Genomic DNA, 72,089 nt, shown 5'->3' on the forward strand with positions numbered 1-72,089 from the left:
ATACAATCACATTCACATCACTGCTCTCTCCCAAATTTATTTCCACTTTCCCACTTGACCCCAACATTGTATCATAAAGACAGACACCATATTAGTTTAGGATTTACTTATTACCATAAAGAAAAAAATCATTTACTCTGTTCAAAGCTTCACACACCAAAACCTCTGTGTGTTTTTTCATCTCCTCATCTGGAAGAATGAATCATTTATACTTCTGCAACATGGCTTTATTACTTTCTTTTTAGGCAGGCAGGTAAAACATACAACATGTCTCTTTTATTTATATCCTTGCTTAACCTTCTCCTTTTTTTTCTCTATATATCAACTTCAGTCTGTAGGAATAGATACTACCACCTTGTGGTGTGACATGAAATTGCATCAGTTTAGTTACAATAGCGTGTGATCATCAGTGTGATTAAAATCAGTCTGTCTGTTTTATATTGACTGTCCACTCGATGGCGCAGTAGAGCAAATGAGGCACCGTGAAGCTTCGCCCCATTGGTTCACTGATTGGAAAGCTTCAGTGCTACATGAAGGTTTATCCCACCATCATTACTGAAGGGGAGAAATAATCACAAAAGTGATGAGCTGATGTTTTCCTAGGCTAGTGGGCGGAAACAAAAGCAATCGATCTTAAATGACAGGATTCAGACCGCTTTTGAAGATAACTGATAATGCTTTTGTTGTTTCTTGATCTTGATGCCATAATGTTGTGTTTGAAGAAATCGATCGCTGACAAAGTCTTAATGCATATATACAAAGTTTATTACAAAAAGACAATATCAAAACAGGCGCTCTTTTCCTTTGCAGCCTGGGAGAGGGAATTTCCAATCACCCTAACTCAACTCAACAAAGAGATCACAAAGATTATATAGTTTTGGTCAAAACCCCCACATTCCTAACTTTCCATATATGGCTATAAGGAACAGCTTCAACCCCTAACCTATAGCTGGACATATGGTCAACTCCTTATATGGAAGGCCAGAGAAGCTACAAGGGGCCTTTTGTGCATTCCTTTCTCAAGTTACCCTTTTCCTGAGCCTTGAAGGCCTTAAGGAAACCATACATGCATATATTGAGTTTAACATAGCAATACAGACACCACACTTTTTAAACCCAGTTCTTAACAAAAAAGAAGGAAATAAAGAGAAAAATCAATTACAGTTTTTTTTTTACCTGTGGAGCTGGAGCCTAGCCCAGCTGCTTCTCACCTGCTGGCAGCTGGGATGAGCTCCAGTCCCTCATGACCCTGAATTGGACAAGTGGAAGAAAATGGCCTGCAGGTAACTACAGCTTCCTTTGTAAAAAATGTCACCACGTGTTTCCATTTCAAACATAAAAACAACAGTATCATATGTACATAAAACAACTTATAGAAAATATACAAACAGAAGGTATGATAATTCATAATAAACAGAATGGAATTTTTACCATAACTCCAACATATGTGTGTACACAAAAATGGTGGTTTGTGGTACAGCATACCTTTTTAAAGACAACTTCAAGAATACATGAGTGCAGAGTTAAAGAAGTTTAAAAACCCATGACATAATATAGCAGGGCTGTATGGCTCATTTGAAATTTGCATATATACCAAAACATATTTTTGGTTTTGTGATAAAATTGCAAAAATGGTTTATGTAGGAGCACACAGTCCCATTGAACAAGAGGGAAAAGATACTTTAAAGGTGTTAGACAGTGGCAGACAGTGGCAGAGAGTGCTCTGAAAATGGAAATTAATTATTTGTTATGCCTGTATTTTATAGTAAAAAAAATAGAAATAGGGGTGCCCCGGTGGCTTAGTGGAGAAGCCAGCAACCACATACACATGCTGCGTTGCGGTGCAGGCGGAGTGGGCTCGAGTCCCAGTGTGTCGCCGTCTTGCCCACGTGTCTTCTCCTGTCTCCCTCCACTGCTGATAAAAGCCTCTGTGGCCAAAAATAAAGTAAATTACTACTGAAATTGGTTTTTAGTGTTTCTTTGAAATCCACTTCCTAAAAATGAACTTTTCACTTGAGAATTGGAAGATGGAGGAGGAAAAATAGAAGATGATGGGATCAATGCAGGTCTTAAAACAACTGAGCAGCAATGTGTAGTACTGCCACTCCAGGCTCTGGCCCTTAAAGTAACCCAATAAATGAGATAAATTGTATGGCAGAACACAAATGAGGAAGACAGCAAGACTACCCAGGGCCATACCAATAGAATTCTGTTTGTGCATCCGGGACATCATGGGGTGGCTGTACAGAATCAAGATGCCGTGCAAGTAGCAGTAAACACAAACTAGAAGAGGTATGAGGCAGAGTACAAAGAAAAACTCCAAACGTACTGGGAGGAGGACCTCCAACTGCTTCTCTGTAAAGTGTTCATAGCACACACTGGAGTTGTTGCTGGCCAGAGATGGGTGGTGCTGGATGATGAAAGTGATGCTGCAGTGTGCTGTTGAGATCAGCCAAATAACAGCACTGACAACAACTGCATACACAGGTTTATGCAGCTGATGATAGGCGAGAGGAAATACTACTACTATGTAGCGGACCACACTGACTGCCATCAGCAGCAAGGAACTGGTGTAGATTGTGGAGTAAAGGGTGAAGGAGGTGATGGAGCACATGAAGTTTGGCAGATTCCATTCCATACCAGAGGCTGCCTCATGCATCTTGAGAGGAAGGATGATCAAGAAGAGCAGGTTGGAGACGGTCACATTGAGAAGCAGGATGTTTGTGGGACCTGGCTTTGAGTGGATCTTGACACTAAACGCATAGAGAGCGATGAGATTGCAGGGGAAGCCGATCAGGAAGGAAATGATGTAACCTGAGAGAATGACCTCACTTTTCACTATTGAATCCATTATGGACCTAAACCAAAAGAAAGGACAAATATCAATCACAATTTACATAATAACAGGCCACCTTCTGTTTTGCAGTGACAGTGGTCCATTTATGCTCGGGTGGCTCAGTGGGTGAGCAGGTGATCACATATATCACATGGCTTTTTTTGCAGGTGGCCCAGGTTCACATACAACCTGTGGCCCTTTGCTGCATGTCTTCACTGCACACTATCTTAAGAAAAAAGGACAAAAATATTTAGCTTTTTTCTGAAAACTTACAGAGTTTAAGCATGTTGCTTATCTAAAACTTAATAGACTAATCACATTATATTGAAGTGAAAGACATCAAACCATCACCAAAACACAGTTGTAGCTTACAATCCAAAATGAACTGTCAGATGTTAATTGGCAATTTCTTCATGTTATTTTTCAATTCAATTGAATTCACTTCAATTTTATTTTTATGACACCAAATCACAGCTGTCACCTCGAGGTGTGTAAGCATGTATTGCAGGGCTGTTACCAGACAATATTAAAGAGAAAAACCCAGTCGACCCCCTAAAAGTAAACACTTGGCAACAGTGGGAAGGAAAAGAGAAGTGAGGGAAAAGAGAAGAGAGCAGAGGGAGACAGCACAGACACACATGGTAGAGAACCAGAGTTTAAAATTAATTACTATTTATTAAATGCAATCATGGTATATAAAAAAGTGGAGTGAAAATAGATGAGTGAAGAATAAACACTCATGGGAAGTGGTCCATTGCAGCAAAACTAAGGGAGGGTTCAGGGTCACCTTATATAGCCCTAATTATAAAGGAAGGTTTTAAACCTAGTGCTAAAAGTCTCCTCTCTTCCACAGAAGAGAAGCCTTCTGTGCCTTAAAGGTGAAGGTTCGAGAAATACAGTCTCTCTTTCTAGCTGGGATGTAGCCAGAAATAAATCAGTGAGACAACTTGGTGGGGGTGTGGTAATGGTCCCCACTGGGTACTGGTGGTCCCCACTGGGTATTGGAAGACCAATTGTTTGTACTAATAGCTGTACCTGCTTGCTAATTGTGGCAGCAGCAAATAATTCTGACAGTGAAATTCTCAACCCAACATGATAGTACCTCAGCCCCGCAATCATCTGCTGGCTAGAACCCTGTCTAATCCCTGTCAGTACTCTCTCTGCAGCAATTTGGATTAACTGAAGCCTTTTCAGGGAGTTTTCAGGATGACCTGATAATAATGAAATACCATGGATGAGCTATTTTTTCCACATCACTCTGAGAAAAGATGATTCTAATTTTAAAGATATTGCGCAAATGCAATAAAGCAGTCATACATATTTGTTTAATGTGCAGGTTCAGGAGGCCAACACACTAATTAGAAGGTCAGTGGTTCAATTCCCGGCTACTCCAGTCTCCAATCCAGTCAAAGTACCCTTGGGCAAGAAATTGAACCTCAAGTTGCCCTCAGTGCATTCATCAGAGTGTGTGTGCATGAATGTTAGACAAGGTGTTTGGGTATAGAAAAGATCACTTGTGTGATTGGGTGAATGAGGCTTCTAGATTTCTCACAGTGTTACTGGAAGCCAAGGTAACGCCATCCAGAGTAGGTATCTGGTTAGACACTGTGCTTTTAAGATTTTTAGGGTCAAGTACAATAACCTTCGTTTTATCTGAATTTAGAAGCTAAAAATAAGAGGTCATCCAGGTCTTTGTCTTTAAAGCATGACTGTGGTTTAACACTAGAACTCCCAAGATGGTCATTTTGACCATTTTTAAATTTTGCATTGTGATATCTTTGTTGCTATAAACCCCATGTAACTGTAGGACCCTGACTTTTCCTAAATATGTTTATATTGTATTCTAACATTGTCATTTTATTACAATTGCAAGACACAAAAGAGTTATGAGTGTTTCTACCTAGAACTCCCATAGGTGGTCATTTTGACCACAATGCATTATTTACATAAATTTATAATAAATAAATATATGTATAAATATAAATTGTTATCAATAAAATATAAAAAAATACATGGATCTGTAATGTTACCAATTAATTAAAGACGTCTGTGGCCATGGTCATAGCAGTCATATTGACCATATCCATATACAGCATAATTTGGTGAAATTGGAAGCTTTTTGATCCCTGATAGCTACCACCTGCTTTTGATGAGCAAAGTGTCATTCTTGGTATTCTCAAGAACTTGAAAAAAAAGCTGACTGGTCTTTATTTAAACCCTAGTGGGGGATGTCCCCTTTGGAGGTGGCTGATGACCCATTGTCTGTGTTGGTTCTCAGCTATCCAGGTCATAGCAGTCTCTGGAGCTTTGTGGGTCATTACCAGAAAGGGTTTCCTGTGAAACCACTGTGAGACCTTCTCACTTCAGGTGACCTCAATAGGTCACCTGAAGATGTGAGTGGGGTTTGAGGCACCTGGAAGGGATCTCTAGGCTGTACTGTAGGAAGCTGACAGCTGGTGTCATAATTCACCACCTCTGTTCAATGATGGCTGTTCACAGTGGACATAGATCACCTTTTTACTCCTTTTTCAAACCATCTTTTTTCTAGGTCCAAATTATGAACAGTGGCATTCTCAAAAGACACGTGGTTATCCCAACTGGGCCTTTATGAAATATCTGGAATATCTGAAGTGAAGATCCACTGTGAACAACCATCACTGAGATGGTGGCTTACAACACATTTGTCAGCTACCTACAGTGCTGTCTTGAGATCCCTCCCCAGGTACCTCAACCCCCACTTACACCTTGCTTTTGGTGTGTGTGTGTGTGTGTGTGTGTGCGTGGGGGGGGGTCCACCTGAAAACCCTGGTGGTAGTGACCCACACGTTTTTTTAAACCGTAGCTTATGTGCAACAGCACATGAATAATAATGAGTCAATGACCACCTCCAAAGGGGACAACTCCCACTTGGGTTTAAATACTTGGGATTCCTCACATGAAGAAGCTTCTTGGATAAGAGGGGAACCAACTTCAAAAAAATTTGAAGTTGTTCACTCACCTTTTTTCAAGCTGTCGAGAAAACCATGACCTAGATGACTGAGAATCTACACAGACTTATGATCCTGCTACTGATGTTCCTTGCCGCAAGCATATATAGTGGATTGGTAACATTATAGATCCTTTGATGTTTTTACTGATTATAAATAATATTTCTATATATGATATTGATTTTTTATAAATTTAAGCAAATAATGTATGGTGGTCAAAATGACCACCTATGAGACTCCTCATTTACATGAATAAATTGGATAGATAGGATTCGAGGCACTTTAGCGCAGTATCTTTAACCCCACAACACTGGGTGATTACAACTAAAGCACTAGCTGTGAACAGCTGGTTAACACAAAGCGTATCACTGCTGAGGCGGCTGATCAAAGGAACTTTGAATTACCGTAATTACGCGATCACTTTCCTATCGGAAAATTCACTATTTCTGAAAGCTGAGAAATTGTGCTTCACACCCAACATAAGGTTATAACGGTAATTGTTACCGGAAGTCCGCAAACAGCAGCACTTTTGAAGTACATTGTGTCACAGATGACATGTTCGGCGTTATAGGGTTAATACCTTTGACATGCACTAATCTCTGTAGTAAAATTTTGTGGTCAGCAGGATCAAATGCTGCACTGAGGTCTAACAGGTCAAGCATACAAATGAGTCCACTGTCAGATGCCATAGGAAGATCACTGGTAACCTCCACTTCTGTACTGCGATGAATTCTGAATCTGACTGAAACTCTTCAAATAAACTGTTCCTCTGCAGATGATCAGTTAACGGTTTTACAACTACTCTTTCAAGAATTTCTGAAATAAAAGGAAGGTTCTAGATTGGATTATAATTAACTAAGACAGCTGGGTCAAGTGATGGCATTTAAAAGAATGGTTTAATTAGTGCCACCTTAAAGGACTGTGGTACATAGCCCATTAGTAAAGACAGACTGATAATATTTAAGATTGAAGCATTAATTAATGGAAGAAGTTCTTTGAGCAGTCTAGTAGTAATGCAGTATAGACACATTGATGGTTTGCAGGAAGTAACTGTTGAACTTAACTTGGAAAGATCAATTGGAGAGTCTAAATAAATATCTGGTCTATTTTACTTGTCAGTTACATTTGATAAAAAAGTCAAGTAAACATATTGATTGGTCAGTAGATACTTAATTTGTTAGTACTAGTTCCATTTTTATATTGGTCTAAAAAAAATCTGTAGGAAAAAGGTCTTATTATGACTGATTACTGACTAGTGCCAAACAATGAGCCAATCGGCTCTGAGCTCTCTGTAGAATTTCAATATCAAATACAATCTGCTATGTTTGGTTTGATAATTTATTTACATACCAAGCAGAAGAAAATTCCCAGGCACAACAACTGAAATTCCAGTCTGTGCTTTTCATCAAAGACTTTCAGATTGTAACATATGATTTCACAATTGAACTGGTGTAAAGTTTTAGAAGCCGGAAACACAGTGTCACACTCAAGAAGCATGTGACACACCAGTAGGTTAATAATAACAACTAAAATCCACAATTGCAGCATGTTGACTTTTGTCTTTGGGGAGGTTAATAAAGGACCTCCTGCCATTGTCTCTCTGCTGTAATAATTTCTGAACCTGATAATTAGGTTTGGATTTGATCAGGCAAAAAAATCCCTCCATTTATCCTAATTTACACTTACACCAAAACTCAGGGAAGAATTCATAATTCCAGATATTTTTTGTTTTTCCCAAGTAGATAGTCAGTGTATAGATTTAAGAAGTTTGTGATTTCATCAGCTGAATGGAAAATTGTTTTACATATAGCCTTTAACCTCTACTGTTTTGTTTAGTGTTGATGAGGGACAATTTAACAATGATTTCCTTTCTTGGACGTCACTAGCAACAAAAATAAACAACGTTGCAACAGGAAATAAGTATTGTCACCAGTATGTTCAAAAATATCACTGGCTCTTTTGCAAACTATGCCAAAATTTAAAAATGTTTAGATGGTCATTCTTAAGCAGCGTACATACTGGATGCAATTTCCTGGAGGAACAGAAATGATTCCCCCCTTTGCATTTACTAAATTCCAAGTTGGGATCAAATCTTAAATATATAAAAATTTTTAATAAAAGTATTTTAAAACCCTTGTAGATGCAGTGGTAATAGGTTTGGTTCTGAATTTCTTCAGTTGAAAATATTTAATAAACATTAAATTGACAGAAGCAATAAATTTAAAATATGCAAATCATATCACGAATATGTAGTTCCACTGTGATACTTAAATGCGTAGGTAGCCCAAATAAGTCCAGAAATATATGCAACTTAAATGGAGGCAGCTGTGTGGAACCTACTGTGTAAAATAAGTGATTTTAAATGACAATCTATGCTGAAATGCACACCCTGGAAGAGCTCAAATGTATAGTTTTATAGTTTAATATCTCTAGATGTTTGAGCAATAAAAAGCAGTAGAAGAGGAAATCCAATGTATCATCAGCAAAAATGATACAGTGTAGTTTTGGGAATGTAGTTCTATGAGACAAAATCTATATCAACTTTCAGTCTGATTCATGTACTGTATTTCCATGTGCTTCATACCTGGAAGTGATAGTGATGAAACTCACTGCAGATTTTCCACTGACTGTTTCAACTTTAAAGAAGTATTTTATGTAGTGTTGACGGAGGACATTTAACTCTGAGTTTAATTTATTCTGTTGTATGGACTATGTGTACGGTTCTCCTTATTTACAGTTACATTAACTCTTAATTGTTGGCTTTCTGTAAAGGCTCTAAACATTTCAAAACATGAAATTTTGCTCTTGTGCATTTCATATGTAAACCAGTCCATAAACCACCTCTCCTTTACTCCTCCTCACGCTCCTCACGCCTGCTTTTATCATCTGTAGTGCTAACATTATTGTAACAAGCCTCTCTGTTGTCTATTTATCTACTTTTGAGACGTTCATCTGGTTATTTCCTGCTGTGATCATGTTCTTTGTTTCTCATGTTGTAATTTACAATGCAATATTTAAAGACTAACACAGAAGGGAAACGACATCTGTTTTTCCACATGTATGACTTATATTCTGTGTAACTCTCTACCCACCCCCACAGATGTATTTTTATGCCATTTCTACTGTAGTCATGGTGAACTCCCCAGGAAAACATTTTGGTGACTGTTTTTTCTTGATGATGCTGCATTCATGAGTTAGTACAGTCTTAAAATTCACACTGTGGTTGATGATCCAGTCATCCTCAACTACAGTTTGTTTAGATATTTCAAGCTTAAATATTTTAATTATCTTAGACAGTGTTTTTTATAGGAATGATGAACTATTACATATCTGATGTCATATATTTCATATTCTATTAAAAACTGTAAAAAAAAAAAAAGCTGAATGAATAAATATTGATAATTTAATATTGAAAGTGATTTTTACTTAGCAAGAGCTGGTGATCTGTCTTTTCAGTCCTGAAAGAATATACCACTTCCTGAAAATTTTGGGCAGATACTTCACAAGTGTCCTACATCTATAATCAGAGGGTGACACTTAGAACTCAGACACAGATCACAACCAAATGAATACCTACATAAGCAAACAATAGCAGTGCAAGTGACCTGTAACAACATCAAACAGAAATATGGACAATAATAATAACCTAAATTTCAAAATGAACCAGGGACAAAACCCAAACATGAATTATGCCCAAAACAAAAGGAACCATGTTGTTGTATCTCTTATCCATTCATATCCTGGATGAACAGGAAGTACAGCAAGATGTCCATAACTTAGGCTCTAGAAACTGCCAAACAAAGCTCTCGCCACTAGGATGAATAAATATTCCAGAGAAGCAGAAGTCAAGTGTCATGGTTCTGGGCCCTGATCCAGCACACCTGACTCAAATGACTGAATTACCTCCTCAGTCTGCAGTCAAGTTCTCCAGAGTCCTGCTAATGACTTCTATATGTGATTCAGGTGTGCTGGATCAGGGACACATCTAAAACCTGCAGGACACCGGCTCTCGAGGCCTGGAGTTCCCTACCCCTGCACTAAGGTCAACATCTACAGTCAGGAGAGAAAGTGCAACACGTTGTCAAGTTCAGCAGTGCTACGGTAACTGGACATTAGGCACCAGAAGAAAAAGGTAGTTACACAATTGATTTTTTTTTTGTGTGTGTAAAAACTTGCATATCCTAATACGTGCCTGAAATGTGATATCTTTAGGATTAATGGATCAGCTTTACTAAACTATAGCTATAGCGCATATGTGCAATTCTCAAATAGCGTAACAATGACATGCTTTAAAAAAAACAAAAAAAAAACATTAGTAAATCGGTTTGTTGACTTGTTTAAAATGTTCTCCCTATAATAGGCATCTCGAGAAAGGAACTCGCAGAAATACATATCTAACGGGTTAGTTCTTAAATTTCTGAGTTCTCACTTATTACACGTAATCTTTACTGTGTTCTTTCAAAATACCAGCAGTACTATTTTCTTTCTTTTTTAAAAAAATGCCAAATCCCAGATTGCACTGGAGCAACGCATTAGTAAATCTAACCTCTAATGTACTTTATTAGCTTAGTGAGAAATATTTTCATAACAACAAATTTTCATTACATTTCCCAGTTCCCAATCTTGTGTATTAACAGTGTGTCACTTATTATCAGCCCACCAAGGGAGAGACTTGTGAATCTACCCCTGTCCTTATTAGGCAGCATGAAATGTATGTTGACAGGCATACATAAAAAATGCATGTAATCAAAATAATACAGGTTTGGATAGGTCTTTGCTGTCTGTGTCTCTATATTGTTACCCATCACTGGCTGTTGTTAATGTTGTCTAACAGTTATATTTGCATTTCAGAGCTAGGGCACAGCAGCACGGCCATTTCATCAAGGATGTTATACACTGCTCAAAAAAATAAAGGGAACACTCAAATATCACATCCTAGATCTGAATGAATGAAATATTCTCATTGAATTCTTTGGTCTGTACAAAGTTGAATGTGTTGACAACAAAATCACACAAAAATCATCAATGGAAATCAAATTTATTAACCAATTTAGGCCTGGATTTGGAGTCACACAAAATTAAAGTGGAAAAACACACTACAGGCTGATCCAACTTTGATGTAATGTCCCTAAAACAAGTCAAAATGAGGCTCAGTATTGTGTGTGGCCTCCACGTGCCTGTATGACCTCCCTACAATGCCTGTGCATGCTCCTGATGAGGTGGCGGATGGTCTCCTGAGGGATCTCCTCCCAGAGCTGGGGAATGGGCGGGCCAGTCCATAGCTTCATTGCCTTCATCTTGCAGGAACTGCTGACACACTCCAGCCACATGAGGTCTAGCATTGTCCTGTATTAGGAGGAACCCAGGGCCAACTGCACTACCATATGGTTTCACAAGGGGTCTGAGGATCTCATCTCGGTACCTAATGGCAGTCACGCTACCTCTGGCGAGCACATGTAGGGCTGTGCCACCCCACACCGTTACTGACCCACTGCCAAACCGGTCATGCTGAAGGATGTTGCAGGCAGCGGCTCACTCTCCACTGCGTCTCCAGACTCTGTCACGTCTGTCACATGTGCTCAGTGTGAACCTGCTTTCATCTGTGAAGAGCACAGGGCACCAGTGGCGAATTTGCCAATCCTGGTGTTCTCTGGTAAATGCCAAGCGTCCTGCATGGTGTTGGGCTGTGAGCACAACCCCCATCTGTGGACGTCGGGCCCTCATACCATCCTTACGGAGTTGGTTTCTAACTGTTTGTGCAGACACATGCACATTTGTGGCCTGCTGGACGTCAATTTGCAGGGCTCTGGCAGTGCTCCTCCTGTTCCTCCTTGCACAAAGGTGGAGGTAGCGGTCCTGCTGCTGGGTTGTTGCCCTCCTACAGCCTCCTCCACGTCTCCTGGTAGTGCCTCCAGCCCCTGGACACTACGCTGACAGACACAGCAAACCTTCTTGCCACAGCTCGCATTGATGTGCCATCCTGGATGAGCTGCAGTACCTGAGCCACTTGTGTGGGTTGTAGAGTCCGTGTCATGCTGCCACGAGTGTGAAAGCACCACCAACATTCAAAAGTGACCAAAACATCAGCCAGAAAGCATAGGTACTGAGAAGTGGTCTGTGGTCCCCACCTGCAGAACCACTCCTTTATTGAGTGTGTCTTGCTGATTGCCAATAATTTCCACCTGTTGTCTATTCCATTTGCACAACAGCATGTAAAATTGATTGACAATCATTGTTGCTTCCTAAGTGGACAGTTTGATTTCACAGAAGTTTGATTTACTTGGAGTTATATTGTGTTGTTTAAGTGTTCCCTTTATTTTTTTGAGCAGTGTACTACTTCCAAATCCATCATGGGAAGTAGTGTGCAAACAACACTCAAAATTCTGGTTACACAAACATGGGCATATCCTGAGTGCTTTTGAATTCCAGAAGGCCATATGAGACAACCAAACTATAGTGCAGCACATTAAGGATGGCTTTGGTGAACGCATTCCAGAGGATGTCAGGTAAAGACAATTTTTTTTTTTTACCTTTACTGTGTGTATTCATATAGTAATTGTTACCTACACAGAATATACCAAAGTAAACAAGTTTAAAAATTGCAATGACTCTTATTTAAAACATACAGAATATATCTAGCATTTTTAAAGTCTATGATGCACTGTAAACAAATAAACAGTACAAACATACACAACAATCTGCTACAAAATGTTTAACTACATAGCCATTTGTGTTATAATATCCCTGTGTTTCTGTAGTCTTGACTTTCTAATGGCTTTTGGCAGTAAGCTGGTGTCTCCAAAGCTCCAAGATGGTAAGGAGCTGAATGGGATGCTTATCCCAAAGGGTTTTCAAACCAAAGCCCTCTATGTAAGGCCAAGGACACTTTTAGTAAGTTTCAATTTGTGTAAGTGAATATTGGTTATATAGATAAATGTCTACATTTTTTCTTGTCGCAATATTGATTCAAAAAGAATATTTGGGAGCAATTAGACTGGAGTTTTATTTTATTTAATCTGCTTAAATATAAATTATGACTATGATCACTTGCTTTTAATATATATTTTTGGTCTTTCTCTGATGAAGAGTGACTCAGAAGAAAACAATGAACTTTGCCATGTCAGCTCCAGATCAGCACTAAGCAGGTGTACAAATACCAAAGACAGTGATGATAATTGTTTTGAAGTTGGTGGTCCACAAATCCAAGCAGGCATGAGCACCCAAGCCACTAGCAGGGTTAATACAAGGTTTAGCAGTCATGCTAAAGGTGACAACCCTGGCACTAACAGTGATGATGAAGATGGCACTGGCACCAACAGTGTTGCCAGGCTAAGAGCAAAGCAAGTAAGTAATGGCAGTAGCATTTGTGATAAAGGCTACATGGAAAGAAGTGAAAGCAACCCTGGTACAAGCAGTCATAGCGAAGGCTTCATGGCAAGTGCTTTTCAGTAGTGTGCGTGAGAGTGTTTCAGTAGTGTGCGTGAGAGCGTTTCAGTAGTGTGCGTGAGAGCGTTTCAGTAGTGTGCGTGAGAGCGTTTCAGTAGTGTGCGTGAGAGCGTTTCAGTAGTGTGCGTGAGAGCGTTTCAGTAGTGTGCATGAGAGCGTTTCAGTAGTGTGCATGAGAGCGTTTCAGTAGTGTGCATGAGAGCGTTTCAGTAGTGTGTGTGAGAGCGTTTCAGTAGTATGCGTGAGAGCATTTCAGTAATAATGTCCCCAAAGGCCAGTCATAGTTTTGTGTTTTCACTCTTATGATTCTGTTTCTTGGTGTCTCTTAGTTTATTTTTTTAGAGTTTTAGTTTGTTTATTGTTCTATATTTGTTAGCTAAAGTTATTTATAGTGATTCTCAGTTCCCTGTGTCTGTCCTGTCTCTGGTCTGATGTGCTTTCATGTGTTTATTTCCTGTGGAGTGTCTCAAGTCTGTGTTTCTGTCTTTGTCTACTTGTTTCCTGTTTTACTTTGACAGTCCCTTTTCCCAGGTGCTTTGTGTTTAGCTTTCCTTCCTTGCCTCGTGTGTGTAATTAGCTTCAGCTGTGCCCTCACCTGTTGCCTGTTCCCCAATTATTCCTCTGTGTATTTATGGTCTCAGTCTTCAGAAGACTGAGATCCAACAAGAGACAAGGGAACGTAGATCGACCGGTAAATCTACGTTCCTACCCTCACCTATAGTCACGAGCTTTGGGTAGTGACCGAAAGAATAAGATCGCGAATACAAGCGGCAGAAATGAGTTTCCTTCGAAGGGTGGCTGGCCTCTCCCTTAGAGATAAGGTGAGGAGTGCGGCCATCCGGGAGGGGCTCAGAGTAGAGCCGCTGCTCCTCCACATCGAAAGGAGCCAGTTGAGGTGGCTCGGGCATCTGATTAGGATGCCTCCTGGCCGCCTCCTGGGTGAGGTGTTCCGGGCATGTCCCACCGGGAAGAGGCCCCGTGGTAGACCCAGGACACGCTGGAGAGATTATGTATCTCGGCTGGCCTGGGAACGCCTTGGGGTCCCTCCGGATGAGCTGGAGGAGGTGGCTGGGGAGAGGGAAGCCTGGGCTTCTCTGCTTAGGCTTCTGCCCCCGCGACCCGGCCCCGGATAAGCGGAAGAAAATGGATGGATGGATGGAAGAGACAAGGGGAAGACTGTCTTCCCCTTGTCTCTGGTTGGATTGTTGTTGTCTCCTTGGCTGTGTTCTGCTTCCTGGCTCTCGGTATCCCTTGTGTTTCTAGTTTAACTCCCAGTCCAGGTTATTTGTCAGTTCTTTTACCTTGGTTCATTTAAGCCTCAATAAATGCTCATTTTTCATCACTTACCTGCCGTCTCCTGAGTCCTGCTTCTGGGTCCTAACCTCCTTACACAAGCTGCCTCGTGGTCTGCTCACACACTGTGACACCAAGAGAATAAATACACTGTTTTCCAAAGATCCATCCAGTGGGTACTCTTAGCTACAGGGGAACAATAATGCAAGGGCAGACTTAGTGTGCAAAACTGGAAGAATATCTGAGTGAAAAAAGTGTCACACAAAGCCAACACCAAGTATCTGGTCGACCTACATGCTGCAAACTTCCCAGAACAAGAACCATTCAACCTCGCAAAGGTAGACATCCAACAACAATCTCTGGAACAAAGAGCTGGACAGCACAGAGACCTGCCATGATCCACACCTACTGGCTGAAGAAGCTAATGACACTTCATAAACAAACCAGAACAGTTCTGTTCATGAAGGATCCTCACAAGAGTGTGACAACATTAAAGTACCAGCCATTATCTCCCCCTGCACAACATGAACGCTCCTCAGGCATTGTAACAACCAAGCTGAGTAGGTACATGAATCCATAAATGAGCACAGCTCAGAAAGGCATTGGAAATTTTTTTTTATTTATAAGAGCGGTCCCCTGAACTGCCTCGCGTCTGTGTTGGACCTCAGCCTTTGGGCCTGGTTTCGTGGCCTGGGGGACCCCCTGATCGGCCTCGTCATTGCTGCTGGCACTGCAGACTGCCTCCAGAACTGCTTAGTTTAGTGAGTGACTGATAGTTTTTTCATAGTGATGGTCAAGGGGCAGCAGAAGTTGCAGCAAATATAACATCACAGGTTAATAGGTCTAGGTTAATAATGTAGATACAGTAACAGTCTTAAAGATACTTGCAAAACAGGTCATTTCTTTATTTTATTTAAGGCTTTGATAAATCCTGTTTTCTAGAGTCTACTTACCAATACAAGCAGAGACATTATACATTAATGTCCTCAACACATAAAGACAGGCACCCAGGTGGCTTAGTGGTGAAGCCCGTGACTACCTACGGGCAGCGTAGGCTTGAGTCCCAGCCTGTCGCCAGCCTGCCTGCGTGTCCTCCCCCGTATCTTTCCCCCATTTCCAGTCTCGCTCTACTACAAATAAACCCACTCTGGCCACAAAAAACAAACAACAAAAAAAGCACATAACAACATCGGAAATCAGTTCGATTTTTTGGAAATTATGTTTTGGTAAAAAGATCACTCTTTGGCACTAACAAGCAGATAAGAACAAGTTTCCAGAGATGTGAACATTTGCAATGAAAATGTTCAGCTTGTTTAGGTGCACATATTTGTTCACACAGAGTTTCAGTGTTCTGAACTAAGTGATTAAGTGACTCCCACCTATGTGACATTTTACGCACGTCTAACACTGCTCTGAAGCCAGACCTGCTCTGTATATGTTTGTGCCCTTCACATTAGTGTCAGTAGTTTACCCGCTGCTTTTTAATCAGAATTACACAGTAGTATTCTAGAGTTTCTGTATGATATAAATTTCTGTTGGAAATTCAGAGAACTTTTATGCTCTACATTTAGTTACTTCATGTTTGTTTGCTGCATGGAAATGAAAGTATTAAATAATATTTATATGCATCTTTTATTCTTTACAATAACATCAGCAGGGACTGTTGGCCCTCAGATACTTTCATATTGTCAAATCTGTCCTTCCTTGAAAAAAGTTTGGACATAAATATAAAATTATTTAGGAATATGGCATTTAATGACTTCAATCACTCACCAGTTTGAACATGAGATGAAAAATATCAATAGCAAATAGGACCTGCTGCATTTGATCTGATAAAGTAAAAATAATTGCTTATCAAGCAGTAGAATATTTCCAAAGTACTAAGAACAACTAATTTCAAAGATGAGGTGATATAAAAAGTTAGAAGTGGGAAACGGTTATACTCAAGCCACATTTGGCATACTGCTCTGTTCATCCTATGATGAGCTGGCGTCATAGGTTAATAACAAACATGGAAAGCTGTAGGCTTTGTCTTGGGTATGCTAATAAAAAACTCCTCCCACTGGCTCTTTGCTGAAATAAAATTTTGTGTTTGTGTGACAAGCTTAAAGATACAATTTTAAAATGGTTCCTTGCTAAGTTGTCTATTATGTGTACACATAACAGTTTAACCCATTGACTCAAGAGTTTTTGAGATTGAAATATTCATAGGTGAATCTTAACGAATGTCCAAAGAAAAGCTTTGAAAGACCCTCAGAATGTCACATTCTTCTGGGAGGAGACTTAATACTCGTGTGGACAAACATGTACAAAACCCAGAGAAAAGAGTGACAGAGTATGTAGTGGAGAACAGAAAAATGGCAGGTCAGAATCTGAGAGCAAAGATGGGAACGTGACACAGAAAACCTGGAGAACGATTGCTCAAGGCCACTTTAAAAAAATGACAAGAAAGCCTAGCCTCTTGGAAGCAAAATGTAAAGAAATGAGGGGTGACTCAAGATGTTTGCACAGCACCATAAACATTACACCTACAGTAGCTGTCTGGTCACAGAAACCCATGCCAACACAGTTTTTTTCTGATGCTAATGCCAGAGGGGGTTTGGAACTCTGCCAGTATTGAGGCATCAGAGCATTGATGACTTTTATGCACTATGCCCCTCAACACTCAGCAACCTCGCTCTTTACACGGTCTGCTAGCACGAGACTGAAGTGCTTTGGTTCTTAAATGCTTCCACTTTGAAATAATACCACTTACTTTTGATTGTGGAATGTCAAATGCATGGCAACCTATACTGCAAACCTGCAAACTGAAGGGGCAAAATAGGTAGGAAAAGCCTTCAAAGACCACCACCGCTCAAACCTACCCAGGTACATGCAAGAAACAGCCACTTTCTGTTGATCACAAACTAACAGGTGGCAATGCTGGCATCCAATTAATGTACCATGCTCCAAAAAAAAAAAAAAAAAAAAAAAAAAAAAAAAAAAAATTATATATATACCATATCATGTGTCATAGATTTAAATATAATGTTTGCAACTGTAAAAAAGAAAGGGTAAAGTAAATTTAAATAAGTTAGCCCAGACGACCATTGTGGTCTTTTGGCCTCTGCCATTTAATGTATTTTGAACAAGAAAACAGTTCCCTTTAACATCAAATTTCTATTTTATTTTTGGTAAAATTTTGTTTTTTGTGAATCTTGCAGAAGCCCAGGAATTCAAATTAAATGTTTGCAACTGGACTTCCAAAAGAATTTGAGAAAATCTTACCAAATTCAACAAGGTGTCACAGTTTCACTTAGTGTAACAACACAAGTCCACTTACATTAAATGCTTTATTTGTTGACTTTTTTAATAAAAGCTTGGAACCCTGCAGAACACCAAATTTAGCTGTATTACAGGTCCCAAGTGTCAGGGTTACTGCAACAGTGATGTGCGCAATCTGAAAAAACAATAGAACAGGAGAGAGCGATGAAGACCGGAGCACTGCTGTTAACATCCAGACTGCGTCTTTTATTTGTTATAACCAACAAACCTTCCAGTGTGTAAGATAAACTTCGTTTATCTTACACACTGTTGGAGTTAAGTAATACTTAACTCCAACACATTTCCTTTGTCATCTCTTCACATCACCAACTGTCATTTAGATGGAGACAACTAAGGCACAGTGTATTACACAGGATAAATCAACTGGTTTTAAACTTAATTGCATTTAGCTGCACATTAACTGGTTTAAGTGTCAAAATGTAAACTGAATTTAACCTACAGTTGTAGCCACCGAAAGTTTCCGGCCGATCCGTGACGCGACCTTGGCCGGTCCTTGGCCGATTCGTGGCCGAACCTTGGCCTAAACGCAATCCCCCGCTAATGACGTAGGAATTCCGGCCACTGGTGGGAACGCCCGTAAGCAGTATTTGGGGAAAATGGTGGTAATGTCTTGTTTATCCACCAGGAGGAGCAGTAATAGTGGAAGTGCATTCATTTACAGCCCGCTGTATACTGTACCAAGGAAACCCGGTCTCACGGCAGTTCGTGCAATAGTCAGGAAATTTAATCTATTGATTCGTGCTCATGAACACGAATTCCCTCTTTTTTTCGTGTTACTCAGCACGACTTATAACCTGCCTGAAATGCAGTGGGATAATGTTCGTGCCTCTGAGCACGACTTCTAAGCTGCAGTATAAGCTGAATTTTTTTTATTTTTTTTGCCCATGTCCCCCACTTTTCCCCCCTTTTCTTTTGAACTGGAAACTCAGACGCTGAATTATGCCTTTACTTGCGATCCTTAACCGCCACTTTTCCTTTTGACATGAATTTCTCCTTGTTTCATTTAATGTGGGGTGCTGCTTATGGTTGTAACGAGGCCATTTGTGGGGCTTTTTCAGGTCTAAATTTATATTTACGTGTTTATGGTTAGCGCTATATTCCGTGTCCAATTTTTCTGTGAGTTCCGTGGTCTGAAGCCGTTTTTCCTCTGTGTTAAATCCATGAACTAACGATGAATAAATAAATGAACTACAGTACCCATGACCCCCATCGGCCGTGACCATGGTCACGCGTATTCCCGTTGCTGTCCAGGTAAATTGCATGACTGCCTGTTCACCCGCTTCGGATGTTATCAGGTCATTATTGACTTTATTAGCGGTTTTCAGGCCCGTAGATATGGGCCAGCAAGGGCCGTCTGCACCTCGTAGTCAGTCGAGAAGGTAATTATCGTTCTAACGGAGGATCGCTGACAGAGGGATGAAGGACTACAGACTTCCGGGGGATGCTGCAGTGTTAAAGTAAGAGGATTTCAATGGACAGCGTTTATATAGTGATATTATTAAGACAGTGAGTTCAGTAAGCACTTGAAATTCGATTAATGTGGTGTAAGAGAGCGCTGGTATCGCTGATTTTCAGCAGTGAGCTGAAATCAACAGTTGAACCACACAAGTTACCTGAGAGGCTGTATTGAAATACTATATATAATTTAATTATTTGTCCTGAGTGGTTTCACCTCAGATGCTCTTCTTTCTCCTTTTGGTAGATTTCTCTCACCTCTGTTTTGATGCCAAGAAGAAGAAGAAGCTGCTTCAGAGAAGTGGGCTTCATGGTCTCAGTGCACAGGCTGCAGTCACACTCACACAGCAACATGTGTTTTCACTGCCACAATCAAAAATTGAACAAAATCTATGTATTGTATGTTAAAAATATTATTAGAAAGTACCTATTAATTTTACTTTCAAACCGCTTTATGTGAATGTTATCTTTTCATTTATTATTTTTAATATATTGATCACAGTGTAGTGTACAGTAGAGACATTTTAGTTTCCAAATGATGAGACTGGGCTGCTTGTCTGTGATTTGGAAGGTTTGTGTCTGTCTGTGACTCTGCAGAGGCACTCATGTACCATTTCCTTTTTTGACAGGACACAAACCAAAACCAAAGAACAGCTGCCCTTCTTGGTCTCCCATGCTACTTTTCAGAAGATTCCTCCAGCGTAATCAGGATGTGTAATGTAAGCCCCTATATTTACATATTCTGTACTACTCTTCCATGGTTAAAACTCAGGGACATGCAAATTGACTTAAATAACTTACATCTATTATGTAACACGCAATCAATAGAAAAAATTTAACCCACTAGTCAATCATGCTATGATACTCTTTTCTAATGTCCTAATGAAATCTTAATTTATTTAATAGCTAATGTGATTAAAAGTTAGCATCAGCAAACATTTACATCAAGGAGAGTCTAAAGATCCTTCCTGAGGAATCTTGTCTGACTTTGAATTCTGGATCATTATGGTGGTCTCCCAAGCAGTTTGGCCATCACCCCAACACAGTATTAGTTTCGAGTTAGAGTTTTTTCAGTCAAGTTTAATACACCTTACACTTGCAGGAATCATTTTATTTACTATTGGTTGATACACAGCGTTTTAGTTCCATTAGTTACAACACTCACTGACTGACACACTCACTCACTTCAAAGACAGATATAGTCTTTATTTATTATGTCAGTGATGTTTTAAATTTGGAGAAGTAAAGATGCGTCTGTCTTTGTTTTTAGGCTCATGGCGAAACTCTCAACGTGATAATGAGCGGGATGGAAGTTGGACTGCTGATTGGACATGAAGGCCCTCTGCAGGATGCATTCCCTTTAGAGGTCTTCAATGTGGCTGTGGTAGTAGAGGAAAAGATCATCCTACATGACATCAGAGATGTGCCCACTGGCTTTGCCATGTTACTGGGCACCATCTACTGCCTTAACTTTGAGTAACCACAAAATATGAGGTACTCCTTTGAGTTCCTGCAGAAGGTCATCATGAACATTAAACCAGACCAATGCACAACTAAGAAATAAACTGCTTAGATATCACTTGTAAAAATTTAACTTGTGTTTAAATATCACAAATGTTTTTTGATTGTTTACAATGTTGGGCATTTTTGTTCTTTGTTCATAAGGTTTTATGACCCTACCTACAACTTTACCTCACCTTCTCTGTGTCTACAACCTTCTTCTTCTCTCCCTTGCTCGCTCTCTGTTCCCACAACCCCATCTTCTCTTTTTACAACCCCACTTTCTCCATCCCCCTCCCATGTGGTTTGCTGTTTGGGTGTGAAAGCATGGTGTTAAAGTTTATGAAGATTTTTTTATTAATAAACGTTGTAATTTTGGATAAATGCAAGCATTCGGTGTGTTCCGTCATATATAATGAGAGTTGAAACAAATTTGAAATTTAAATTCTTTTAACTTGAAAGGGAGAGTTGTATTTCATATAGTAAGTTATTTGAACTCAAAACAGTGAGTTACAATCATGCAGAAATGTGTGTTTGTTCAACTAGCTAAAGAAAGTATAATATATTGATGATGTTTAATATTTTATTGTTTTAACTTACAGTATTAAGTTGAAACAACAACTGATAAATAGTTTTCTTGCACCAATAATGTGTAATGATTTTTTGATTTAACTCAAAGTATCAAGTTGAGACAGCAAATGATAAAAAGTTAAATAAACTTTGACAACTTTAAGAACTACATTAAGACAACAACAACAGTGTAGTACAATCAACTTTTTTAACTTTCATTTCTGAGTTGAAACAATGAAAAACTGCTAGTTGAGTTAACATGCGATTTTAAGGCAGCAGGTGGACTTTCATTTGCAAGTTTAACTGACTTGAAATGTCTTACAGTGTGACTGAAGGTTGCTGAGACTCTGAGTAGATACACAATGTGAAGTTCACAATTATCTAAACAAATAAAATTGTAATGACAAACATGAACAGCTGTACTTATTTCAGAGACACGAATGTTTACAAACATAATATTTATTTTCAGGTTTGGACTTCATATAGCGCACTGATGTTAGAGTGTGTGTTCATACTGAAATCATTTTGTAGGCTGAAATTGTAATGGTGGACCTGAGATGGTCCTGAGGACGTAAACACATGTTAATTGGAGTAATATTCAGGTGACGGCTGTGAAATCTCAACAGACTGAACAGACTGTGAACCGCGCAAGCAATGACGTCACCTCATTCACTGCTAGCTACATCGTATCATTCATGATCGTCTATGTAAACAACGTTTAAAGATACCGCCGCAGCTGTAATTGTTTCAAATCATATATTTTTGTTCCAAATCATATATTTTTGTGCGTTATGAACACTGAGGATGTTTTTAAAACGGCCTTAAAAAGCTGTTGCTATGGTGGTTGTCACAGAAGCCTCAGTAGCCTGCATGTGTCCTGCATGCCAGACGACTGGATGTGCAGATACCAAGAAAAAATTAGCCTTCGCCAAATGGCTCATTTTTACTACGCAATTATGCTAAGGCACACCTGGAAGCAGCGTTTACTAAGGCCTATCATGCTAATCGGATTTCACACTGACCGGGAGCAGACGCCCTGGGGTGGCCCCGGTACAAAAGGCCAAGGGTGTCAGAGAGCGCTGGGATTAAGCATCAGTACAATACGCCTGTTGATTGCTAGGCTGTGTTGTAATTGTAAGTGGAACTGTCCATTAAAAAACAATAGAAAGATGAGATTAAAGCGGTCATTATAGTGGCGCAGTGAGTCTTGTCTCGAGAGACGGGCTGAGCTTGAAGTTCAGCCCAGGACCTCGGACAGGCTGCGAGCGCTGCATCGCCAGCGAAATTGGGTAAAAAATAAAATAATAATTCTGATCACCAGCCGGTTTGGCCTGGGAATGACCGGCCGGTTGGCGAAACCTCCCGATGGCCGCTACACCCCTGATTCTGTATATAATGAAAAGTGGGAATCCTGTTGAAGCATTGAAGCTAATCAGTAAATTAATCATTTTAATGATTTTATGCCCATGTGAAATGTAACATATATATTTCCCCATGTAAGCTCAAGTTGTTTAGATAATCACCAAGGTTGGTGCCATCTGGAATGTCTTGCACCCCAGCAGCAAGATGCTGGCAATGCAACCCGGCTTAACCTGTAATCTGTTTTGGAAATGGCTCTCATTATATTATATTAAATTAGGAAAAAGACTCCTCATTTCCCTTGTCTTGTTGTCATTCTTGTCGATCAAAGAACAGGCAAAAACCTAAAACCAAGAAAAAAACCTTCACTGTTTATCACCCACAGCGTCTAAACAGTGCTGGAGGTCACTTTATATAAACAGCGACATGTTCTGTATACAGTACGTGTAAAAATCTGTGTTCTTACAGGTTCCTGTTTCAGAGGTCTGTCTCATAAAGTGGCGTTTGATTAAATGCAGAACCGTATTTGGTGCCATTGAGCAGGAATCCTCAATGAACTGTACTGCATGTATACTGTCATACCTTAACGGAATTTTGTGATTGGCTAACTGCTCCTACAGGTAGTCTGACCAATGAGCAACAATCACACCTACAGTTCAGTATGCAGAAGATAAATAGAGCTGAAGGTCTGTGAAACGCCACTTTTCTGCATTTGTGCCACGGATTCATTTGGAGGATGGAGGCTCCGGCTTTTTACAAACACGGACCAAAACGGCCTGCACCAAAGGTAAGGAGACAGTAACACAGTATGATGTTTATCGTTATGACAGTACGTTGCCTAAAATGCTACCAGGATTTTGCCCAGGGCAAGATGCCGTCTCCACAGATAAAACGGAAAAAAACATCAACAGTGCCGCCAAAGAAGACTGTTCGCTTCGTGAAGAAGAAAGCAGTAAGTTTTGCTGTTCTATATTTTATGCAGTGTGACGTGTTTTTAAATAGGTCAAGATGCTTTTGCGTGACACATAAGTAACACTGATTTTATTTTTTTCCACAGGCTTCCACCATTTGCGTTGAGAAAGGAGTGGGCCCAGTCAGCACCTGGAAACAGCAGTATGTCCATGAACTTTCCAGCTTAAGAAAACGACTGGGTGCCATTGAGGCACAGCTTGAACACTCTAACGGGCCTGCGCCTGCACCGCCGGTGGAGTGCGAAGGATGTGCCACGTTAAGGGCTACTTTGGACAGCGTTATGGAAAGACTGACCGCTTTGGAAACACATCCGCCCGAGAGTATCAGGCGTCAGCTTTTTTCAAATGCAGCCTCTCCTGTGCAGAGAGAAGAGGCCCTTTCGACACCACAGTCTATAGGGGACCGCCGGCGTACTCTCTCAGTCCCCTCTCCACCTTCATCAGTAAACACAACACCAGCCAGAGAGGACGAACCTACCATCCCGTCCTCAACGAACACCGGGTCCATTACGCCAGCACGATGGCTTTACCTTCCCATCGCTTCCCCACCGTCTCAAGAGAGAACCCCAGTGCCACCCAGGGAGGGCCCGGGAAGCATCCCACCATTGGTTCCAACACCGCCTACACCGGCCACACAACTCCCCAGCGTGAGGGCTCTGACCGCCGAGCGCGACGAGGAGTTTTATAAAGACTGCTTTCTGCGCGGTGAATATCGCCCTGAAAATTATGCCGCTAATGTTTTCATGGCTATAACGCCATTTGAAACATATCAGAGCTGGGCAAAGAGGGTCAACTTGAGCGGAACAAACGGGAAGGATGAGTTGCCACGGCAGGTCAAGGAGAAGGTTGTCTGTTGTGTACAGCAGAGATTTCCAGACCTGTCTGGGCAACAATGGCACAACATTAGAAGGAGGATAAATGAGAGACTCAGGAGTCCCCGAAAGCTGGACCCAGCAAGACAGCGTCTGGGATTTTTATAAGCTTAAAGGTTTTGTTGTTTTCAACAATAAAAATTAAAAACTTTCAGCACCAACTATGTTTTCACGTGTTCTCTGTGTATTATGAAGAACAGCTCTTGTTGAATCTTTTTCCCATAAAATGTGTTTTTTCTCTCTCGTCCCACCCCCTTGTTGACAAAGATGAGTGTGAAGTAAAACTGCAAAAATACAACACAACGGTCCTGTCTTTGGCATTTTTTCCATACTGTATATGTCTCTTAAAATTGTATGCTAAATGGGTTCTAATCAACATATTATCTTCATGATGAATTATTACGCAAGTCCCGCAACATGTCTTCCCCAAAGAGTTGAGCTGTGCCCACATCATATAGAATAATCCAACACTGGATTATGAATGGGTATCACCAGGGCTGGACCGGGACAAAAAAATCGGCCCTGGAATTCTGGCCGAGACACTCACTTTAGTAATAATGATTTAATTGCAAAGCTTGTGCGTCTCATTTAGAAGTTGTTAAATCTGTTGTTTGACTTTTTTGAGTGCTTATAAAAATATGTTTAGTCAGCATAGAGGCTAATAATTCAAACTACTGTGCACCTAAAAGGGACACTTGTTGCTCATCCAACACTTCTCGGCCTTGACTGTTTGCTATTTTATCAGATTACAGTTCTGTGGCTTCCATATTTTTGGACGTATGCAAATACCAATAAATACTGATACTAATACATCGCCATTGAATAGAATAGAATAGAATGCCTTTATTGTCATTATACAGGATGTACAATGAGATTGGAGGGCCACTCCTGTTCAGTGCCATGCAACAGAAAATCAAACTCTCTAAAATACAAATAAAAATATTATAATCTAATATAATCAAGAAATATACAGAAAATAAACAATGTATAAAATATACAAAAAATGTATAAAAATCTATACATACATTGCTCATCATTCTCATATAATAGAGCTAACGTTACCTCCATCACCTCAAAGTCCCTGTATTATCCTAATGTTGTTACCTCCTTCTACAATACTCCACGTGTCACACTGAAGGCCCGCGGCCACATCCGCGATCTAAATTTATGCTGGCCGTGAGATGATTTCCTTTAGCTATCATTAATGATGCAGAGGGAGACATGCACAGGTGCGCTGACAGTGCATCACTGCACCAGACAGCGGGACAGTCCTGAAGACAGAACCCGTCATAAGCACCGTAACACAGACAGTGAACTTTTTGTATCACAGTAAGAAATTAAAGTGCAGCCCAAAACATTTGATTGAAAAGGGAGACAGCGTGGATTGCTCAGCGCAGGATCGCTTCTTTTTTAACCTACTGTACTGTATTTATTTACATATTTAGCTAAAAGATTAAGTGAAACAAAATAATCTTTTGGTGATTTGCAATGGAAATGTGTGAAAGGTCATACTTTTTTTATACTTTTATGCATCTATTTTAGGATTTCTAAACTTGCTACTGTACTTCACCAAGAAATGTTAACATAACATTTATGAATCAAAGAACTCAACGTTTTTGTTAAGAAGGCGCCACCTTTTGGTGACAGTCTACAATTGAGGGAAAGGGGTGTGTTCATGCTGGAAAGTAGATACGCCCAGGAGAAGGAGGGGGACTTCCAGCCCGACGTCAGCCAGACGTCGGCCAGCTGGGGGCTGGACTTCAGCTGGCCGACGTCTGGCTGGATGCGGCTACTTTAGGTGGCTGCATCTGTACTAATTACCAAAAATACAATTACAATATTTACAGCAAATATAACAGTCAACACAGCATCATTCCAATTTAACCCTTTGAATTCTCATGCTTAATGTACAAAGAACAATTTCTCTCTCAATAAATTCAGTTAAACTTACTTTGCTCTCAAACATTGTTAAGATATTGCGGTCTTTGACTTCCCCTAAATCTCAGCTGACTAAACTTGCCAACATAAGCAGAAAAGTGCACAAAACTCTATCACACTGTCATCTCCTGATAAAGTAAGAGGTAAGCACCTTACAGAATAGTTTCGGTGTAGTTTTACCGTGCACTGACCTGAAAAACAATAGAACAGGAGCGAGCGATGACGACCGCAGGACTGCTGGTAACATCCAGACTGCGTCTGAGGCAGACGGAAGGTCCGCCCCCAGACCAATCCAGCGCAACGCTCACTAAACAAAAGTTCCGCTTCGCCACCCTTTCTCTCCCATCCACATCTGGACAGAACTCAATACAGGCAGATTAATACGCCAAAATGCAAACAAAATATAATTTGTTCATTTGTTTTCTCTGAAGACAGTATAAATTGCATATGAAAAATATTTCAATGTTACTAAAAGCAAAATAATGTGGTGACATTTTTAGGAGCACCACACGGTCATACATTTGATATGTTGTTTGTCATCATCTCACCCTTAACTCGGAATACTGGGATGGCAAGCATGCTTTTATGATCTAGTAACCAAATTAATGTATTCTTTTTGTACTGCAGATTTACAATGTATGACCCATTATCTACTGCATTTGCATATAATTCAAAGTTCAAAGAAAGTTCTTGACAGTAGAAAACTGTACTTACAGCATAAATTGTGATATTATGCTTACATTAATAATGTTTAGCCTTGTTGTGATCGAAAAAACAAAACCGTAGCATACCACGAAACTGATCATTGCATTTACATATGACCTTCTTGTGAGTTTTGCATACTAGATTATATAAATGAGTGCAGTTAATGTATGTTACAATATATTACTGTATCATGGTGATAGTAAAGAAAATCAGCTGTTATATGAAACAGCTTTTAAAAATACAGCAAATTAGTGACTATTCCCAAATTACAACTTTTTTTTCTTTAAATTCCTCTTGAATCAGAAATAAATTTACGCCATATGAATACTTTTAAAGTTTCCCTCTCAACAAATATTTAATTTACCAAAAATGTGTCTTGTGTCATCATTTCATACGAAATGTGTGTGCATAAAAATGGTGGTCTGTGGTAATTAACAGAAGAGTCCTTGGAGCTGAGAGAATCTCAGTATACAAAGAAAGAAACTCAGCTCTTTTCAGCAGGTCCAAACGAACCTGCTTAAGTTTGATTCCATTCAAGCCAAAGGTTTGACAAATGGAAAATCCAAAGCTAAGACGTATTAAGTCTAGAGTCTGGAGAACAATGAGCTGTGAACAGCCTAGAGTCAGCGAGCAAATCGTACCAGTGTCAGTCTGTTTGATGCTGCATGTCATCCCTGTGTTGTGTAACAAAAGCTTGATGAGCACATTTCCTGTCTTCTCCAATTCTAAACCTGTAAATGGAATATACCACAGATGTGCAGTTGCTTCCTCAACCCACTTTTTCAGCTAACGCACCCAAAGCCGTACACGCACTTTACACTCTGCCGTGTCTGTGTACAAATGTACATGTGCTCGGTCTGATGCTTCACAACCAAAGATCACATCTTTGTGTACAAAATAAGGAGAAGTATCATTGTTACTGAATACAACACACACATCACTGAGAAACCTGATGTGAAAATTTCTCTTCTGTGTTTCTGGCTGTGGGAGGTTAATAAAACTTGACTGAGCAGCTCATTTTGAACAGGAAGCATGTCTGTATTTGGTTCTATGACTCCAGAAAGCACATTCTGATTTTGAAACACTGAAAACATTTCAATCAATTATTTGTACAATAAATGATGCCTCTTGAAGAATATTCAAGTTCAAATGTATTTGTAAAACTGATGTGTTTAGATGGAGCACATTTGTTTTAGTATCCATATTTTTCTGTTTTTGAACACAACTGGGACCAGGATAACTTTATAATCTGCATATAGAGGAGGAGCACAACAAGGGGATGAGCAGCATGTTATCATTTTATTGTCAGTCTCAATTAGGAGCATGAGGTGGTGCTAAACTTGGAGGTAGAGGACGGGGATCAGGAATAAACATCTGTGTGTGCAGTTCTCCATGAGGAATGGCTCTTGGTCGTCTTCTGGTAGATCTCAGAGTCCAACAGGAAGTGGAGAAAACCAGGAAGTAAATGTGTTGGATTAAGATAGCATATGCCATCAGATCTGCTTTGAAAAGCTGCACACAAAGCCAAAGGACCATTTAAACAAGCACATTTGTTCTTTTTTTTGGTTTTTTTTATTAAAGCACATGTGCAATGAATTTCTACTGATTTTAAAAATGTTTCAAATCCGTTTGTCACCTCTGGATTTTCATTCTAGTCTGTGCTCTTCAAGGGAAATGCCATTCAGATTACACAGCATGGACTTCATCACTGACCAATCAGCTGATGTCTGTTTGACATGCTGGACAACACAACAGAGAGTTTGTTTGAGCAATCCTTGAGTTTAACAGTTATTTGTTTGCACAGAACATTGAGTTAAAGCTCAAAGACAGAAAAGAAGAGGTCGCTCCACCAGCTCTGTCTCACTGAATGTCAAATAAAAACAAGGTTATTCCTTCATTTGAGGCTTGCCATCAACTTTCCTTAGTATCCATATCTTCATCAGCAGAACTGAACACAGTGGGTGTGGGTGGGGACGTGGCCTGAGAAACACTAACAACATGACATAAAGAGATGCAGCCTATACAGGAGGAGGACTGAGAGCTGATTTAGGTGGAGACTACATGGATGGTACCTTCAGATCTGAAGGTTGCTGCAGAGGGTGTGGATCAAGGTTTGCTCTGCAGTTGTGTGCCACAATGTGGTGGTGGAGGAGGCAGCTGGCTGGTAGAAAGTGGTGGTAGATGTTGTCAGAAGCAGTTGTAAGATACAGCTGCAGGTACTCTGGGCGTATTACCTGAGAAAGACCAATGAAATAAAGCTGAATGACAACAGCTTGCTTGCAGAAACTATGGGTGGAGCTCTGAACCACAGCTGGCAGAGGTTTTTAATTATTTATTATTTATTTATAGATTGATTATTTACAGATTGTTAATTGATTATTTACAGACAGACTTATTGACTGTCTTGTTTCGAGTAGATCCAGCACACAAAAGCAGCCGTCCAAGTTACTGTTGTTTTCACCTGATATTAATATTATTGTTCATAACAGAGGACATCTGATGATCATGGAGCAGGTATTAAAACTTTTGTCTGCAGCTCTGAAAGATTCAGATGATTTATGAAGTCCTCCAATGAGTGAAAAAGATGAGAACATGAGCTGATGATTTGGTGTTTCTCTGTCACTGTGCACTCTCAGCTGGACTGCAGGGTTGCACAACCACAAACTTTTTACCTGATAACAGAAACATCTACAGTCAGAAAATGCTCTGTTGGAAAAAAACAACACAAAAAAATTACAGTTACATTAAAAAAATGTCCATAGTTGTAACTATATGTACTACTTGGGTCCAAATTTGTTGTGCCACCCTCAGTAAATAATATTTTTTAAAATGAAATATATAAGACGGGGCTTCTCATATCTGCACTTTTCTGTTGGCCTCATCTAATCCTGACTGCAGCAGGATTTAATGAGGGGAGGGGGTCTGGCTCCCCCAGCCTGCTGCAGAGACTCCTCATACAGACTGAGGTTCAGGTGTGTTGTGGCATGAACTCTTTGATTCCACATGACTTTTCCATCCATTTAAATGGGACCACTTTAACATTAACATGATGAACTTAATGTGATGGACTTGTGTCAGACATGAAGGAAACAAACAGACCCAGTATGTTTTATATACATCAAAATACCTAATAAACCCAAATGATTTTAAATACATGACTGCTGGATTTGACACTAGTTTACACTCGCTGGGTTTACTTGTTTCATTTTTGCCTGACGAGCAAATATCACATGAAACAACTGTTTAAAACAACGTCCTCCAACTGGATGGAAATGTTCTATTTAATTCAAATTGTTCAAACCAGTTTGGAGTGGATTTGCTTTGAGTTAGATGATGTTCAGGGAACTTTGAGTTCTGCTGATTGATGCTCCTCTATTCACAGTCTCACTGTGTTTTAGAGCTGGGAGCTCAATCTGTCCTAAAAATGATTTCATTAGATATATAAAAACTAAAATACAGTTTAAAAACTTTCTGACTTTGGAGTAAACAGTGTAACTCTCATCATATCTCCTATCAGGTCTGATGGTACAGTCCAGGGCTAATGTTAAAGGAAGCTTTCCCTAAAACATGCATCTTTTCTGTTTAACTGGTTTATTTCTAAGTGCTCTGAACAGAACATGAGTGAACTTTGAGGCCGGTGAAAATATGAACTATGACTGAAAACAGACTTTCAAAGGTTCAAATCTCACATTTTGTCAAGGCTGCGCTGTGTGGCAGGTGAGGTTTGACCCACAATGCAGGACTCAGCAGACAAACTGGAACTTAATGTGAGTTTATTGAAGGAAAATAACAACACAACAATACTGGGGCCAGACGGGTGCTGATAATAAAACTAAGGAAAACAGAGATGCAGAGTCTGCGCTTACCTGCCCTAATCGCACAGTGGATGCACCCGCATTTTGGCGTCACTAAAAGCCTGCCACTCTTCCGTAGCCACAGAAGGCAAGGAAAAGAGAATCACCCACGGCCGAACATGAGCGTTTTTACCCAGTCGCCGACCTCACCTTGTAATTAACCATCAGGGGTGCTTGTGCTATTACATGCAGAGAAACTAGTCGGTAGATCGGACAGAGGAGGAGACGGAGCAGGTAACCCGCTCAGGGGGAGATATTTCAGCACGGGCAGCAGCGGGACGGGAGCTGTTGGGGATACCCCAGTGCTAGATTTACTGATAGACGCGATACATGCTCATGTTAAAAAGAAGTAAAAATATTAACATGGAAATTAGAGTGTGACCCAGATTAAGGAAAAGCACGAAACGAGGGGGTGCAGCCCTAAATCCGGCCTCTTTCCCACCAACAGGGTTCCGGTGTTACGTCGAACCGCGTTTCCCCATCAGATACGGTTTCCCCAGCGTCTCTGCGCCGCCCACGCGGCAAAAATCGCGCGTGCTTGTTCAGCGCTCGTAACCACACCGCCGTGCTTGAGCCGCAAGAGAACTACGGACACCGTGAAAGCTCAAACAACGTGTTTCGGCGAAGTTGTCCCACTTTTTGCAAATGCGCTCCCATCAGATACGTGCGCTCTCTCTCTCTCTCTATGTTTAGATGTTTATCGATAGATAGATAGATAGATAGATAGATAGATAGATAGATAGATAGATAGATAGATAGATAGATAGATAGATAGATAGATACTCCATATAGCCCATGCGGATAGCTCTATATAACCCAAAACTGGGTAAACACATCTTGATAGCCTAATAACAGCCATCAGAAACCGTTCCCCCTGTGTTAAACAGGGGGAACGCATCCTGAAGGCTCAGTGACAGCCATCAGAAACCGTTCCCCCTGTTTTAAACTGGGGGAACGGTTTCTGATGGCTGTCCCTGGGCCACCATATTAGTTTAGGATTTATTTATTAACATCACACACCAAAGCCTCGGTGTGTGTTTTTTTCATCTCCTCATCTGTAAGAATGAATCATTTATACTTCTGCAATGTGCCTTTGTTACTTTCTTTTTAGGCAGGCAGGTAAAACATACAACACGTCTCCTTTGTTTATATCCTTGCTTAACCTTCTGCTTCTTTTTTTTCTCTATATATCAACTTCAGTCTGTAGGAATAGATACTACCACCTTGTGGTGTGATATGAAATTGCATCATTTTAGTTACAATAGCATCTGATCATCACAGTGTGATTAAAATCAGTCTGCCTGTTTTACATTGACTGTCCACTCGATGGCGCAGTAGAGCAAATGAGGCACCGTGAAGCTTCGACCCATGGGTACACTGATTGAATGGAAAGCTTCAGTGCTTCATGAAGCTTTATCCCACCATCATTACTGAAGGGGAGAAATAATCACAAAAGTGATGAGCTGATGTTTTCCTAGGCTAGTGGGCGGAGACAAAAGCAATCGATCTTAAATGACCGGATTCAGACCATTTTTGCCAATAACTGATAATGCTTTTTAAACCCAGTTCTTAACAAAAAGAAGAAAATAAAGAAAAAAATCAATTACAATTTTTTTTTAGGTTCACCCCCCCCCCCCCCCCCCCCCTTATTTTAACACACTGAGCTATATAATAATTTTCTGTGATTCTGAAAACTCATGCTTCTAGATCAGTCTATAATGGCACATCATTAAGAAAATTGATTAAAAAAGCAAAAATCAAATATATAACAATGCCAGAAGTAATTTATTTTTTCTTTTCTTTTATGAAATGATAAAGTGAGGTTTGTATAGGAAGACAATCTGATGATTCAACTACAATGAGTTTAAATATTTTAGATATATTAGACAGTGTTCTATATAGGAATTGCTAAATATTACATATCTGATGTCATGCCTTTAATTTAAAAAAGAGTCAAAAAAAAGAATAAAGCTGAAAGTGTAAACTTTATACAGAAGGTCATTTTTACTCTGACGCGACAAGTTCCTGAGAACAAACTTTTCACTTAAGAAGCAAAAAATGAAGGAAGAAAAGTACAAGGTGATGGGGAAAAAAAAAATAAATAAAAAAATATATATATATATATATATATATATATATAGGTGTAATGTTTTATCTGGCATGTACTCACAGCATTTAACATCCACCTGAAATGATCATTACACATAATATGAAGTTATGAAATTTGTATGTTAGATTATTCAAATGAGTACAGTCCATGCATGCTATATTACTGTATCACACTGTTAGTAAGAAAATCAGTTGTTGGCAACAAAATGGCTACTATTTCTAAATCGGTCCGATACTGGCCTAAATTACTAAATTACTGGATCGGATATCGGAAAGAAATTTTAAAAAATGCAATCCGATACATTAAATAACGTTTTGCTCACATTAGCTGTATATAGTTCTGTCATCTTCTTCTTCTTGTGGGTTTGTGGTTGACCAAACCAGCTTAGAGCTCCATTACCACCACCTACTGGAATGGAGTGGATCAGGAGTTAGAAAACAACCCCTCAGATTTTATAAAGTTCTCCGTCGCTGCGACAGATTCCCCGAGTGGATGATCACTGACATGTTTTTCCACACCTCCACCACTCTCTGCCTTGTTTGTGTGTTGTGCTCGCTATTAATTCATTCATTTCAGCTGTTATTTTTTTTCTGTACTTCAGCTCTTGGACATACTGCTAGCGAGAGCAGCTATTAGCACTGGTGACCGTCCGGTACCGGAAGGACCCCTTCCCGGTCAAAATATTTTTTATACTTTAATCCCTGATTTGTGACTAAATATAGACTGCAGTTGAAACGTATTTAGAAGAATGCTTGTGAATATAAAGCATTACAAGATTATGCTCACACAGCCCCCACTTTTTCAACATAAACACTGATAGCACAACAGCAGCAGTCAGCTGTTTTACGTGCAGTCTGTTTGCACAAGTGCAAAGAGGCAGAGTCGGCGAGCTCAGATGGAGTGGACGAAATGTTTTTCTAGTGTCCAAAAGAGGCTCTTTTGTCCTTGTAACCTCCATTAAACCTTTACAGTAATCCCTCACTTATTGCAGGTGTTACGTTCCAGGACCACCTGCGATAAGTGAAAATCCGCGAAGTAGGGACGCAATATTTATTTTAATACTTATACATTATTTTAGTAGTTATACACTATTTTAAGTTTTTATAAACCCTCCCCAGACACTTATACACCAAATACATACATTACTGTACAACACGTACTACGCATGTGAAGAACAAGTACCGCAAAAACCCGTGAAACAGCGTAAATACCGCTATAAATATTTTAGACTAGTATTGATTGAAAACCCGCGAAACAGCAAGTCCGCGAAAAGCGAACCGTGAAGTAGACAGGGATTATTGTACTGGGAAACAGCTGTCAACTGATCAGTACGAACTTTGTAGCTGCTCCATCCACCCTGTTTGTTTCACTCAGGGAAAAATAGCAGTACGGAAGTTAAAATATGCAGATGAAATGTTAATACGAAAAAAGTATTTCTTATCCAGTTACTTGGGTAATCAATATAAATAGAATGCTCATTTGCTAAAATAATAGATAGTTGCAGCCCTAATGAAATTTACAACATGCCATAAGCCAATGCATCACCTTCTCACAACACGAATCAGGTGATAGTTATTGTTGCAAGTAAGTAAAGTTTATTTATATAGCTTTTTCACAGACAGAAAGGCACTGTAAAATAATTAAAACACAATATCACCCCCCCCCCCCCCCCCCCCCCCCCCCCCCCCCCCCCCCCCAGAAAACACCATGTTACAAACATATTAACATTACCATATTAAAAGAAAAAGAATAAAAATAAAGTCAACAGAAAGCCTGGTTATACAGAAAAGTTTTCAAATGTTTTTTCAAAGAGGCCACAGAGTCAGCTAAACGGAGCTGGAGTGGTAAACAGTTCCAGAGCTTTGGCGCCACTGCCTAAAAAGCTCTGTCCCCCTGGTCCTTAGTCTTGAATGTGGGACAACTAAAAGGCTTTGATTTTTGTTGTGTGAGAGACTACTGACTTATTTAAAATTGATCCACGCATTTTAAAAAAAAACAAAAAACAGATCGGATTTATATCGGTATCAGCAGAAACCCAATGTAAAATATCGGTATTGGACATAAAAAAGTGCTATCGTGCCATCCCTAGTTTGTGGTACAGCATACCTTTTTAAAGACAACTTGAAGACTGCATGAGTGCAAAAATGGTTTGTGTAGGAGCACACAGTCCCATTGAACAAGAGGGGAAAGATACTTTAAAGGTGTCAGACAGTGCTCTGAAAATGGAAATATGGGACTAAACATCTGTTTGTTATGCCTGTATTTTATAGTAAAAAAAATGAAATGGGGTGCCTGGGTGACTTAATGGTGAAGCCGGCGACCACATACACACGCCATGCTGTGTTCAAGTCCTGGCATGTCACCAGCCTGGCCGTGTGTCTTCCCCTGTATCCTTCCCCCTTTTCCTGTCTCCCTCCACCACCAATAAAAGCCGCTGTGGCCAAAAATGCCAAAAATATATAATAGAAAAAAAGTAAATTACTAGTGAAATTGATTTTTATTCTTTCTTTGAAATCCACTTCCTAAAAATGAACTTTTCACTTGAGAATCGGAAGATGGAGGAGGAAAAATAGAAGATGATGGGATCAATGCAGGTGCTAAAACAACTGAGCAGCAATGTGTAGTACTGCCACTCCAGGTTCTGGCCCTTAAAGTAACCCAATAAATGAGATAAATTGTATGGCAGAACACAAATGAGGAAGACAGCAAGACTACCCAAGGCCATACCAATGGCTTTCTGTTTCTGCATCCGGGACATCATGGGGCGGCTGTACAGAATCAAGATGCTGTGCAAGTAGCAGTAAACACAAACTAGAAGAGGTATGAGGCAGAGTACAAAGAAAAACTCCAAACGTACTGGGAGGAGGACCTCCAACTGCTTCTCTGTAAAGTGTTTATAGCACACACTGGAGTTGTTGCTGGCCAGAGATGGGTGGTGCTGGATGATGAAAGTGATGCTGCAGTGTGCTGTTGAGATCAGCCAAATAACAGCACTGACAACAACTGCATACACAGGTTTATGCAGCTGACGATAGGTGACAGGAAATACTACTCCTATGTAGCGGACCACACTGACTGCCATGAGCAGCAAGGAACTGGTGTAGATTGTGGAGTAAAGGGTGAAGGAGGTGATGGAGCACATGAAGTTTGGCAGATTCCATTCCATACCAGAGGCTGCCTCATGCATCTTGAGAGGAAGGATGATCAAGAAGAGCAGGTCAGAGACGGTCAGATTGAGAAGCAGGATGTTTGTGGGAACTGGCTTTGTGTGGATCTTGACACTAAACGCATAGAGAGCGATGAGATTGCAGGGGAAGCCGATCAGGAAGGAAATGATGTAACCTGAGAGAATGACCTCACTTTTCACTGTTGAATCCATTATGGACCTAAACCAAAAGAAAGGACAAATATCAATCACAATTTACATAATAACAGGCCACCTTCTGTTTTGCAGTGACAGTGGTCCATTTATGCTCGGGTGGCTCAGTGGGTGAGCAGGTGATCACATATATCACATGGCTTTTTTTGCAGGTGATCCAGGTTCACATACAACCTGTGGCCCTTTGCTGCATGTCTTCACTGCACACTATCTTAAGAAAAAAGGACAAAAATATTTAGCTTTTTTCTGAAAACTTACAGAGTTTAAGCATGTTGCTTATCTAAAACTTCATAGACTAATCACATTATATTAAAGTGAAAGACATCAAACCATCACCAAAACACAGTTGTAGCTTACAATCCAAAATGAACTGTCAGATGTTAATTGGCAGTTTCTTCATGTTATTTTTCAATTCAATTGAATTCACTTCAATTTTATTTTTATGACACCAAATCACAGCTGTCACCTCGAGGTGTGTAAGCATGTATTGCAGGGCTGTTACCAGACAATATTAAAGAGAAAAACCCAGTCGACCCCCTAAAAGTAAACACTTGGCAACAGTGGGAAGGAAAAGAGAAGTGAGGGAAAAGAGAAGAGAGCAGAGGGAGACAGCACAGACACACATGGTAGAGAACCAGAGTTTAAAATTAATTACTATTTATTAAATGCAATCATGGTATATAAAAAAGTGGAGTGAAAATAGATGAGTGAAGAATAAACACTCATGGGAAGTGGTCCATTGCAGCAAAACTAAGGGAGGGTTCAGGGTCACCTTATATAGCCCTAATTATAAAGTTTATCAAAAAGTAAAGTTTTAAGCCTAGTGCTAAAAGTAGAGAGGGTGTCGACCTCCTGAATCCAAACTGGGAGCTGGTTCTACAGAAGAGAGGCCTTAAAGGTGAAGGTTCGAGAAATACAGTCTCTCTTTCTAGCTGGGATGTAGCCAGAAATAAATCAGTGAGACAACTTGGTGGGGGTGTGGTAATGGTCCCCACTGGGTACTGGTGGTCCCCACTGGGTATTGGAAGACCGATTGTTTGTACTAATAGCTGTACCTGCTTGCTAATTGTGGCAGCAGCAAATAATTCTGACAGTGAAATTCTCAACCCAACACGATAGTACCTCAGCCCCGCAATCATCTGCTGGCTAGAACCCTGTCTAATCCCTGTCAGTACTCTCTCTGCAGCAATTTGGATTAACTGAAGCCTTTTCAGGGAGCTTTCAGGATGACCTGATAATAATGAAATACCATGGATGAGCTAATTTTTCCACATCACTCTGAGAAAAGATGTTTCTAATTTTAAAGATATTATGCAAATGCAGTAAAGCAGTTGTAAGAATAGATAAACGCTTAACTGTTTTTCTATGTATCACAATGTGTTTATCATAAACATGCACATGGAAAGCAGGTAACGCCTGTTTCCTGAGGACACACACACACACACACACACACACACACACACACACACACACACACCCACAACCACAACCACGTACATGATTACATCATGTGACGTGAGTGATGTTGTTACATGAGCTTTGTGTAAACATATGTGATTTCATCATGTGAAGGTGATTTCATCATGTGAAGTGAGTGATGTTGTTACCTGAGCTTTGTGTAAACTCACATGATGCTAAAATAAAAGAGCCAAGCAGGAAGAAGGTTGAGACTCTCCCTCAGACATACACACACGCGTGTTGGCTGACTGAGACTCTCCCTGCAGGTTAAAAGATCAACTACGGGTTTCTGTGTCTTTCTTTATTTAACGGTGGTCCGAACCTAACATTTTTTGGTCCTTCGAGAGCCGGGTGGGCAGTGAGGAGGTTTTTCCAACGACTACGGAGGGACGCCGGCAGACTGTCCGGACAGGCAGCTGCAATAGAGGCGCTGCGCAAAAGACCTGGGGCATGACGTTTGTCGCCAGGCCCGGCTTCATAGGTTTCTCCGCGGTCGCTGGGAACGCTTTCCTCGAGACCCGATCCACCAAGTGAAGACGACAGAAACCAGGTAGGACAAATCGTAGACTACTGAGTCGGACCGGGTCCGATTGCCAGAATAACTTTAAGGGAAAGTTGGCTTTTCAGGGAAAACTGTAGTCTACGTCCTCCGAACCGGGTTCGTGAGGTAACCGGCCGGAGCTTTTCAGGGAAAAGCGCAAACAAATCGCACACTACTGAGTCGGACCGCGTCCGATTGCCAGGATAACTTTCAGGGAAAGTTGGCTTTTCAGGGAAAACTGTAGTATACGTCCTCCGAACCGGGTTCGTGAGGTAACCGGCCATTGTAACTTTCAGGGAAAGTTCGCTTTTCAGGGAAAAGCGCCCTCAGAACAGGGTTCACGAGGGGCACCGGCCGAAGTAACTTTCAGGGAAAGTTAGCTTTTCAGGGAAAAGCAAATAAAGTATAAAACGGTACCGTAGGTGTTCTCGCCGAAAGGAGAAAGTAAATTGGTAACTCCCGCCCAACGGAGAAATTTTAATTTGGCCTTAATTTGGAATTTTGGTCTTCTCGCCGTAAAAAAAGATTTAAAATAGGCGCCATAAATACGCGTATGTGTGTGTGAAAGTGAGTGACTGAGAGCGTGAAAGCCGCCATTGAAGTGGAAGCAGCAGCATGAAGAAAATCTAACGGTTTTCAACTTCATGGTCTGTTGGAGTACACAGTGAAGGGCGGATTTGGGTTTAGGTCTCAATAAAGACACGTGGTCTGTACGAGACAAAGCAAAAGCTGATTGTAGGTCGGAAACAATGGGTAAGTCCTCCTCGAAATGCGAGGCCGCTGTATTAGAGGGGGCGATGTAAAATTTATGGAATGGGATAAACAAGGGTCAACTCAATATATAACTAAATGGAAGAAAAAATATGGGTTTAAGGGAAACTTGGTAGTGACAGAATGTGAAAACTTAGTAACACAGCTGCAACAAAAAGCAGCATTTTGCAAGAAGGCGCAGTTGGAACTGCAGTGTGCAAAGTTTTGGCTGTTACAGGCTAAACGCCGACAGGAACAGCGGAAGGCAAAAGCCACAGCGTTAAAACCACCCACACACGTGCATGCAGCTGTAATAAAGGCAGATGAGGAAACTCACATTGTATGTAGATCCCAGCAAGACCGTAGCGGGCCTGACCCTGCGGCACCCGGAGCCGAGCCATGTTTAGAGGGGGGGAGGGGCTAGTGGGACAAAACAACATGAGACCCAAGCAAGGGAAGGCTTAACAGCTGTTTCTCCCGCAGCTTTCTCTCCCATTGCGAGCCGCACCAGAAATGGGGAACTTAAAACACTGGCGCACATAGATGTGTATGCCACACCTAAGCCAGCAGGTTATCCCATTTTATCAGAGTACGGGCATGAAAGGGATTGTTTCAATTGTGGAGGGCCCCCACCTGCACTGGAACCAGTGGCACAAACCTTCCCCATGCTCCAAGTCCCGAACCCAAACACAGGGACAGCAAGCGCCCCTCAACCTCCCACTATTTTGGTTTACCGACCTTGGACTGAAACTGAAATGCAAGAGGCCGTTAGAGGCTTAACCCCACACAAAATTGACATAGAACAATGGGCGACAGATGTGAGGGGATTACAAACCTCGTTTAACCTGAATGGGGATGAAATGTATACCCCTGGCATATTTTATTTCTCTTCCTGTGTTCTGTTCCTAATTCTATCCTTGTTTTTCCTTTTGTCAACGAGTTGTGTCTTTAATAAAAAAAAAAAAAGGGATGAAATGTTTCGTGTGTTCCGCAACCATTTCAAACACGAGTGGGGAAGAGTAAGGGACACCTTCACAGGAAGAGATGAGGGCGGCAACATTTTAAGGCATAATTCAGAAATCTTACAGCAAGGGATGGAAGGGGTAATTTGGAGAACAAAACAGACCCTAGTGCCACCCCTAAATTATGACAAAATTAACCAATGCAAACAAAGAAAGGGCAAAGATGTGTACGAGTACCAAGGTCGCCTGGAAGCAGTGTTTAAAGCCCACAGCGGCATTCCTGAAAGTGCAGAACCAAGCAACCCCCACCTCAACCACCTTTTCCAGCTCAACCACCTCCCCCGCAGCTACAGGGGGCAGTTGGTGGTTCACAGGTTGAGGAGGAGGGGGAGTTAAACAGCAGGAAGGATGGGGCGACAGGAATCTTGTCTCTCTCATTTGATAAATTTCCATGACAATTTTGGTGATTGTTGGTAGGATCCAGTGAGTTCTTCCACAAAGAAGTGATGAGTCTCTGGCCAAGCTGAAGGAAAAAAAATGCTTCAGTCCTCCTGCATTTGCAAATTACGGAAGAAATCGAATTTTCACCCTTTGCTGGACAGCTGCCTGGATTCAAAGACCCTGCCTTAGAGGCACGGCCGTAACACATATCGAGTGAGAAAGATTCCAAATAATTTAAAATGGGAAAAAGTTTGATTTAAAAGGTAAATCAAAAATTGCATCTGTCACTGTCAGGGTCGAATAGACATTGGGAGTCTGCTTTAAAGGGTAACACCCATCGGCGAATGGGTGGCACGCAGACTGGGTCGCGTGTAAAAGAGGTTAAAGACAAATCGTGTTGTTTAACCTAAGGTGATTAGGCCTCCTTGAACGTTTCTCTGTTTTCTTACACATAGAAGAACCTGTGAGAGACGTCTCACTAGGAAAAAATGGAGAGGGGAACTCAGGAGTAGAAAATTAATAGTGAAAGAACTCGGCGGAGAGCGAGATCTTAGCGGAGTTTAGAGCAGCAGAACAGCTGATGACCTAATTAATGGAGTGGCGGTTTTGGGGCCACCTCCATTTGTTGTTACTTGTGATACCTCATCTCTCTATGCCCTTTTTGCAGGCAAATTTATAAGCGCTGAAAATCTCTGACCCAGATCTGGACTCCTGCCCTCCGATCACACATCATCCGCACCAGAATCATCGTGGCCAAATACGGGACCCACCACCTACACCTTTTTAGTGAGCCGCTGCCGCACTACAACCTGCAGACAAGCAGACAGCTCCACCCCAGAAGAACCCTCAACGCTGCTCTCCCCTGTGTGGTGACGGACAAGATCAGCTGCTCAGAGCAGAGACCTGAAGTGTGACAGTCGTCACGCTGAAGTGAGCGTCATGTGCGACATGCGCAGGAGATGGTTACTCAGAAGAAGAAGAAGAAGAAGAAAAAGAAGACAAGATGCTGATAGGGGAAAGCAACATTTACTCTGTATTCAGCAGTCGCCACTGGGCAAAGTGTTGCCCATGGGAGAGGACGTGGACGAGGGCAAGGAAAGAGCGGGGTGACTTCTCTCGGATGTGCTGTCCGAGATGACAGATGACAACTGCAGCCTGACGGGTTATTGGCGAAATGAATGCCCATGAATGGTGAAGGGAACATGGACTAACCAGACTGTGTCACACTGATCGGAGAGGAGGACTCCAGACAAGTCAGATGAGGGCGAGTTGCCTGATCAGCGGAGAAGGGAAGTGAGATATCACCTACTGTACAAACACACACACACACAACTCACACTCATTACTGACGTATACACACACACGCAGCCTAGCACACATACAACAACCCCATGGCAATGACAGATGTCATACAATGGACAAGAGAGGCTGGAGAAGCTTTCACAAAAGTAAAAGAAGCACTGGTAACAGACTTAGTACTGCCTCTTCCAATTTACAAAAAAAGATTTTGTCCAGACTGTAGATTGCAAGGATGGGTTTATGACCTCAGCTCTGTTACAGTCTTTGCAGATAAATTGAGGCCAATTGCTTATTACTCCAAATGCCTAAATGCAGTCTCAGGAGCATTACCACATTGCGTGCAAGCAGTATGTGCAGCAGCACTCGCTGTTGAGGCCTCCAGAGAACTGGTGCTTTTCCACTCACTTCCTCATAAAGTACCACATAAAAGGAAAACCTGTACTTCCTAGGTCACTATTCAAAACAGCAGCCATATTGACACATGGTTTAACACATGTATCAACAAGGGGGGATGGTGAGTAAGACCTATAAGTAAAAACAGACTAAGGAAATGTATGGCAGAAACGGGAAGGCCCTGGGTAGAATGCATAGACTTAGTAAAAACATACATGCATGTGACCCCCAACAACACAGCGATAACCCCCATATGTGGCATTGTTCGGCCAACCTTTTAGACTCCCGGTGTACACAGAAGAACAACAAGCAGAGGAAGAGACTGACTTGAGTGATGAGAAAATTGTTCCAAAGCAAAAAGGTTGTTGCTACAAATAAACGGCCGGAAGGTTTTTCTGCTTCTCAACAGGAACATCCGGTGGCGGTGGGAGACTTGGTCCTGGTCAGATATTAAGAAGAAGTGCTGGAACCAACCTCGGTGGGACGGACCCTACAAAGTACTACTGACCACACCAACTGCAGTCAAAATAGCAGAGAGATCCACGTGGATACACCTCAGCCATTGCAAAAGGATTGAGCCAATCAATGCTGAGTAGGGGATGGAAGTCAGGGTTCAAAGGGGGAAGTGAGCCCTAGGCCACTTTCGTCTCAAACCCGTGAAGAAAACAACTGAACCCCCCACTAAATAGGGATGGCTCATTCACGTGCAATGACCACGTGGAACTGGATCTGCACCCTGGGCGCATTGATGACGAATGTTTTCATTTCAACTTTCTACCAGTATACCCTTGTGCAGGAGGGTGAAACAGAAGACCGAATATGAAACCCCCATTGAAAATGGGAGACCAAGTGATGGGGGTGAATGTAAACTGGTTTTCAAACTAATGTTTAAAATTTGCATATGTATGTAGGTGGTTCCCCGAGTGAGACTGACTAGCACTGGCTGCCGTGAGCGGCGGGGCCGTTGAAGAGTTTTCCTGTCTTGAAAGAATAGAGAGTGACTTTGGGTCAAAAGAAGGATAGACAGCCGCACGACAGGTTTTTCGCCTCAACCTCATTCAGGGTAGTATGTGCTATGTTCATGATAAACAGGGAGGAAATGTTAGAATAGATAAACGCTTAACTGTTTTTCTATGTATCACAATGTGTTTATCATAAACATGCACATGGAAAGCAGGTAACGCCTGTTTCCTGAGGACACACACACACACACACACACACACACACTAGTGTTGTAGTACTCGAGATCGGTCTTGGTCTCGAGACCGGTCTCGAGACCGCTTTTTGATGGTCTCGGTCTTGTCATGGACTCGACCGCATTTGGTCTCGGTCTTGTCATGGACTCGGACCTTGCGGACTCGGGATTTTATTTCAAGACCAGTCAAGACCACAGCTGTGGAAATATCACTAAATTGCCAGAATTTATTTGTTAACATCTTTGCTTTTATTGGATGCAAAACGTACTGATTCAAATCCAACAAAGATTGCGCTCCTCTGCCTCTCAAAGAAGCGCACCTCGCAGACTCCGCCCGGCTAGGTCACTGCTATTATCGCTGCTTACGCCTGTATCATTTCACCACCGTTTGCAATCTACCACAGAGCACGGACAGTTTCATTCACAGTGTGTACGTTTGATCTCACTATGGTCACGCGTGTGCTGCATAAATCGAAATAACCGCATGAACACGAAGAGAAGTAAGAGGAAAAATGAAGATCAAAGGAAATTTTCAGGCTTCCGATTCAACAAAAAAATCCCAGCATGAAACTTAAATACCAACCTTCATGTATTTTGATACACAAACTAAAAATTTAATGCAAGTTTTAGGGCTGCAACGATTCTTGGAATAACGCAATTCGATTATTAAAAATCCTCGACACAAATTTGTTGCTTTGATGTTTCGTTTCAGCTCTGCAGCTCAGGTGTCTCCGTGTAAGCGGAGCATTTCCAAAAAAACCAAAAACGACCCTTTAACACGAGTGGATCGCTGAGATGTTTTTTCACGCCCCTACTTCTCTGTGCTGTGAGTGCGCATGTTTGAATGTGCGCATGTGTTGTGCAGAGGATGTCAGCTGTTATTTTTTTCTTTACGTCAGCTGTAGCCACCAGAACAGATCTATAACCACAGTGTACTGGGAAAAGGGGGGCTGCCATTAGCACTAGCAATCGTTCGGTGCCCCCTCCACCACCTTCAGTACAGAGGGGCTCCGTCAAAATGTTTTTATCAACCACCTGATCAGCAACATGAAGAACAGAGAACTTTGTAGCTGCTCCATCCACCCTGTTTGTTTCACACAGAGAAACATCTGCAGTACGGAAGTTAAAATAAGCTGATGAATTGTTAAAATGAAAAATTATTTCTTATCCAATTACTTGATTAATTGACGGAGTAATCAATTGAATACTTGATTACTAAAATAATTGATAGTTGCAGCCCTACTTGTATTCAGAAAGCCATAGTCAAACATTAGTTTTCAGCAGAGCTATGAGAGGCCTTCAAGAATAAAATACTACAGTTCCCAGCAAGATGATGTCACTTCCTATTGTTGCATTAAAAACGTGATAGTTTATGCTCACAATATGGTGGCTGATATTCAAATGTAGGAAATGCTATTAGCAGCTGAGGAATCTGGATTATGTTTTTGTTGTGTATTTTTTTATGTGATTTCTGCAAACACAGTGGAAGGAAACGGCACTCTGGGACACATTAAATGCTTGATGTATAAATGTATCTTTTCTGGATTATATGCAAAAATGATCATTCTATCAATCTAATAAGGCCTGATTTAGAGTTCTGCATTGATCCTTTGTGTATAACTGAAAATCCTCTCTGAAGCAAACCTGACATGCACCTTGAGAAATGTAACTACACGTCCAAAAAAACTGATTACTGCTTTCTGGTTATGTCTTAGGCCCCATCACTCAATTAACAAGTGGGAGCGGCATTTAGTGGTTAGTATTAGCTTACTAATTAGCATTAGCATTAGTGCTGGGGTGAGAAATATTTCTTGCTAGAACCCGGAAGTTACCATGGCCACCACCAATGGTAACAGCAGAGAAGTAAGTAAGTTGTTTCTCTGCCATTAGTACACTGAGCTAGTGGTGGGCAGATTGATCCTAATATCGATAATATGGATGCCAACGTTGTATTGGTATTGATCAATATCAGTGTGATGAGATCGATACTTTGGCTTCAGTTTCTCTCCTGTATGCAGTGCTGAGGTTTCATCAAAGATGCGAGCTGACTGTCTAAGTGTGGCTCCTGTTACAGCACAGAGCACTTTGCTCCTCCCCTCCCCACAGTGTTTTGTTATACTGTCATGTGATGCATAACATATTTTATTTGGGAAAAAAAAGGATTTTGCTATGAAACATTTAAATCAAATTTAAATTTAAATTTGTAGAAAATTAGTGAATGAAGGAACATTTTTTATTAAATTTTTTTATTATACTTTCTGAAAAATCTACCTGGAAAAAAGTTTGCATTTGTTCTTGAGTGATGATTTTGTACACTTAATTTATGAAAAAAAAAATCCAGACATCAATTTATGGGGAAAATTGTTTTGTTCTATTGTTTCAGAACAATAACTTTTATTTTGATAAAGTATTTTCTACTTACATATAAACTTTGCCCAATTCTATCCTGGGTTTTAACTAATTAATGATCCAAAGGAAAAAAATCTCAAACCAGTTAAACTTAATTATTAAAAAAGTATTGGTTTCAGTATCGGTGATAATGGCCCTGTGTTTACTTTACATAGGATCGATACCAAATTATGAAGTGTTGCACACAACTACATTGAGCGGCATACAGCAGGAGTGATTGACAGTGCTAAGACCCTCCTCCTGGCTCTGACTGGTTGTTTTTGACTGGGAGCTTTTCAGGGAGGAGGTGGAGGAGCTCCATTTTTTTCGCAGATTATCGGTCTCATATTGTCTGACATGATGACAGTTTTAACAAATATGTAAAAACCAGATTTTTTATAAAAGTTACATCCTGCAGCTTTAATCTGTATAAGATTAAAGGCTTTAGTTCTTACTGTCGATGAGTGTTTGCCATTTTTTCAGTTTTACACATTTAGCTATGTGGTTTTGAAAAAGCACCCATTTTTACAAAGATTGTTGGTTTAAAAACAACACAACTTTATGCATAGTTTATGAAAGGCAGAGAAAAGTTAAGACTATTGTGATGAACTATGAATAATTGTTTTACATTCTGTGATAAATGATGGAAGTCACCCAGGAGTATTAAATAAAGATGGTTATATTTATTTGAGCTGTGAGTGTTTATTATCAGGTTGATTTTATGGGAATGCGGATCTTTCAGATCAATTTAAGAGGTGATTTTGATCATGTTTCACATTTTATTGTGTCATGTAGTGTCAGGCACTGGTCTTGGTCTTGTCTCGGTCTCGCCCCCCCCTTGGTCTTGGTCTCGACTGGTCTCGGACCCTAAAAGTCTTGGTCTTGTCTCGGTCTCGATACCCTCTGGTCTTGGTCTTGTCTCGGTCTCGGGTTAGGTGGTCTTGACTACAACACAAACACACACACACCCACAACCACAACCACATACATGATTACATCATGTGACGTGAGTGATGTTGTTACATGAGCTTTGTGTAAACATATGTGATTTCATCATGTGAAGGTGATTTCATCATGTGAAGTGAGTGATGTTGTTACCTGAGCTTTGTGTAAACTCACATGATGCTAAAATAAAAGAGCCAAGCAGGAAGAAGGTTGAGACTCTCCCTCAGACATACACACACGCGTGTTGGCTGACTGAGACTCTCCCTGCAGGTTAAAAGATCAACTACGGGTTTCTGTGTCTTTCTTTATTTAACGGTGGTCCGAACCTAACAGCAGTCCTACATGTTTGTTTAATGTGCAGGTTCAGGAGGTCAACACACCAATTAGAAGCTCAGTGGTTCAATTCCCGGCTCCTCCAGTCTCCAGTCCAGTCAAAGTACCCTTGGGCAAGAAATTGAACCTCAAGTTGCCCTCAGTGCATCCATCAGAGTGTGTGTGCATGAATGTTAGACAAGGTGTTTGGGTATAGAAAAAAATCACTTATGTGATTGGGTGAATGAGGCTTTTAGATTTCTCACAGTGTTACTGGAGGCCAAGGTAACGCCATCCAGAGTAGGCATCTGGTTAGACACTGTGCTTTTAAGATTTTTAGGGTCAAGTACAATAACCTTTGTTTTATCTGAATTTAGAAGCTAAAAATAAGAGGTCATCCAGGTCTTTGTCTTTAAGGCATGACTGTGGTTTACAGTAACTAACTGGTGTGTGACATCTGGCTTCATGGCTAGATAAAGCTGGGTGTCATCTGCATAGCATGTACAATGCAAATAGAGCTGGTCCTAGCATAGAACTCTGTATGTGAAGAAGACTCATTTACATGAATAAATTGGAGTCTGTTAGATACAGTAGATGGGATTCAAGGCACTTTACTGCAGTATCTTTAACCCCATAACACTGGGCAATTGCCACTGAAGCACTAGCCGTGAACAGCTGGTTAACACCAAGCGTATCACTGCTGAGGCAGCTGATCAAAGGAACTTTGAATTACTGTAATTACGTGATCGCTTGTCCTATCAGAAAAATTTACGGTTTCTGAACACTTCACACCCAACATAAGGTTATAATGGTAATTGCTGCCGGAAGCCCGCAAACAGTGGCAGTTTTGAAGTACGTTGTGTCACAGATGACATGTTCGGCATTATAGGGTTAATACCTTTGACATGCACTAATCTCTGTAGTAAAATTTTGTGGTCAGCAGGATCAAATGCTGCACTGAGGTCTAACAGGTCAAGCATACAAATGAGTCCACTGTCAGATGCCATAGGAAGATCACTGGTAACCTCCACTTCTGTACTGTGATGAATTCTGAATCCTGACTGAAACTCTTCAAATAAAACGGTTCCTCTGCAGATGATCAGTTAACAACTACTCTTTCAAGATTTTCTGAAATAAAAGCAAAGCTGGAGATTGGTATATAATTATCTAAGACAACTGGGTCAAGTGATGGCATTTAAAAGAATGGTTTAATTAGTGCCACCTTAAAGAGCTGTGGTACATAGCCCATTAGTAAAGACAGACTGATAATATTTAAGATTGAAGCATTAATTAATGGAAGAAGTTCTTTGAGCAGTCTAGTAGTAATGCAGTATAGACACATTTGCAGGAAGTAACTACTGAACTTAGCTTGGAAAGATCAATTGGAGAGAAAGAATCTAAATAAATATCTGCAATAAAAAAAAATATAATAATACACCAGCTTGATGAATATTTTTTTCTCTAATGGTTCAGATTTTATTTGTGAAGAAATAAACCTTAAAGGAATACTTGGCTCAATTATGATTGGCAGTGCTGAAAATAAACCTGGACTGATTCTTGTTTTTCAGATAGTCTATTTTACTAGTCAGTTACATTTGATAAAAAAGCCAAGTAAACATATTGATTGGTCAATAGATACTTCATTTGTTAGTACTAGTTCCATTTTTATATTGGTATAAAAAAATCTGTAGAAAAAAGTCTTATTATGACTGATTACTGACTAGTGCCAAACAATGAGCCAGTCAGCTCTCAGCTCTCTGTAGAATTTCAATATCAAATATAATCTGCTAAGTTTAGTTTGATGAGGTAAATTTATTTACATACCAAGCAGAAGAAAATTCCCAGGCACAACAACAACTGAAATTCCAGTCTGTGCTTTTCATCAAAGACTTTCAGATTGTAACATATGATTTCACAATTGAACTGGTATAAAGTTTTAGAAGCCGGAAACACAGTGTCACACTTAAGTAGCATGTGACACACCAGTAGGTTAATAATAACAACTAAAATCCACAATTGCAGCATGTTGACTTTTGTCTTTGGGGAGGTTAATAATGGAGCTCCTCCCATTGTCTCTCTGCTGTAATAATTTCTGAACCTGATAATTAGGTTTGGATTTGATCAGGCAAAAAAAAACCCTCCATTTATCCTAATTTACACTTACACCAAAACTCAGGGAAGAATTCATAATTCCAGATATTTTTTGTTTTTCCCAAGTAGATAGTCAGTGTATAGATTTAAGAAGTTTGTGATTTCATTAGCTGAATGGAAAATTGTTTTACATATAGCCTTTAACCTCTACTGTTTTGTTTAGTGTTGATGAGGGACAATTTAACAATGATTTCCTTTCTTGGACGTCACTAGCAACAAAAATAAACAACGTTGCAACAGGAAATCAGTATTGTCACCAGTATGTTAAAAAATATCACTGGCTCTATGTATAGATGGTCATTCTTAAGCAGCCTAAATAACTCCAGCAATATACACAACTTAAGTGATCCAAAATGACATCTATTTTTCACATGTATGACTTATATTCCGTGTAATTCTCTTCCCACCCACGCAGCTCCATTTTTATGCCATTTACACTGTAGTCATGGTGAACTCCTCAGAAAAGCCTTTTGTTGATGTTTCTTTTGCTCGAATGTACTAAGCTCATAACCTTCATAGCAGGTTTGTTTATATAAATGGACATTGTCAAATGACTACATTCAATTTATAGTAAAGAAAATCAGGCGTAAACCTACTGTATTTCAAATGTGTAGACAGAATTTTGTAAAGGTACTTTTAAATTTTACATATTTGATGCCATATATTTAATTTATGATTAAAACACAGTAAAAAAGCTGAATAAGTAAATTTCATATCGAAAGTAATTGTTGCTCTCAGCGAGAGCTGCTGATCTGTTTTTTGAATCCTGAACCAATAAAACACAACTTCCTGAAAATAATCTTTTCACTTGAGAAGTGGAAGATGGAAAAATAGAAGATGATGGAATCAATAGAAGTATTGGAACAGCTAAGCAGAGAGATGTAGTAGCTCCACTCTGGTTTCTGTCCTTGGAAGAAACCCACCAAATGAGATAAACTGAATGGCAGAAAAAGTAAAGTAAAATTTTGTGATAACAAATGTGACAGTTTAAAGAGAACCTCCTATTCCCACAACACTGACAACCATGTGTACTGGATGCAATTTCCTGGAGGAACAGAAATGATTCCCCCCTCTATGCATTTACTAAATTCCAAGTTGGGATCAAATCTTAAATATATAAAAAATTTTAATAAAAGTATTTTAAAACCCTTGTAAATGCAGTGGTAATAGGTTTAGTTCTGAATTTCTTTAGTGGAAAGTATTTAATAAACATAAAATTGACAGAAGCAATAAATGTAAATATGCAAATCATATCACGAATATGTAGTTCCAGTGTGATACTTAAATGCGTAGGTAGCTCAAATAAGTCCAGAAATATATGCAACTTAAATGGAGACAACTGTGTGGAACCTACTGTGTAAAATAAGTGATTTTAAATGATGATCTATGTTGAAATGCACACCCTGGAAGAGCTCAAATGTATAGTTTTATAGTTTAATATCTCTAGATGTTTGAGCAATAAAAAGCAGTAGAAGAGGAAATCCAATGTATCATCAGCAAAAATGATACAGTGTACTTTTGGGAATGTAGTTCTATGAGACAAAATCTATATCAACTTTCAATCTGATTCATGTACTGTATTTCCATGTGCTTCATACCTGGAAGTTATAGTGATGAAACTCACTGCACATTTTCCACTGACTGTTTCAACTTTAGAGAAGTATTTTATGTAGTGTTGATGAAGGACAATTTATTCTGTTGTATGGACTATGTGTACGGTTCTCCTTATTTACAGTTTTCCATTACATGATTTCTTAAATCTTAATTATTGGCTTTCTGTAAAGGCTCTAAACATTTCAAAACATTAAATTTTACTCTTGTGGATTTCATATGTAAACCAGTCCATAAACCACCTCTCCTTTACTCCTCCTCACCCAGCTCCTGCTTTTATCATCTGTAGTGCTAACATTATTGTAACAAGCCTCTCTGTTGTCCATTTATCTACTTTTGAGACGTTCATCTGGTTATTTCCTGCTGTGATCATGTTCTTTGTTTCTCATGTTGTAATTTACAATGCAATATTTAAAGACTAACACAGAAGGGAAACGACATCTGTTTTTCCACATGTATGACTTATATTCTGTGTAACTCTCTCCCCACCCCCACAGATCTATTTTCATGACATTTCTACTGTAGTCAGTCTTTTGCTCCAACGTACTAACATAATAACTTTAGTAGTAGGTTTGTTTATATAAATCAACATTGTCAAATGACTGCATTAAATTTATAGTATAGTATTTATAGTGAAATGACTGCATTATACTGATAGTAAAAAACATCAGCAGTCTACATGCTGAATTTGTTTTTTAATTTTTTTTTTATTTATTTTAAATCTGAAGTAAGTTCTTGATGATGCTGCATTCATGAGTTAGTACAGTTTTAAAATTCACACGGTGGTTGGTGATCCAGTCATCCTCAACTACAGTTTGTTTAGATATTTCAAGCTTAAATATTATATTAAAAATGATCTTAGACAGTGTTTTTTATAGGAATGATGAACTATTACATATTTGATGTCATATCTTTAATATACTATTAAAAACTGTAAAAAAAAATAGCTGAATAAATAAATATTGATAATTTAATATTGAAAGTAATTTTTACTTAGCAAGAGCTGGTGAAAAAAGCCCAACTGGTCTGGGCAGGTGACTGTCCCTCCCTGAGGCTGGTTCTGCTGGAGGTTTCTTCCTGGAGGCAGGCGCATTTGTCCCAACCAAAAATTACACAGCAGAGGAGAAAAATACTTGATTTTGAAATCTTTAACTCGCGTGCTTTTATTTTGAAGGCACATGCCCACCCCCCTCTGAACGGCTCTGAGTGTTTGGGAGGTGAGAGACAGCGGCAGGAGACAGAAACTCTTGAATGAGGTAAAACAGTCTGTCGGATCGTTGCCATGAACAGAGCCGGACTGAGGCATAGGCGAAATATGCGGCTACCACCACCAGGGGGCCCCCAAAGCTCACATACATTTGTAATGAAACTTTATGCTACTGCACTGGTAACATTTGTCTATGCACTGGTAACAATTATCTGTGCACTGGTAACCATGCATTGGTAACAATTATCTGTGCACTGGTAACATTTATCTGTGCATTGGTAACTATGCACTGGTAACACTTATCTATGCACTGGTAACATTATCATTTTACATTTAGGTTTCCGATATGTGTCCCCCCCAATAGGAAACTCATTCCTACGACCCTGGTTTTGAGTGTTGTATTTTCTCTGTATTATTGTAGGGTCCTTACCCACAATACAAAGCACCTTGAGGCAACTGTTTGTTGTGATTTGGCGCTATATAAATTAAATTGAATTGAACTGAATTGGTGATCTGTCTTTTCAAATTCTGGGCAGATACTTCACAAGTGTCCTATATCTATAATCAGAGGGTGACACTTAGAACTCAGACACAGATCACAACCAAATGAATACATACATTAGCAAACAATAGCAGTGCAAGTGACCTGTAACAACATAAAACACAAATATGGACAATAATGATAACCTAAATTTCAAAATGAACCAGGGACAAAACCCAAACATGAATTATGCCCAAAACAAAAGGAACCATGTTGTTGTATCTCTTAACCATCCATGTCCTGGATGAACAAGAAGTACAGCAAGATGTCTATAACTTAGGCTCTAGAAACTGCCAAACAAAGCTCTCGCCACTAGGATGAATAAATATTCCAGAGAAGCAGAAGCCAAGTGTCATGGTTCTGGGCCTTATGCCCAGCGTTTTTTATGAGGGGCCGTTAGGGACATCATTACTGAAATGCTCTCACACACACTACTGAAAACCAAGGGGATTTCGTGTGAACAGGAAGGTGTCTGAAGGGAAAAAAAATAGTGCATTTCCAGAACACGGCTAACACCACGCTGATGTCAACTCAACAGCCTGCGAGCAACTTAAGTGAAGCAGCTACATTACTTAACAATATACACTCCTGATCAAAATCTTGACCTGCAGCTGGCTATGTGGAGCTGTTGCAGCGGGCATCCCTCATGACTGAGGGCCCTCGTCTGTGTGGTAATGACTGGGTTTTTCAACAGGACAGTGCTGCAGTTCACAATGCCCGCCTGACAAAGGACTTCTTCCAGGAGAATAACATCACTCTTTTGGACCATCCTGCATGTTCCCCTGATCTAAATCCCAGAACATTTGGGGATGGATGGCAAGGGAATTTTACAAAAATGGACATCAGTTCCAGACAGTGGATGCACTTCGTGAAGCCATCTTCAACACTTGGAGCAACGTTCCCACTAGCCTCCTGGAAACACTAGCATCAAGCATGCCTAAACGATTGTTTGAAGTGATCAACAAGAATGGTGGAGATACTCATGACTGAGTCCTTTTTTGGACACTTTGATTTCTGTTTTGAGGGGGTTTTCGGGTTTTTTGAGCTATGGTCTTAAACTTTTGATCAGCTGAAATAATCATGGTTGAGTGTAAATGCAGTTTTCAAAAAATTCCCTGCTCAAAAGCTTTTGTCTCTTGCGCCAATTTCTTCTTTTAGCATTGTGAAGCTCTACTTAGAACCTTCTTAAGATCCAATAGTGCAAAATGCAAATTCTTGCCATTTTTTTAACTGGTTTAAAGATTTTGATCAGGAGTGTAGTAGCCTCAGCAGAGACCATCAGAACACTGTCAAATGCGACTGCTGTGGGGCAGCAACCGGTTGTTGCAACTACAAGTGTGGATACCCTGGATAGCCACCTAGCATCTCTCTTTCCCTCTCGTCAGTGTAGCAGCTTGCCCATGTCAACTAGTGGTGGGCAGATCGATCCAAATATCGATACCAACGTTGGTACTGATATTGATCAATATCAGTGTAATGAGATCGATACTTCAGCTTCAGTTTCTCTCCTATATGCAGTGCTGCCGCATTCATCAAAGATGCGAGCTGACTGCTTAAGTGCCGCTCTTGTCACACCACAGACCTGTGGCCTATTGAGGTCACTGGAAACAATGGAGCGGAGTCCTAAATTGGTTTCAACTGAAACCACTGATTAAATATGACCCACGCCCCCTTCACACCTGGGCACATGTGTTCACGCACATGATCAATAGAGGGTCATAACCACCTCCAGGGGACTACGCCCACAGGGGTTTAAATACCTGGGTCTCTCCACCATTTGGTTGAGAACTGAAGAAGCCTTTCGGATGAGAGGTGAAACGTCTTCAAGAAACAAAAAGAAGTCCAGTCGCCTTTTTCAAGCTCCAGAGACTACTATGACCTGGATGACTGAGAATCTACACAGACATCTTGTTTATTTAAGAAAAAAAAATCCAGAAAATTAGAATAGAATAGAATAGAATAGAATAGAATGCCTTTATTGTCATTATACAGGATGTACAATGAGATTGGAGGGCCACTCCTGTTCAGTGCCATGCAACAGAAAATCAAACTCTCTAAAATAAAAATAAAAATATTATAATCTAGTATAATCAAGAAATATACAGAAAATAAACAATGTATAAAATATACAAAAAATAGAATGTATAAAAATATATACATACATTAGTGCATCTGTACATTGTAAGAAAAGTAAATAAGTGTATACATATAATAATGAAGATGATGAATATTGCACTTGGTGAATGAATACTGGATGTTACACAATATAGGAATGTTAGATATTGTTCAGTATGAATAATCTAATATTGCACAGAGATGTGGGTGTTGCACAGTTACGGTGGGTGAGTGTGTGAGTTCAGGGTGGTGATTGCTCTGGCGAAGAAACTGTTCTTGAGTGAATGAAGCGATATTTTCTATTACATTTTCTATTATATTTTCTGAACACTCTACCTGGAAAAAAGTTTTAATTTGTTCTTGAGTGATTTTGTACACTTTATTTAAGAAAAAAAATCCAGAAATCACAGTGTATGGGGAAAATTGTTTTTTTACTGTTATAATGTTTCAGAACAAAAACTTTTATTTTGATAAAGTATTTTCTATTTACCTATAAACTTTGTTCAGTTCTATCCTGGGTTTTAACTCTTTAATGATCCAAAGGAAAAAAAAAAAACACAAAACACTTAAACTTCATGATAATTCTTCATAATTAAAGTATGGGTGTCGTGTCAGTATCGGTGATACTGGCCTGGATTTACTTGGTATCAGATCGATATCAAATCTTGCAGTATCGCAAACCACTAACATCTACAGTCAGGAGAGAAAGTGCACCACGTTATCAAGTTCAGCAGTGCTTCGGTAACTGGACATTAGGCACCAGAAGAAAAAGGTAGTTACACAATTGATTTATTTTTTTTTGTGTGTGTACAAACTTACATATCCTAATACGTGCCTGACATTTGATATTTTTAGGATTAATGAGTCAGCTTTACTAAAAAAAAAAAACATTAGTAAATCGGTTTGTGGGCTTGTTTAAAATGTTCTCCCTATAATAGGTGTCTTGAGAAAGGAACTCCCAGAAATACATATCTAACAGGGTTAGTTCTTAAATTTCTGAGTTCTCACTTCTTACACGTAATCTTTACTGTGTTCTTTCAAAATACCAGCAGTACTATTTTCTTTCTTTTTTTTTTTAAAGCCACATCCCAGATTGCACTGGAGCAACGCATTAGTAAATCTAACCTCTAATGTACTTTATTAGCTTAGTGAGAAATATTTTCGTAATGACAAAAGTTCCCAATTTTGTGTATTAACAGTGTGTCACAGTGTGTGAACCTACCCCTGTCCTTATTAGGCAGCATGAACTATATGTTGACAGGCATACATAAAAAAAAAAATGCATGTAATCAAAATAATACAGGTTTGGATAGTCTGTGTCTCTATATTGTTAGCCATCACTGGCTGTTGTTAATGTTGTCTAACAGTTATATTTGCATTTCAGAGCTAGGGCACAGCAGCACGGCCATTTCAACAAGGATGTTATACTACTTCCAAATCCATCATGGGAAGTAGTGTGCAAACAACGCTCAAACTTATGGTTACACAAACATGGACACATCCTGAGTGCTTTTGAATTCCAGAGCCTGAGTCATGATTATAGCAGCTTTGTCTGATCATTATATAGTTTTGGCTTTGAATCAGTATTGGCATATATATATATATTGGCTTAAGTGGTTGTTTAAGATCAGTTTCTCAAATTTTGTTGCATGACTGTGTATGTTGTTTATTTTTTACTTTGTGGTACTGCTGGAACTGTCCAGTAAAAGTAGCACAAAACAGCAGTGCAAATTTAATATAAATCGCTCTGCTGTGTGGGAGGGAGCCTTGTGTAAGGTCAGTGTATGTTTATTTATGTGTTATATACTGTAGCATTAGAAATGGTTTGCATTACAGTTCTCTTTTGCAGTTTTCCATTTTGAAAGGCAATGTTATTCTAGTTCAGTCTGCTGAATGCCCATTTTCAAGATTTTTTTTTTGTATTAAGTAGAGTATACTCACTGTCTTCTTTTTAACACATTTTGATCATTTAAAAGAAATTTGCAGCCCCGCGACTTGCAATGGACCCTTGGACATAATGTAATTGTGAACTCCTCTAGTGGCTGGGTTCCTACTAAGACTAACACTGGAAAGAACACAGAGGTATTCTGTGTTAGATGTTCGTCAGGTTAATCAGAAAAGGGTCAGAACTTTTCTAATTAACCAACATGGTACTGGTTTGATACTTGGATTATGGTACTAAGTGTGTCAAATTGATAATACACAAGTAACTTAGAAATCTCCAAGTAATACTACAAATTCATATGATTTTCACTGTGTTCTGTACACAGGTTTTGTGAAGGTCTAAAAACTCTGGGGGTCAGAAGTCATTCAGAGAGCTTTCGCCCCCTGTTCTGCTGTGAGCCGCTTACACTGACTGCTGAACAGGTGGATGATCTTGTTAGCATTCCTCTATCTCCAGACGGGAGCAACAAGAGAGCCGCTGAGGAGATGGTTGTCACCTTCTGGAGAGATTACCTCCAGGATGCAGAAGGTAATTAATAATTTGTTATACAATGAACTCATGCAACTGTTTATGGTTTATAGTTTTAGTTTATAGTTTTAGAAATGTCTTTATACCATTATTCATTTTTTTTAAGTTTACGTAACATAATTATAACAATAAAGCTTAAACTGAAGAAGAAAACAGTTCCATTTAATATCAAATTTCTATTTTATTTCTGGTAAACTTTTGTTTTTTGTGAATCTTGCAGAAGCCCAGGAATTCAAATTAAATGTTTGCAACTGGACTTGCAAAAGAATTTGAGAAAATTTTACCGAATTCAACAAGGTGTCACAGTTTCACTTAGTATAACAACAACACAATTCCACTTACATCAAATGCTTTATTATTATTTTTTTTTACTTTTTTGATAAAAGCTTGGAACCCTGCAGAACACCAAATTTTGCTGTCATTCATTTGATATGTTGTTTGTCATCGTCTCACCCTTAACTCGGAATACTGGGATGGCAAGCATGCTTTTATGATCTAGTAACCAAATTAATGTATTCTTTTTGTACTGCAGATTCACAATGTATGACACATTATCTACTGCATTTGCATATAATACAAAGTTCAAAGAAAGTTCAGGACAGTAGAAAACTGTACTTACAGCATAAATTGTGATATTATGCTTACATTAATAATATTTAGCCTCATTGTGACCAAAAAACAAAACGAAACTGTAGCATACCACAAAACTGATCATTGCATTTACATATGATTTTCTTGTGAGTTTTGCATACTAGGTTATATAAATGAGTGCAGTTAATGTATGTTACAATATATTACTGTATCATGGTGATAGTAAAGAAAATCAGCTGTTATATGAAACAGCTTTAAAAATGCAGCAAAATAGTGGCTATTCCCAAATTACAACTCTTTTTTCTTTAAATTCCTCTTGAATCAGAAATAAAGTTCTACCATATGAATAAAGTTTCCCTCTCAACAAATATTTAATTTACCAAAAATGTGTCTTGTGTCATCATTTCATACTTAATGTGTGCATAAAAATGGTGGTTTGTGGTAATTAACAGCATAGTTCTTTGACAGATTGCATGAGTGCAGAAGAGTGGCTAGTCCAAATTAAAGAAGAGGAAGTAATATAACATAGCTGCATGGCTCATTTTACATTTTATAATTTTCACCTCAATGGAATAATAAAATAATAATGTATCAAAATCAATCATGTATCAAACATGTCTTTGCTTGTCTGTGTAGATTCTCAGTTATCCAGGTCATAGTAGTCTCTGGAGCTTGAAAAAGGTGACTGGACTTCTTTTTGTTTCTTGAAGACGTTTCACCTCTCATCCAAAAGGCTTCTTCAGTTCTCAACCAAATGGTGGAGAGACCCAGGTATTTAAACCCCTGTGGGCGTAGTCCCCTGGAGGTGGTTATGACCCTCTGTTGATCATGTGCTTGAACACATGTGCCCAGGTGTGAAGGGGGCGTGGGTCATATTTAATCAGTGGTTTCAGTTGAAACCAATTTAGGACTCCGCTCCATTGTTTCCTGTGGCCTATTGAGGTCACTGGAACAAAGGTGTGAATGGGGGTTGAGACGTCTGGGAAGGGAGCTCAGGACAGCACTGTAAGCGGGGGAAAGTTGGTGACGTAAGCCACCTCCTCTGTTCAATGATGGTTGTTCACAGTGGACATAGATTGGTGAAACCAAACAGCCTCTTCACAAACGAATGGCACAACATAGAAGAGCCACCTCGACAGGACAAGATTCAGCAGTACATCTGCATCTGAAGGAAAAAGGGCACTCTTTTGAGGATGCCAATGTCCACATTTTGGACAGGGAAAACAGATGGTTTGAAAGAGGAGTGAAAGAAGCCATCTATGTCCACTGTGAACAACCATCATTGAACAGAGGAGGTGGATTACGTCACCAACTTTCCCCCGCTTACAGTGCTGTCCTGAGCTCCCTTCCCAGACGTCTCAACCCCCATTCACACCTTTGTTCCAGTGACCTCAATAGGCCACAGGAAACAATGGAGCGGAGTCCTAAATTGGTTTCAACTGAAACCACTGATTAAATATGACCCACGCCCCCTTCACACCTGGGCACATGTGTTCACGCACATGATCAATAGAGGGTCATAACCACCTCCAGGGGACTACGCCCACAGGGGTTTAAATACCTGGGTCTCTCCACCATTTGGTTGAGAACTGAAGAAGCCTTTTGGATGAGAGGTGAAACGTCTTCAAGAAACAAAAAGAAGTCCAGTCGCCTTTTTCAAGCTCCAGAGACATGTCTTTGCTTGTGTTAAAAAATGGGAAAAATAGCCTGAGTCAGAGTACACATTCTTATTGAACAACATTAGATCATCATCAGCAGTAAACTTGGTTATGTTAAAGTTGTCACATGGTGCTGATTATGGGATTACATTTCTGATATATGTTTTTTTTTTTGTTTTTTTTTTTACAGTAAATAATAGAAATGAAACTATGCACTATTTTTTACTCTTAGCTAGAGGTGGTGACCTTGACCTCTTGAAACAAGGAGCCACCACTTCCAGAAAATGAACTTTTCACTTGAGAAACGGAAGATGGAGGAGGAAAAATAGAAGATCAATACAGGTGTTGAAACAGCTGAGCAGCAATGTGTACATCTCCACTCCAGGCTCTTTCCCTGGAAATAACCCACTATATGAGATAAATTGTATGGCAGAACAAAAATGAGGAACACAGCAAGGGTCCCCAATGCCATGCCAATGGCCTTCTGTTTCTGCATCTGGGATATCCTGGGGTGGCTGTACAGAATCAAGATGCAGCGCAAGTAGCAGTAAATACAAATTAGAAGAGATATGAGGCAGAGTACAAAGAAAAGACTCCACACGTAGAGGCAGTAGGACCTCCAACTGCTTCTCTGTAAATTGTTCATAGCACACACTGGAGTTTTTGCTGGCCAGAGATGGGTGATGCTGCAGTGTGCTGCTGAGATCAGCCAAATAACAGCACTAATAACAATTGCATACAAGGGTTTATGCAGCTGATGATAGGTGATAGGGTATGCTACTCCTATCACCTATGTAGCGGACCACGCTGACTGCCATCAGCAGGAAGGAACTCTTGTAGATTGTGGAGAAAAAGGTGAAGGAGGTGATGGAGCACATGAAGTTTGGCAGATTCCATTCCATACCAGAGGCTGCCTCATGCATCTTGAGAGGAAGGATGATCAAGAAGAGCAGGTCAGAGACGGTCAGAGTGAGCAGCAGGATGTCTGTGGGAACTGGCTTTGAGCGGATCTTGACACTAAACGCACAGAGAGCGATGAGATTGCAGGGAAACCAGATCAGGAAGGAAATAATGTAAACTGAGAGAATGAACTCACTGCTCACTATGGACTCCATTGTGGACCTAAAACAAACAAAAACATAAAAGAAAAACATACACATATTGATTAGAATTTTTGTGATTAAACCGACAAAATGCAAAAATTATTTTATGTATTTATGCTCTGAAAAACTTTGTGTATATGCATGTTGTGTAAAGAAGGAAGCAGCTTAGCTTTTGTTTTCCTTCATATTATCTTAAAGTTTGAGACAATAATCCACCACTGAAACACAACTGGAACCTGCAATGAATCACACATTAACTGACATATTTATTGGCAGGTCCTGTAGGTTTATTTACAGCAGACATTTAGACGTCTATTACAGTTAAAATGTTACATGAAAGACTTTTGATTTTATAGGGATCAAATTTTCATGATGATTTTTCATCAATAGGTAAGTTAAAAACCTCACTTGTGTTCATGATTCAATTTCATAATAATATGGATATAATTATTTATGAATGTAACTTCTGATGACTTATAAAGAAGGATCTTGTATGCATTTTATTTGATAAAGTAAATAATTTACTTACTGAGCAGTAGATTTCCAAAATGCTGGGCCTAACTCCAGTTGTCTTTCATCAAAGACTTCCAGGTTTATAACTTGTGAGTTTGAAGATGAGCTGATATAAATATAATATGCCATTTTTTTCTTCTATCTAACACACACATTCTAATGAGCTATAGCAGCCGTTACTGGGTTAACATTAACTAAAATGCAAAACTGCAGTTGGCTTTTGTCCAGATAATCGGCTCTCTGTCAGTTTAGGTTTGGGTTTCACTGGTCCATGATCATGCATTTATTCAAACTTACACGTACACCACATCTCCGAGAAGAAGTCATCATTTAAGAAACTATTTTTCGCATATTCACATTCATGATTATATTTATGTTCACATTCATGAAGTGATTTTGTGGGTAGATGTGGCTCAGGAGGTGGAGCAGAGAAGCTCTACTAATTGGAAGGTTGGTGGTTTGATCCCTGGCTGCTCCAGTCCGCATACCAGAGCATCGTCTGGGTAAGATACTGAACCTCAAGTTGCTCCCATTGAGCTCATTGGAGTGTGAATGTGAATGAATGTTAGCTAGAAAGCACTTAGATGTAGAAAAAAGTGCTTGTGTAAATGGGTGCAGTTCTGTTTTCTGGCTCACATTGATTTCCTTGTTTGTTAACCTGTTAGCATTAATAACATTTAACACTGCAAGCGGAAATAAAGATAGACACGTATATGTTCAAAAATATCACTAGTGCTTTTGCAAAATGACACACAAGTCTAACAGAACTATGAAAAAGAAAGCTGTAGAGTGCAAAAATATTACACTGATATGCACCAATAAGTAGACTGTATTGCTCCAGCTATTTTGGCTGGACGCACAATTGTATGGGACCTACTATGCAAGACAGCAGCCAGTTTCCTCTGGTTAGTAGTTTAGATAGAGCTCCATGTCGCAGTGCAGACCCTGTGGGAAGTCAAATGTATGGTTTTAATATATTTAGATGTTTGAAGAATAAAAAAATGGCAGAAAATATCCAGTTGTCCAGCAGTAAAGAGTATACAGTCAGATTTGAGTAATTTGATTCAGTGGTGTCAAGGACTACCCCATTGCATTTGGTTTTATGCTTGAAATGAGTGATGGTCTGTGATGAATCTCCCCTGACCTTTGCCACTGGTTGTATTTCACGCTTGCTTTGGAGAGGTGTTGCACTGTTCTGGTCCTGGTGAGGTCTCTCTGGACTTTTCATTTTTTCCAGGAAATCATTGTCATAAACACAAGAAAGTCTTTCCATCTCCGGGCTTCTGTCAGGTCTCTGTAGGCCTGATGGGGTGTCTTCATTTTGTGATCTAGCAAGAGTCACGCAGAAACATCTCTGCTCATTTAGATATACCCCATCGCATTGCTTCTTCCCCACAACAATATATGCCTTATCATTGACAAAATGTTTTCTTCGATTTTTGTACATATATTTAATGTCTTACAGAAGAGACTGTTCTGATAACACAGGCTCATATTTTCTTTCACTTCACTTATTGCATAATGTCATATCAACATTAACTTCAGTAGCTAATAAATAAGAATGACAGTTTTGTTTACCTCTGACAAACATTGTATCTCTGTTCTTGTTTAATATCATTCTCAAAATTTTGTGACCTAAAAAAAATGTAAAAAGTTTGTTTTGAATTTAGCAAAAGTAAGATACATGTTTGACAAATATTTAACAAAAATGTACATCTTAAGCACTGCAATACATCATACTCAGTGACAAGAAGCAGAGATCACCAACCTGGGATATTTTCTGTAAATGAAAAAAGCACATCCAAACAGCAGAAGAAGGAACCACAGGAGCCAAGAGACTGCAAAACAAACAAACAAACAAAACTCATTAAGTAAAAATGTAGCCCTATATGTACACGCACACAGAGTTCATCTTTGGCTCGACTTACATGACCCTGACTCTGTAGACATCTGTTTAGTGTAACTTCCGAGTCGGTTCCTGGCTGTGCAAGATACATTGGTCTGAGTTTTAGCTGGAATCTGTATTTCCAGAGAGACTGCATGTTTCTTATTCATGAATGCAGAGGTGACTGAAGACAAATGAGTGTAATTTCCATCAATAATCCAGTCTATAGAAGCATTAGGGGACGCCTTGACCAAACAGACACACCTCAGAACATTTCCCTTCAGGTGGCACAAGGACTCCGGTAGGATTACCGGGGGGTCTAAAAAAGACCAAAGGCAAATATTACTACTTAACACTTATTACAAATTTATTTGTTTTAAAAAATTCTCAGAAGACACTGCATGATTTTTCTGACAGACGATAAGATGGCTAAAGACTAGTTTCTGGTAGAGATAAAAGTTAGTCAAATGCGTCTTAGCCAGTAGGAGTGTTGAGGATTTAGAAGCTTAAACTTTTCTAATGCAAACGAAAAAAATAGCAGATAAACAATTATACGATAAATATAAATACCCTACAGTTGCTTAACAACAGTACGTTAATGAAATATTACAGATTACATTGTTAAGGGATCATGCATGTAAACAATCCCACATCTCCCACAGAACTCTATAATTTCCTTAAATGGCAGTGATTACTGTGTGAACAATTTTCTAACTGGAAAATGTAGCAATGCATAAGTGATGACCTTTGTCACATCAATTTATCAGCAGAGGATCACACAAACAGCTAATGCACATAACATAGGCACATTAGTATTAGTCATGGTAAAAGTAAAGCAAAGTTTACCAATGTAATTTCTAGCACAGTGTAGGATTATTTTTTTCTTACACTGAACATCCAGATCCACCCAGATGGACTGCTGCTCTCCAAGGTCATTGAAAGCCATGCAGGACACAGATGTATCTCGTGTAATGTTGCTGAAGGACATTTTACTCTGAGTTGAATCTATCTTCCTGTTCTGGTCTAACTGCCTTATAAACCATGAGTATGTGTGTGGCAGAGGGTTACTATTGGCAGCACAGTCAATGATGACGCTGCCACCTTCCACCACATCTTTCTTTTCCATTTCCAGAGTCACAGTGACTGGCTTGTCTGTGGATATAGGAATGCACGCTAAGTGAAATAAATGTACTACTGTTATTTACTGTATTTTGAACACACATGTTGTTTTACTTACATGAAATGTCGAGTGTAATATGTTGACTACCCGTTGTAAAGGTTCTGAACTTTGCAGAACAGTTAATCCCACTGTTATGCATTAGATGGGTTGCTAGTCCACGCAGTACTTTTTGGTGGAACCATTGCCCCCGCATTTCCATGCTGAAATCCACTGAAGTGTAATTTTCTGGAAATGTGTTCATGTTCCACTGAAGTGATGGAGGTAAGGAAGGGCAAGAGTAGATAATGCCACAGTCAGCCTGGAAAATATCCCCTTCCACTAATTTCCTCTGCACGGAGATTATGGGAGCGCTTCTGTCTAGAAGTCCAGAAAAAGTGAGAACAGGAAGAAACTATGTAGAAGACTATCATTACATTTGCAATTGTGTAAAGGACAAGCATACTGTATGACAAAATGCTATTAGGTTTTTCCTTTTACATTATAACAAACACAGTTTATGTAAGGTGCATTTTGATGCAGTTGCTGTAAAGTCATCAATTTAATATTGTGAAAGGACACCTTGAAGGGAAATTTGCATGTGTGCTTAGATTAGTGGTACATTTACAAATAATGGATAAGCTGTATGATATATATATATATATATATATATATATATTAGGGGTGGGACTCGATTAAAAAAATTAATCGAATTAATTACAAGCTTTGTAATTAATTAATCGAAATTAATCGCATTTTAATCGCATTTCAATATTTGACATGAGAAATATTAATTTAAGTTTAGTTGATGAATAAATCAATATACATAAGCTTAAACTTCAAAATTTAGTTTATTTTCCCACCAGTCTACTACACAGACCAATGAAGGGTGGAAGTGCTCCTGTGATAAGCAAACTCCTGAAATTAAAGTTAAGCATCGTAACTGGATAGTTTTATTCAACATTAATGTCTTACTTGTTATAATGGAAATTAATCATTCTCTCAGCTGTATTCCTTGATGTTGAAATGTGTTATGCTTGTTTTAACAGCTTATTTTGAATAAATGACTTAAAATTAAACCACAAAAAGGAGAAAAAGTTCGTTCTCCGTTTAACCAGCTGCTTTACACAGCTGTGCTTTGCACTCACGGTTGCTAGGCGACATGAGCTACGCAGAGGTGACGGCAGCTGATATGAAGGCTAGCTGCTCACTTCCGGCCTTTGTGGTGTTCGTGGGCTGCGAAAGACGTGGGCCGGGTCCTTCGCAGGATGCGGCCCCTAATTTGGACATTGTGCGTCGATATAATCTGTATGCTGGGAACTCGCGCACTGAAAAACGTTCCACGGTGCAAAGTGCGATTAAAATGCGTTAAAATTTTTAACGCGTTAATTTCCCTGTAATTAATTAATCGAAATTAACGCGTTAAAGTCCCACCCCTAATATATATATATATATATATATATATATATATATATATATATATATATATATTCATTCTTTTGATGGGAAAATAAACGCAATTGTAGATTCATTCAAATTCATTCAAATTCATTCAAATGAACACGTGTTTATTTTTATGATTACTACAATGTTTAAGTATACATTATATAAACCTACAGTGTTTTGTGGATCTCAACATTTTAAGTTTTCAAAATTTTACTATTTTTCAGGTTTTCTGATTTAGATTTTATAGCATTTTATATAATTTTTATTAAACTCCTGTAAGGTCTCAGAATAAATGCAACATGGAAGTCAACCAATATTCACTTACCAACAAAAATAGTTACAATTTGATTATAGAATTTCTGAGTTGTCTGAGAGTCTGGATTGATCCACACATAAACACGTAGGTGGTTGTCAGCTCTGCTCACATCTTCAATCACCAGGGTGCAGTTTCCCTCTGCAGCTTTGCCCAATACTTTGGTGCGTCCTCTGAACTGGTGTTCCACTTCATGAGGATGAAGTCCATCATAAACAACAGGATACTTCATATTATGGTACTCGTACCAGATGACTCGATTATGAGGTTCTGTCTGACACGGTACCACAACACAGCTCCCTTCCACAGCAGTCACTGTTTTAGGTACCCTGATGCTCCAGCATTTCACCTGCTGGAGAACTGAGATGCCTCAAAGGGGTGGGAGGAAGTGTATTAGAGAAGATGGTAAACATTAGTATACCATAAATGCTGCAGTTTATTTGCACTGTAATCATATCTTTGGTGATGAATAATAAAATAAAATTTGTGACACACAGCTGGAAACTCTGATGCACAGAGAGATGCTATTGTGAAAGCTGGCTAACCACTGAAGCTCAGTTTTGCTGCAGCATCTAGAGACATCAGCAGCATAAAAATAACATCAGCAGCATAAAAATAACACCCACCACCAGTGACATCTCAGAAAGGAACCTGCTGCTGCATGATGATAAAGAAGAAATAGAATATTCTGTTTTCCTGTACAACTCAAATTCTAAAAAATATACATTACTTTAATTGATTACAATATTACTAAAGATTAAATTGATATGGTTACACAATTAGGACTTCAATTCAGGTTATCAAAGAGACCAAAAGCATTGCTACAGGAACACTAATACCAATAGTATGAAGATTCCAGGTAATTGCTGTATTATTTTGAACTATGCAGATTTGATGCTATTTTTTTTTCTTTTGCTTGTTTTCTCCCATTCATCTGACATTTTAAGATGACACTAATTATACTGCATTATCTATTTAAAAATATTACTCAGCAACAGAACCAGAGATAGAAGCAGGTCATTATTACCAGTAAACAAGCTCAGCAGACTAAAGAGATGAGCAGTCTCCATGAAAACAGTAGTTTACAGCATCCAGGCAGTCCCCCTTTACCTTTTAATTTCTGAAACACAGCAGCTGTAAAAATGTTTTTATATTAGACAACACACTGATACAAAAACAGCTACTGAGCAGATGTTTAGTATTGAAGTTCGTTTTCCCATACTAGAGTCCTCAAGTATTTCCAGGTTGACTAAAGTACAACAAAGCTTGAACTTTGCATAAATAATCAGTTCTTCAGAAAGCAAACGCAGAAACGTACCTGGGCGGTCGAGCTGCTGCTTCAGCGTCTCTGCGAAGGCTCTTAGTCTGTTTCATTGCTTAAGCCCACCTTTTTACCACAACCTAAACCCCCCCACAACCCTCTGTGCTATTCAGCCTCAAACAGGAAACTTGCTGAGCTCATTTAAGACAGTCAGAAGAATGAGAAACCCTGAAAGAGGCTGTTGTATTTCTCTAAATTTCAAGTTCACTTCATGAGTTGAACATTAAATTCCGACGCAGTGTGAGAAAGGTCAGATGGACTTAAGACACATTCCTGTGTTAATTAAAGTGCTTGGAAAAATAATACAATACATATGCATTTATCACTATTCATAGTGTAATAAAGAGGAACTTTAATTTGGTATTTTTAGTATACTCATTTACATGTCTGTAAATGTCACTAATTCTCATGCTGAGACAGAGTGCTGAAGCTGCTTCAAGTGCTCTGCTGGTAATCGTCCTCACACTACACCTTTTATGCAGACATGCTGGTAGGCATGCATGGAAGGAATCTGCAACTAGCTCATCCAAAAGAAATGCATTGTTATTTTTCTGTCCTGTATTACAGTTATGTATTCAGTATTACTAAAAACTACACTAAAGAAAAAAAATTACATTGAGCCTTGAGAATTCAAACCAGGTGATGGAGCATGAAACAGATGAATTTTATTAGCAGACAATACAATATGCTGTGCAACTAACAGCCACTCAGTGGAATGATGTCAAGTTGTCTCTGTTTTTACTACCCTTGGACCTTGTATTGTTAGTTTTATTAATTCCTCTTTGAAGTTGGGTTATGTTCCAACTGCCCTCAAATGTGCAGTCATTTATCCTCTTCCTAAAAAGAATAATTTGGACCAAAACCAACCCTCTAACTTGAGGCTGATTTCTAAACTTTCTTTTTTATCAAAAGTTTTAGAGAAGGTGGTACTTATACAGTTACAATCCTATATTGATTCAAATGGCATCTCTGAGAAATTCCAGTCTGGTTTCAAATTGTGGCACAGTACTGAAACAGCTCTGGTAAGAGCTTTTAATGACTTACTTTTATCTCTTGACAGCAGAAAATCTGCTGTACTGGTGCTGCTTGATCTGTCAGCAGCCTTTGATACTGTTGACTACAGTATCCTTATCTCACGCCTAGAATCATGTATGGCCATTAGAGGAACTGCCCTGAAATGGTTTCAGTCCTATTTATCTAACAGGAGTTTCTCCGTTCAGTCAGGCCAGTATTCATCTGCTGTATCTCCCTTTAAACATGATGTTCCCCAGGGCTCTTTACTAGGCCCCATTGATTTTTCTTTATATATGCTTCCTCTAGGTTCTATTATTGAAAAATATAACATTTCTTTTCATTGCTTTGCGGATGACTTACAGATTTATCTCCCCCTTCAACCTAACAATAATTCATCTTTGAATACCTTAGTGGATTGTTTAAAGGATGTTCATTTATGGCTGCAGTCTAACTTTCTTAAATTAAACAAAAATAACAGAGATTCTCTTATTTGGTCACCCTCACATATTGGATGGTTATGACAGTGCCTTAGGCTTCTTATCCTCCTTTGTGCGCCCATCTTCTAAAAACCTTGGCGTCATTCTTGATACTGCTCTGAAATTTGATAAACAGATTAGCTTGGTAGTCAAGACATGTTTCTTTCATTTAAGACTTTTAAGTAAAATAAAGGGATATCTCCCACCACTGGACCTGGAGAGGGCAATTCATGCCTTCATCACCAGTCGTCTGGACTATTGCAACCCGCTTTATGTGGGATGTGAACAGTGTCTTTCCAATCGCCTACAATCCATTCAAAATGCAGCAGCACGGCTGTTGACAGGCACTAAATGGCATGATCACGTTTTGCCCATTTTAGCCTCTCTACATTGGCTTACTATTTCTTTTCAAATCCAGTTTAAAATACTATTTCTGGTTTTAAGAGTCTAAACAGATTAGCACCTGTTTATTTAACTGAATTGTTGAGGCCCTACATTACTTCATTACATTACATTACATTACATGTAATTACATTACATTACTAGATCTTAACCAAGATGGCGGCACGCACAGACGCAGCGGCTCACGGCTCTTCCTTTCGGTGCTCTTTTTTGTACTTTTTGTATTTCATATTTGTTAGTTTTGGTGCATTTGTCTCTGCAAACAACTGCTACACACGCCAGGATCCTGTGGACATTGGCTACCGGCACAAGATATCAGTATCGAGTGATTTTCACTACACTCATAACATCCCAGACGCTATAGCGAGACCGCCGGGGGCTCCGTGGATTGTTATCGGGTCTGGAAGGCGCCGCCGACGGCGGAGGGAGAGGAAGCAGAAGCGGGGCTGCAGGTCCGGCTTTATGCTGAAGCTGAAATGCCAACCACACAGGCCTCCTCTGCCGAGCCTGTATCTCTCCAACGCCAGGTCCATGGTAAATAAAACGGACAACCTAGAGTTAGAGCTGGCTGTAAATCGCTATGTTCGTGACTGCTGTGTAATGATTATCACCGAGACCTGGCTAAACCCCCACATTCCCGATGCTAGCGTGCAGCTAGCAGGCCGCACTCTGCTACGCGGAGATCGGACCAAGGACTCCGGTAAGAGCAGAGGAGGGGGTCTCTGTATTTACGTGCATGAGGACTGGTGTAACAACGGAACAATCATAGACAAACATTGTTCCCCAGACCTCGAGTACATGTCTGTAAGATGTCGGCCTTTTTTTCTACCCAGAGAGCTAACAGTAGTGATCGTCACAGCTGTGTATATAGCTCCCAATGCTAACGTTAGCATGGCGCTCTCTCTCCTGCTGAACGCCATTAACGAACAGCAGCGGGTCCACCCCGACGGTGTTCTTATTATCGCGGGAGACTTTAACAAGGCCAACTTAAAGACTGTACTCCCGAAATTCCACCAACATGTCAAATGTTCCACAAGAGGGGAGAACACTCTTGACCATGTTTACTCCAACATTAAGCACGCTTACAGAGCCAAACCCCTCCCCCACCTCGGCCAGTCCGACCATCTTTCCCTGCTGCTCACCCCAGCATACACCCCCCTCAGACGGAGAGCCAGGCCTACTGTAAAAACCATTACAACCTGGCCTGAAAACGCACTCTCCGACCTACAGGACTGCTTTGCATACACAGACTGGGACTTATTCGAACACGAGGACCTAGAAACATTCACAGGGACGGTACTGGACTACATTAAGTTCTGTATCGGAAATGTGACTGTTAGCAAAAACATCCGGGTTTTCCCTAACCAGAAACCCTGGATGAACAGCCAGGTCCGTTCACTCCTCAAAACCCGTGATGCTGCCTTCAGGTCAGGCGACAGAGCTCTGTACAGGGCTGCTCGAGCTGACCTGAAAAGAGGAATTAAAAAAGCCAAGACGGAATACAGGAGGAGAATAGAGTCCCATCTGTTCAGCAATAACACACGGGAGGTGTGGCAGGGCATTCAGAACATCACAAACTTCAGAGGCTGTGATGTGACTGCAGGAGACCTGAGTGTGTCACTAGCAGAGGAACTTAACTGTTTCTTTGCTCGCTTTGAGATGCCTCAGGACCACCCATCTGCTCCAGTCCTGCCCCCCCCACCAGGCTGCACCCCACTCACTGTCCAGGAGCATGAGGTACGGCGCGTGCTCCTGGCAGTGAACCCCAGGAAGGCTGCCGGACCAGACGGAGCACCTGGCAAGGTGATCAGAGCGTGTGCCCACCAGCTCACCCTGATTCTCACCAGGATTTTCAACCTCTCCCTGGCCCAAGCAGTCATCCCCCCCTGCCTAAAAATGGCCGGCCGATCCGTGACGCGACCTTGGCCGATCCTTGGCCGATTCGTGGCCGAACCTCGGCCTAAACGCAATCCCCCGCTAATGACGTAGGAATTCCGGCCACTGGTGGGAACGCCCCTAAGCAGCATTTGGGGAAAATGGTGGTAATGTCTTGTTTATCCACCAGGAGGAGCAGTATTAGTGGAAGCGCATTCATTTACAGCCCGCTGTATACTGTACCAAGGATCCTCACATCATTGAACTGTAATTGTAAGCGGAACTGTCCATTAAAAACAATAGAAAGATGAGATTAAAGCGGTCATTATAGTGGAGCAGTCAGTATTGTCTGGAGGGACGGGCTGGGCTTGAAGTTCAGCCCGGGACCTCGGACAGGCTGTGAGCGCTGCACCGCCAGCGACACTGGGTAAAAAAATAATTAAAATAATTCTGATCACCAGCCGGTTTGGCCTGGCAATGACCTGGGAAGCCTAATCCTCTCATCAGTGTCACATTGTTCTTCCAAGTCTTCACAATGTTAAGCTTTTTGTTTGTTTATATTTTCTCTTTTATTTTATAATCAAAACTGCGACCAAAATGACTCCTTCTCAAACTAATAATACCGGCAGTCGTTATTGTATGCTGAGCTAGGGTTAGGGTTAGTAATTGCATAATAAGTGGATTTTTATTTACTTCTTTGACTCTCCTCCACCTGCTTCATCAAACCTCAGCAGTAAACATATATGAAGGCAGCAGCTGACACAGTAACAGTGAGCGCAGCGCACTGTGCAGTCTAAACTCTGCTCTGATTAATTATACGAATGTACAGCGAGTCAATCAGGATTGTGAAACGTCAGCTGCAGAGCCTCCATCATCAGATCAATGCCCGGTTCATTTTCCATTTTATAAACAATACTTTAGAGGTTTTAGTGAAGTCACACTGTGACAGTGACGT

General features: G+C 40.0%; 3 protein-coding genes and 1 pseudogene across 6 annotated transcripts; all 4 read right to left on the reverse strand.

The window, feature by feature from the left end:
• Positions 1–309: 309 nt before the first annotated feature.
• LOC115793834 (free fatty acid receptor 2-like) lies at positions 310–26,800 on the reverse strand. 4 transcript variants are annotated; one of them, XM_030748975.1, is made up of 3 exons: positions 26,743–26,800; positions 14,617–14,748; positions 310–2,858 (listed from the first exon to the last, which is right to left on the reverse strand). In XM_030748975.1, exon 3 carries the CDS (start codon positions 2,849–2,851, stop codon positions 1,970–1,972), a length of 882 nt encoding a protein of 293 aa, XP_030604835.1. In that variant the 5' UTR covers positions 2,852–2,858; positions 14,617–14,748; positions 26,743–26,800; the 3' UTR covers positions 310–1,969. The 4 variants fall into 4 exon arrangements, with proteins under 4 accessions (XP_030604835.1, XP_030604836.1, XP_030604832.1 ...); XM_030748976.1 differs by having other exon boundaries at positions 14,617–14,687; positions 26,743–26,782; XM_030748972.1 differs by lacking the exons at positions 14,617–14,748; positions 26,743–26,800 and adding an exon at positions 17,885–18,054.
• Positions 26,801–35,717: 8,917 nt separating this feature from the next.
• Positions 35,718–36,599, reverse strand: LOC115794220 (free fatty acid receptor 2-like). Its single transcript, XM_030749597.1, has one exon. The coding sequence runs from the start codon at positions 36,597–36,599 to the stop codon at positions 35,718–35,720; it is 882 nt and encodes a 293-aa protein (XP_030605457.1).
• A 13,569-nt stretch (positions 36,600–50,168) lies between these two features.
• Positions 50,169–60,745, reverse strand: LOC115794221 (free fatty acid receptor 2-like; annotated as a pseudogene).
• Positions 60,746–63,154: 2,409 nt separating this feature from the next.
• On the reverse strand, positions 63,155–66,470 carry LOC115794222 (myelin-associated glycoprotein). The gene is given in 4 exon segments (XM_030749598.1): positions 63,155–63,450; positions 64,020–64,283; positions 64,369–64,668; positions 66,059–66,470. Coding segments are annotated over 4 exon segments (1,272 nt in total).
• Positions 66,471–72,089: the final 5,619 nt, after the last annotated feature.

Source organism: Archocentrus centrarchus, chromosome 16 (assembly GCF_007364275.1).
Source record: "Archocentrus centrarchus isolate MPI-CPG fArcCen1 chromosome 16, fArcCen1, whole genome shotgun sequence".
In the NCBI taxonomy this organism is placed as follows: domain Eukaryota; kingdom Metazoa; phylum Chordata; class Actinopteri; order Cichliformes; family Cichlidae; genus Archocentrus; species Archocentrus centrarchus.

Excerpts from the sequence above, each read along its gene's own strand:
- LOC115794220 (XM_030749597.1), bottom strand. The coding sequence starts at position 36,599 with ATGGATTCAACAGTGAAAAGTGAGGTCATTCTCTCAGGTTACATCATT.